We start from the raw sequence: 72,089 nt of genomic DNA, 5'->3' as shown, positions 1-72,089 counted from the left end.
AGCTAGAAGCCCAAATATTTTTTCAGAGGTAGATGCAGATAAAAATTATTTTTAATTTGCAACCTGATGGAGGTCAGTGTAGATGGACTAATAGAGAAAGTCCCACACACTGCTAGAAGGCCAAATATTTTTTCAGAGCTAGATGCAGATAAAAATTATTTTTAATTTGCAACCTGATGGAGGTCAGTATAGATGGACTAATAGAGAAAGTCCCACACACTGCTAGAAGGCCAAATATTTTTTCAGAGCTAGATGCAGATAAAAATTATTTTTAATTTGCAACCTGATGGAGGTCAGTATAGATGGACTAATAGAGAAAGTCCCACACACTGCTAGAAGCCCAAATATTTTTTCAGAGGTAGATGCAGAAAAAAAATATATTCAGTTTGCAACCTGATGGAGGTCTGTATAGATGGATTAATAGAACAAGTCCCACACACAGCTAGAAGCCCAATATTTTTTCAGAGGTAGATGCAGAAAAAAAATTATTTTTAATTTGCAACCTGATGGAGGTCAGTATAGATGGACTAATAGAGAAAGTCCCACACACTGCTAGAAGGCCAAATATTTTTTCAGAGCTAGATGCAGAAAAAAATTATATTCAGTTTGCAACCTGATGGAGGTCAGTATAGATGGACTAATAGAAAGAGTCCCACACACAGCTAGAAGCCCAAATATTTTTTCAGAGGTAGATGCAGATAAAAATTATTTTTAATTTGCAACCTGATGGAGGTCAGTGTAGATGGACTAATAGAGAAAGTCCCACACACTGCTAGAAGGCCAAATATTTTTTCAGAGCTAGATGCAGATAAAAATTATTTTTAATTTGCAACCTGATGGAGGTCAGTATAGATGGACTAATAGAGAAAGTCCCACACACTGCTAGAAGGCCAAATATTTTTTCAGAGCTAGATGCAGAAAAAAATTATATTCAGTTTGCAACCTGATGGAGGTCAGTATAGATGGACTAATAGAACAAGTCCCACACACAGCTAGAAGCCCAAATATTTTTTCAGAGGTAGATGCAGATAAAAATAATTTTTAATTTGCAACCTGATGGAGGTCAGTATAGATGGACTAATAGAGAAAGTCCCACACACTGCTAGAAGGCCAAATATTTTTTCAGAGCTAGATGCAGATAAAAATTATTTTTAATTTGCAACCTGATGGAGGTCAGTATAGATGGACTAATAGAGAAAGTCCCACACACTGCTAGAAGGCCAAATATTTTTTCAGAGCTAGATGCAGATAAAAATTATTTTTAATTTGCAACCTGATGGAGGTCAGTATAGATGGACTAATAGAGAAAGTCCCACACACTGCTAGAAGGCCAAATATTTTTTCAGAGCTAGATGCAGATAAAAATTATTTTTAATTTGCAACCTGATGGAGGTCAGTATAGATGGACTAATAGAGAAAGTCCCACACACTGCTAGAAGGCCAACTATTTTTTCAGAGCTAGATGCAGAAAAAAATTATATTCAGTTTGCAACCTGATGGAGGTCTGTATAGATGGATTAATAGAACAAGTCCCACACACAGCTAGAAGCCCAAATATTTTTTCAGAGGTAGATGCAGAAAAAAAATATATTCAGTTTGCAACCTGATGGAGGTCTGTATAGATGGATTAATAGAACAAGTCCCACACACAGCTAGAAGCCCAATATTTTTTCAGAGGTAGATGCAGAAAAAAAATTATTTTTAATTTGCAACCTGATGGAGGTCAGTATAGATGGACTAATAGAGAAAGTCCCACACACTGCTAGAAGGCCAAATATTTTTTCAGAGCTAGATGCAGAAAAAAATTATATTCAGTTTGCAACCTGATGGAGGTCAGTATAGATGGACTAATAGAAAGAGTCCCACACACAGCTAGAAGCCCAAATATTTTTTCAGAGGTAGATGCAGATAAAAATTATTTTTAATTTGCAACCTGATGGAGGTCAGTGTAGATGGACTAATAGAGAAAGTCCCACACACTGCTAGAAGGCCAAATATTTTTTCAGAGCTAGATGCAGATAAAAATTATTTTTAATTTGCAACCTGATGGAGGTCAGTATAGATGGACTAATAGAGAAAGTCCCACACACTGCTAGAAGGCCAAATATTTTTTCAGAGCTAGATGCAGATAAAAATTATTTTTAATTTGCAACCTGATGGAGGTCAGTATAGATGGACTAATAGAGAAAGTCCCACACACTGCTAGAAGGCCAAATATTTTTTCAGAGCTAGATGCAGAAAAAAATTATATTCAGTTTGCAACCTGATGGAGGTCAGTATAGATGGACTAATAGAACAAGTCCCACACACAGCTAGAAGCCCAAATATTTTTTCAGAGGTAGATGCAGATAAAAAATATTTTTAATTTGCAACCTGATGGAGGTCAGTATAGATGGACTAATAGAGAAAGTCCCACACACTGCTAGATGGCCAAATATTTTTTCAGAGCTAGATGCAGATAAAAATTATTTTTAATTTGCAAGCTGATGGAGGTCAGTATAGGTGGACTAATAGAGAAAGTCCCACACACTGCTAGAAGGCCAAATATTTTTTCAGCGCTAGATGCAGATAAAAATTATTTTTAATTTGCAACCTGATGGAGGTCAGTATAGATGGACTAATAGAGAAAGTCCCACACACTGCTAAAAGGCCAAATATTTTTTCAGAGCTAGATGCAGATAAAAATTATTTTAAATTTGCAACCTGATGGAGGTCAGTATAGATGGACTAATAGAGAAAGTCCCACACACTGCTAGAAGGCCAAATATTTTTTCAGAGCTAGATGCATAAAAAAATTATATTCAGTTTGCAACCTGATGGAGGTCAGTATAGATGGACTAATAGAACAAGTCCCACACACAGCTAGAAGCCCAAATATTTTTTCAGAGGCAGATGCAGATAAAAATTATTTTTAATTTGCAACCTGATGGAGGTCAGTATAGATGGACTAATAGAGAAAGTCCCACACACTGCTAGAAGGCCATATATTTTTTCAGAGCTAAATGCAGATAAAAATTATTTTTAATTTGCAACCTGATGGAGGTCAGTATAGGTGGACTAATAGAGAAAGTCCCACACACTGCTAGAAGGCCAAATATTTTTTCAGCGCTAGATGCAGATAAAAATTATTTTTAATTTGCAACCTGATGGAGGTCAGTATAGATGGACTAATAGAGAAAGTCCCACACACTGCTAAAAGGCCAAATATTTTTTCAGAGCTAGATGCAGATAAAAATTATTTTAAATTTGCAACCTGATGGAGGTCAGTATAGATGGACTAATAGAGAAAGTCCCACACACTGCTAGAAGGCCAAATATTTTTTCAGAGCTAGATGCATAAAAAAATTATATTCAGTTTGCAACCTGATGGAGGTCAGTATAGATGGACTAATAGAACAAGTCCCACACACAGCTAGAAGCCCAAATATTTTTTCAGAGGCAGATGCAGATAAAAATTATTTTTAATTTGCAACCTGATGGAGGTCAGTATAGATGGACTAATAGAGAAAGTCCCACACACTGCTAGAAGGCCATATATTTTTTCAGAGCTAAATGCAGATAAAAATTATTTTTAATTTGCAACCTGATGGAGGTCAGTATAGATGGACTAATAGAGAAAGTCCCACACACTGCTAGAAGGCCAACTATTTTTTCAGAGCTAGATGCAGAAAAAAATTATATTCAGTTTGCAACCTGATGGAGGTCTGTATAGATGGATTAATAGAACAAGTCCCACACACAGCCAGAAGCCCAATATTTTTTCAGAGGTAGATGCAGAAAAAAAATTATTTTTAATTTGCAACCTGATGGAGGTCAGTATAGATGGACTAATAGAGAAAGTCCCACGCACTGCTAGAAGGCCAAATATTTTTTCAGAGCTAGATGCAGAAAAAAATTATATTCAGTTTGCAACCTGATGGAGGTCAGTATAGATGGACTAATAGAACAAGTCCCACACACAGCTAGAAGCCCAAATATTTTTTCAGAGGTATATGCAGATAAAAATTATTTTTAATTTGCAACCTGATGGAGGTCAGTATAGATGGACTAATAGAGAAAGTCCCACACACTGCTAGAAGGCCAAATATTTTTTCAGATCTAGATGCAGATAAAAATTATTTTTAATTTGCAACCTGATGGAGGTCAGTATAGATGGACTAATAGAGAAAGTCCCACACACTGCTAGAAGGCCAAACATTTTTTCAGAGCTAGATGCAGAAAAAAATTATATTCAGTTTGCAACCTGATGGAGGTCAGTATAGATGGACTAATAGAACAAGTCCCACACACTGCTAGAAGCCCAAATATTTTTTCAGAGCTAGATGCAGAAAAAAATTATATTCAATTTGCAACCTGATGGAGGTCAGTATAGATGGACTAATAGAATGATGCTATGCCCAAAAGATTTTTCTTCACTAGGTGCAGTAAAAAAATTGGTATTCTATACACAGGTGGTATATCTTGCAACACAGATAGGCTACTCCACTGACTAACACACTCTGCAATAGGCCAAAAAGGATTAGCTTTGCTAGATTCAGCCAAATGCTGTGAAAAAAACTTGCACAGCACTGGCACAGACCTGCCTGGCAAAAACTGATAGGAACTGATGTGACCTAGTCCTGAAAAGGACTGCAATTACAATTAGTCTTTACTCCCACAATCTATCTATTTAAGAGCACAGACTTGCCTGATAAAATTCGTAGGAAATGCTGTAACCTAGTCCTTAAAAGGACTGCAATCACAACTATTCCCTACTCCCAAGCTATCTGTAGATTTGTGCGAAAATTGGCTTGAAATTAACAAGGTATAGCGCACACAGCAACAGCGGTGCCGTCTAACACGCAGCTGCAGCAGTGAGAAAATGGTGGCGACGGGGAAAATGGCTTGGTCTTATAGGGCAAGGACATGTGACATACACTGCCAATGACACATGCCCTTGCTTGTGTGAAAAACAGCAGTTCGCTCCGTGTGTGCGCTGCTGATAGGCTGACAGACTGCACCTCCCCACTGCAAATGCGGGAAAGAGAAAAAAAAATGGAGATCTTCATTATTCCTGCAGAGATCCATCCCCTGCCCCTCCCCCCACCCCGCTGTACACTCAAACTGCGTATTAACATTAATTTTCATCATTACTGAGAAAAAATCCAGTTATGATTTTGGTGCACGAACAGTTATCGAACATAACCTCGAACAGCCGAATTTTTCTCAAATCGTTCGTGTTCGCCGAATGGCTCGAACACCGCCCAAAACAGCTCGAATTTGAGATTGGCGAACAGTTCGAGTAGAACAACGCTCATCTCTAGCCATTACTACCGCTTGTGATAAGGCATTCCACATTCTTACTGCTCTAACTGTAAAGAACCCTTTCCTATTTAGCTCCCAGAATTGCCTTTCCTCCACCCGTAATGAGTGCCCCCTTGTCGTAACTGTTGCCTAACTGTTCACAATAACAGTAATTTTGACCAGGGTTGCCCAAACTTTTACATACCACTGTAACATAAGAGGGCATATAGTATGATTCTAGAATGATTCTCTACACTGTGTGCCAGAGTCATAGCTAGGAGTTCAGGGCCTCTAACCAGGTGACCCTGATTACAACTGTGGTGGTGGACCCTAATAGTGTGTATAGGGGAACCTCAGTAGATGAACGGACCGATACTGAAAATAAATTTCTATACAAAGACCAACACTGATATTACCGCCATATGGTGACCATATAGTGGTAAAAACCAGTCCTGCAGAAAATGTTAGAGATTACAGTACAGTTATACAGCAGATGGTGACTTAAAGCTAACATACTTTCTGAAGGAGTCAATCACTTTTCCGGTCATATGCAGAGATTACAACAGAGACACATTTTACTTCTCACATTTCCTCACCGTCCCCATCTATTCTGAACCCACAGCCCTCCAATACACAGTATAATGAGCCCACAGCTCCCCTATACGTATTATGATGTCCTCATTGCTGTGGCAAAACACAGTATAATGCTCCTCACAGAAGTCCTCACACTGGCCCTCACATTATCTCCCAAACTGTATAATGGCCCCCACACTGTATTATGGCCCAACAGTAGTTCCCACACTTTAAGGACACACACATTAGCTCCCATACTGCACGAGGGCCCCCACAATCTCCACACCATATAACTTCCCACATTAAACCCCATACTGTATAAAGGCCCCCCACATTAGTTCCCACACCATATGATGGCCCGTAGATTATCCCCCATACTGTATGAAGGTCCCCCACAATAGTTCTCACACCATATGATGGCCCCCACATAAACCCCCAAACTGCATGAGGGCCCCCACAATAGACCCCACATTATATGATGGCCCCCATATTAGCCCCCATACTGTATTAGGGCCCCCCACTATAGTCTTCACACCATATGATGGCCCACACATTAATCCCCACACTGTATGAGGGCTCCACATTAGTTTCCACATCATATGATGGCCCACATATAAGCCACCATACTGCATGAGGACCCCCACAATACTCCCCACATGATATGATGGCCACCATATTAGCCCCCTATACGGTATGAGGGCCTCTCCAATAGTCTTCACATCATATGATGGCCCCCAAATTAACCCTCATATTGTATGAGGGCCCCGACAATAGTTTCCACACCATATGATGGCCCCAGTAGTAGCCCATTACCCCTATATTAGCCCCCATACTTTATGAGGGCCCCCACATTAATTCCCACACCATATGATGGCGCATACATAATCCTCTGTACTGTAGGAGGGACCCCACAATAGTTCCCACACCATATGATGGCCTCTACATTAACCCCCATACTGTATGAGGCCCACTCATTAGTTCCCACACCATATGATGGCCGACACATTAGCCTCCATATTGTATGAGGGTTCCCCACATTAGCTCCAACAGTGTATAATGGCCTCCACAATTTGAGGGCCCCCTACAGTAACCCCTAACATATATGGGAGCCCTCCTCCTACACAAAAAGTTTTAAATAAAATAAAAACATTACATGTTCACCTAATCCAGGATCCCGGCGAGTTCACTGGGAAGACCAACACATTGATGTCCCTGCACTGCTGCTCAGCCTCTTGGTCACGGTAGTATGATACCGTGGCCAAGAAGCCGGCGCCGGTGCACGCACTTGATGTCAAGGCCCCAACGTGGTGCGATGATGTCACTGGGCTGCACAGATTTCAAGTTCTGGCTTCCAGGTGTGACCTAGTCCTATAGTGATAATCATCTGCTGATAAAACACTGATTGAATTGAAACTACAACACAACTGCCCAGTAAGTGACACATCACTGGAATCAGGGTCTCTTGCCCTATATTATGCTCCTCCCAAATTACACACGTGGTCAAAATTGTTGGTACCCCTCATTTAATGAAACCCACAATGGTCACAGAGATAACTTGAATCTGACAAAAGTAATAATAAATAGAGATGAGCGTTGTTCTACTCGAACTGTTCGACAATTTCAAATTCGAGCTGTTTTGGGCGGTGTTCGAGCCGTTCGGCGAACACGAACAATTTGAGAAAAATTCGGCTGTTCGAGGTTATGTTCGATAACTGTTCGTGCACCAAAATCATAACTGGATTTTTTCTCAGTAATGATGAAAATTAATGTTAATACGCAGTTTGAGTGTACAGCGCGGTGGGGGGGAGGGGCAGGGGATGGATCTCTGCAGGAACAATGAAGATCTCCATTTTTTTTTCTCTTTCCCGCATTTGCAGTGGGGAGGTGCAATCTGTCAGCCTATCAGCAGCGCACACACGGAGCGAAGTGCTTTTTTTCACACAAGCAAGGGCATGTGTCATTGGCAGTGTATGTCACATGTCCTTGCCCTATAAGACCAAGCCATTTTCCCCGTCGCCACCATTTTCTCACTGCTGCAGCTGCGTGTTAGACAGCACCGCTGTTGCTGTGTGCGCTATACCTTGTTAATTTCAAGCCAATTTTCGCACAAATCTACAGATAGCTTGGGAGTAGGGAATAGTTGTGATTGCAGTCCTTTTAAGGACTAGGTTACAGCATTTCCTATGACTTTTATGAGGCAGGTCTGTGCTCTTAAATAGATAGATTGTGGGAGTAAAGACTAATTGTAATTGGAGTCCTTTTCAGGACTAGGTTACATCAGTTCCTATCAGTTTTTGCCAGGCAGGTCTGTGCAAGTGCTGTGCAAGTTTTTTTCACAGCATTTGGCTGAATCTAGCAAAGCTAATCCTTTTTGGCCTATTGCAGAGTGTGTTAGTCAGTGGAGTAGCCTATCTGTGTTGCAAGATATACCACCTGTGTATAGAATAACAATTTTTTTACTGCACCTAGTGAAGTAAAATCTTTTGGGCATAGCATCATTCTATTAGTCCATCTATACTGACCTCCATCAGGTTGCAAATTGAATATAATTTTTTTCTGCATCTAGCTCTGAAAAAATATTGGGCTTCTAGCTGTGTGTGGGACTTGTTCTATTAATCCATCTATACAGACCTCCATCAGGTTGCAAACTGAATATATTTTTTTCTGCATCTACCTCTGAAAAAATATTGGGCTTCTAGCTGTGTGTGGGACTTGTTCTATTAATCCATCTATACAGACCTTCATCAGGTTGCAAACTGAATATATTTTTTTCTGCATCTACCTCTGAAAAAATATTGGGCTTCTAGCTGTGTGTGGGACTTGTTCTATTAATCCATCTATACAGATCTCCATCAGGTTGCAAACTGAATATATTTTTTTCTGCATCTACCTCTGAAAAAATATTGGGCTTCTAGCTGTGTGTGGGACTTGTATTAGTCCATCTATACTGACCTCCATCAGGTTGCAAACTGAATATATTTTTTTCTGCATCTACCTCTGAAAAAATATTGGGCTTCTAGCTGTGTGTGGGACTTGTTCTATTAATCCATCTATACAGACCTCCATCAGGTTGCAAACTGAATATATTTTTTTCTGCATCTACCTCTGAAAAAATATTGGGCTTCTAGCTGTGTGTGGGACTTGTTCTATTAATCCATCTATACAGACCTCCATCAGGTTGCAAACTGAATATATTTTTTTCTGCATCTACCTCTGAAAAAATATTGGGCTTCTAGCTGTGTGTGGGACTTGTTGTATTAGTCCATCTATACTGACCTCCATCAGGTTGCAAACTGAATATATTTTTTTCTGCATCTACCTCTGAAAAAATATTGGGCTTCTAGCTGTGTGTGGGACTTGTTGTATTAGTCCATCTATACTGACCTCCATCAGGTTGCAAACTGAATATATGTTTTACTGCATCTACCTCTGAAAAAATATTGGGCTTCTAGCTGTGTGTGGGACTTGTTCTATTAATCCATCTATACAGACCTCCATCAGGTTGCAAACTGAATATATTTTTTTCTGCATCTACCTCTGAAAAAATATTGGGCTTCTAGCTGTGTGTGGGACTTGTTCTATTAATCCATCTATACAGACCTCCATCAGGTTGCAAACTGAATATATTTTTTTCTGCATCTACCTCTGAAAAAATATTGGGCTTCTAGCTGTGTGTGGGACTTGTTGTATTAGTCCATCTATACTGACCTCCATCGGGTTGCAAACTGAATATATTTTTTTCTGCATCTACCTCTGAAAAAATATTGGGCTTCTAGCTGTGTGTGGGACTTGTTGTATTAGTCCATCTATACTGACCTCCATCAGGTTGCAAACTGAATATATTTTTTTCTGCATCTACCTCTGAAAAAATATTGGGCTTCTAGCTGTGTGTGGGACTTGTTCTATTAATCCATCTATACAGACCTCCATCAGGTTGCAAACTGAATATATTTTTTTCTGCATCTACCTCTGAAAAAATATTGGGCTTCTAGCTGTGTGTGGGACTTGTTCTATTAATCCATCTATACAGACCTCTATCAGGTTGCAAACTGAATATATTTTTTTCTGCATCTACCTCTGAAAAAATATTGGGCTTCTAGCTGTGTGTGGGACTTGTTGTATTAGTCCATCTATACTGACCTCCATCAGGTTGCAAACTGAATATATTTTTTTCTGCATCTACCTCTGAAAAAATATTGGGCTTCTAGCTGTGTGTGGGACTTGTTCTATTAATCCATCTATACAGACCTCCATCAGGTTGCAAACTGAATATATTTTTTTCTGCATCTACCTCTGAAAAAATATTGGGCTTCTAGCTGTGTATGGGACTTGTTCTATTAATCCATCTATACAGACCTCCATCAGGTTGCAAACTGAATATATTTTTTTCTGCATCTACCTCTGAAAAAATATTGGGCTTCTAGCTGTGTGTGGGACTTGTTCTATTAATCCATCTATACAGACCTCCATCAGGTTGCAAACTGAATATATTTTTTTCTGCATCTACCTCTGAAAAAATATTGGGCTTCTAGCTGTGTGTGGGACTTGTTGTATTAGTCCATCTATACTGACCTCCATCAGGTTGCAAACTGAATATATTTTTTTCTGCATCTACCTCTGAAAAAATATTGGGCTTCTAGCTGTGTGTGGGACTTGTTCTATTAATCCATCTATACAGACCTCCATCAGGTTGCAAATTGAATATAATTTTTTTCTGCATCTAACCCAGCCAATAGTTTTGGCCTAATACCACAGTTTGGCCACTCAGCTCTGCTCGGTTCCCATCCATTGTTTTTTTGTGCAAACAACTCCAGAGTTGTGAATTAGTTAACCACCAAAATGAGTGGAAAAAGGCCTGCTGCTGGTGGAAAGGGGAATAGGCGTGTTGGGAAGGGGAAAAAAGGTTGTGTCCGTGGGGTAGGTGTTAAAGCAACAGTAACATCTGCAGAAGAAAGACCATCTTCCAGCCAAACTAAAATGTCTACTTCTTTTAGTGGACAATGTGATAAGATCCCTTTCTTACGGCCACGCCAATCGCTACAAATTCCAGATGAGGCACAAAAACAGCAGGTGCTTCAACGGATATCAAGTGCTTCTTTAAGTGGGCTCTCCTCCACATCAACTTCAACATCACAAATACTCCAGTCCTCAAAGGTGTCACCCCAATCGCACTTGCTTCCTCACAGCTCCCAAATCTCCAGCTGCCCGTCTGAGTATGAGGTAGAACAGATGGTTGAGTCTGCAGAGCTGTTTACTCATACTATAGCCTGGGACTCAGAGGTCGACTCCAGCGCTTCTGTGAATCCAGACGAGGAAATGATCTGCACTGATGCCCAGAATCTTTATGAGTCGGATCCAGGACCAGACGCAGAAGGTTCTGACCATAATGTAGACCCTCATTCCCAAACTGTAACTCCTGTTGGTGGAGACAATGAGGAAGACGATGATAAGACTCAAATACCTGATTGGAGCGACAACTTTAGTTTTTTGTCAGGGCAGGAACAGGTTGGCTCTGAGGACGACGGGTGTGATAACGCACAGGGTGATGATGATGAGGTTGGAGATCCCACTTACTGTCAACCCACAGTCAGCCATGAGATGAGGTCAGCAGAGGAGGTGGAGGAAGATGCTAGTGACGACGAGGTCAGGTTGCGCCTTCCTGGACAGAGACGTAGTACTGGAAGCACGTCAACAACTGCATCCTCAAACACAACTCTGCCTCTCACCACAAGTCGTGGTGGCTCTTCAGGTCGCATGGGTGCTAAGCCTTGCATAGCCTGGGCATTTTTTCAGATCGATAAAGATGACCCAACTCGTGTTATCTGTAACATTTGTCAGCAAAAGCTAAGTAGAGGCCAAAAAATACATAGTTTGAGTACTTCATGCATGAACCGGCACATGGACATGAAGCATAAGTTGCAGTGGGAAGCTCAGTGTGCTACAATGCGGCCTAGCCGGCCGGGCCAACCACCGTCTGCCATATCTTGTGCATCCGCGGCCTCTTCATCCTCTGTGACTGGGGGGACAGCAGTCACACCTGTTTTGGGGCGCAGACCTGCCACCTCTTTACCCGCAACAGCCAGCGTGATAGGCAGGTCATCATTTTCTTTGGAGGTGGTAACACCAGCTGGTGTTGAGCGCTGTCCGACATCGATAGCACCACCTTTGGATCAAGGCAACCTAACATGTCCGCCTGCATCTTCCTCTCAGACCGGCAGTTTGCCGGGGACACCCTTATCAACCCCGTCTAAGCACAATAGCCAGCCCTCGGTCCCTCAGATGTGGACAAGTAAAAGACCATTTCCTCCTAGCCATGAGAAAGCTAAGAGGTTGAATTTCACCATCTGCAAGTTCTTGGCTACAGAAATGCTGCCTTTCCGCCTGGTGGACACAGAGGATTTTCGAGACCTTATGTCCATCGCAGTGCCCCAGTACCAGATGCCCAGTCGGCACTACTTCTCAAAGAAAGGTGTGCCTGCGCTCCACCAGCATGTCGCACACAACATCACCGCTTCTTTGAGAAACTCTGTGTGTGACAGGGTGCATTTCACCACTGACACTTGGACGAGTAGGCATGGACAGGGGCGTTACATGTCGCTGACTGGGCACTGGGTAACTATGGTGACAGCAGGACAAGGGGCTGCTGTCCAAGTCTTGCCGTCCCCACGAGTTGTGCGTCAATCCTCTTTATGTCAAAGTTCCTCCACTGCTTCTGCCTCCTCAACCTCCTCTCGGTCTTCCACCTGCACCCAAAGCCTGTCTGGTCATGCCACAAGCTTTCTAACTGCGCAGAAGGGATCCTGCACACCTCCTTACTATCCTGGCAGTAGTGCTCAACGTCATCAGGCGGTTTTTACAATGAAATGTCTGGGAAATGTGAGTCACACAGCTGAGGAGTTGTGGTCAGCTCTGGAGAACCAATTTCATGAATGGTTGTCTCCACTGGACCTGAAACCAGGGAAGGCCGTGTGCGACAATGCTGCAAACCTGGGTGCAGTCCTTCGCCGGGGCAATGTCACACACGTGCCTTGTATTGCTCACGTGTTGAACCTGGTTGTCCAGCAATTTTTAGCCCACTATCCCAGACTAGATGGCCTTCTGCAGAGGGCACGGTCGCTGTGTGCTCACTTCCGCCGTTCGCATCCCGCAGCTCAGCGACTTACATCTCTACAGAAGTCGTTGGGCCTGCCACTTCACCGGCTAAAATGCGATGTGCCTACCCGGTGGAATTCAACTCTGCACATGTTGCAGTGACTGTGGCAGCACCGACAAGCCCTGGTGCAATACGTTCTGACGTATAGCCTGGGCCAACGAGATTCAGAGGTGGGGCAAATCACGCTGGAGGAGTGGTCTCAGATCAGGGACCTATGCACCCTTCTGCACAGTTTTGAAATGGCGACGAAGATGTTTAGTGCTGACGATGCCATTATCAGCATGACTATTCCGGTGATTTACATGCTGGAGTACATGTTAAACAGAATTCGGAGTCAGGTGGTGGCACAAGAGGAGGTGGAGGAAGTAGAGGAGGAGGAGTTGTATGCGGAAGGGCTAACATCTGCAAGGTCCAGACGGTCGGCAGCACCAAGGCGGCAGGCATGTGAGGGTGGGGGAGATGGTTTTACCAGGGCGCATGGTAGCAGCCAAACTAGTGAGGAAGGTGCAGGAGCCCAGGAAGAAGTGGAGGACGAACTGATGGAAGACTCATCAGATGAGGGAGACCTTGATCACATTTCTGTTGTGCGAGGTTGCGGGGAGAGGACAGAGGAAGGAAGCATGATTGTTACCTCGCCACCAACACAACAGGGACTTGGTGCTCCTGGATGCGCAACACACATGAGTGCCTTCTTGCTGCACTACCTGCAACATGACCCTCGAATTGTGAGAATTAGAAATAATCCTGACTACTGGGTTGCCACAGTGTTAGATCCCCGGTACAAAAGTAAATTTGCAGAAATTATTCCTGCCATAGAAAGGGATGCACGCATGCAGGAGTATCAGCAGAGACTGTTGCAGAATCTTACATGTGCTTTTCCACAAAATACCAGTGGTGCACGTAGTGAATCTCACAGTTCCAACTTGCCAACCGTGGGACCGTCAAGTGTTCAGCACTCAAACCGTAACAGAACCACAGTATCTGCTGGTAACATCAATTTTGCGGAATCATTTCACCACTTTTTTAGCCCATCCTTTGCAAGGCCACAGGAGACAAGAAGTCTGACACATAGTCAACGCCTAGAGACGATGGTACAGGAGTATCTCCAAGTAAACATTGAAGCCACGACTGTGTCACTGGACCCTTGCTCTTTTTGGGCTTCCAATCTGGATAAATGGCCGGAGCTAGCCACTTACGCCTTGGAGATCTTGTCATGCCCCGCAGCCAGCGTTCTGTCTGAACGTGTGTTCAGCGCTGCTGGTGGTGTGCTGACAGATAAGCGCACGCGGCTCTCCACTGATAATGTAGACAGACTCACGTTCATAAAGATGAACAAATCATGGATCCGAAACGACTTTTCTACCCCTGTGTCATCCTGGGGAGAGTAAAAGCTTGATGATTGGTTAAAATCACCCTACCAACCGTTTTAAGCTTTCAAATTACTAATCATGTTTATCTGTATCTTGGCTGGAAAATAATCTGGGCTTTGTAGCAGTGTGCAGCACTGATCCTATTAGGCCATCTATACTAAAGCTTCACCAGGTTTAAAATTAATAATAATTTTTAGCTGCATCTAGCCCGGAAAATAATTTTGGGGCTCCGAGATGCGCAAGACACATAAGTGCCTTCTTGTTGCACTACCTGCAGCATGACCCTCATATTGTCAGAATTCGAAGTAATCATGACTACTGTGTTGCCACACTCTTAGATCCCCCAAACTTTTCGATCAACCTTTTCATTTTAATAAAGACCAAAAAAATGGTCATTTTTGAAATTATAAGCATTAGCAGGTTGTTAGAAACTGAAATCAAACAGTTTTCAACTCAAAACTTTATTCTAGGTGATGTTACATTTTCACATAGGACTACTTGTTCGAAAGGAGCTTCTGAACTCTCTCGTCCATTGAATTTGTCAGGTTTTGGATGGTTTCTGCTTCAATTGTTTTGCATGAGGACAGAATACCCTCCCAGAGCTGTTGCTTAGATGTGAACTGCCTCCCGCCTTCATAGACACTCCTTTTAATGATGCTCCAAAGGTTCTGAATGGGGTACAGGTCAGGGGAGCATGGGGGTCACACCATAAGTTTGTCCCCTTTTATGCCCATATCAGCCAGAGATGCAGATGTTTTATGTGCAGCATGAGATGGTGCATTATCATGCAGAAAAATGATCTTGCTGTGAAATACATGGTTCTTCTTCTTGAACCATGGCAGGAAGTGCTGTTTGAGAAAATCCACATACATTATGGAGTTCATCTTTAGCGCCTTCAGGGATCCTAAAGGGGCCGACAATCTCTCTCCCCATGATTCCAGCCCAAAACATTACTCCACCTCCTCCTTGTTGGCGCTGTAGCCGTGTTTGCGTGGGGTGTCCATCAACCAGCCATCCTCCACTCCATCCATCTGGACCATCGAGCGCTGCACGGCACTCATCCGTGAACAAAACAGTTTTGAAATCAGTCTTCATGTAATGTTTGGCCCACTGGAGCCGTTTCTGCTTGTGTGAAGTGGATAGAGGAGGTCGACAGGATGGCGTATGCACAGCTGCAAACCTCTGAAGGACCCTGCATCTTGTTGTTTGGGGGACGTTGGAGGCACAAGCAGCTTCAAACACTTGTCTGCTGCTATGACAAGGCTTTTTTGCCGCTGCTCTTTCAACCTGACGTAATTGCCTGTAGGAAAGAGTCCTCAATTTGCCCTTATCAGCACGCACAGTGTGTACTGTGAATCAGCTACATACTTCTTGATTGCTAAGACACTTCATCCTGATCATCGCACAATGTTGATTGTAGTCATGCCTTGACCTAAACACTCCACAATTTGTTGCTTCTCAGCAGCCGACACATCCTTTTTCTTTCCCATTTTGGCAGAAAATGTAGGCTGCTTAATAATGTGAGACAGCCTTCTTAAGAAGTCTTGCCTTTCATTGGACACACCTGCCAAACTAATTAGCACAGGTGTCTGCAATTGCTTACAGTGATATAAAGAGCCCTGACACACATCACCATCAATGAGTTTAACTGACAAACAAACAAATTCTTCCCTTATCACTCCTAAACACTTTTTGCATAATAATTTAAGAACGCAGTGTACATGTGCTTTTCCACAAAACACCAGTGGTTCACGTAGTGAATCTTACAGTTCTAACTTGCCAACCGTGGTCTGTATGGAGTTGTTCAATAAAGAGCCCAAAATTAAGATAACATAGATGGGAGAGGTCTCTATGAATAGGAATTCCTAAGTATTTGATACCCTGTGAGGGCCAGGCAAAGGGAAAGTTGGACTGGATGGAATCCTATATGGATTTGGGGAGGGAGACATCGAGGGCCTCAGACTTCGCTACATTGATTTTAAAATTTGACCATGTAACAAAGTGATCTATTTCAGCCATAACAGCATGGATGGATATATGTGATTGAGTGATATATACTAGGACATCATCAGCAAATAGAGAGCACTTGTACTCGGTGCCTCCCACCTCAATCCACCTAATATTGGGGTTATTGCGAATTGATGAGAGCAGGTGCTCCGTCACTAGGATGTATAAGAGAGGGGACAGAGGACATCCCTGCCTTGTCCCATTGGTGATTGTGAAAGGTGATGAAAATGTTCTGATGCACCCCCTGGGCCTTGGGACACCCGGAGCCGGACCCTTTTTGGTGGATGCTGGTGGTTGTAGTCTTCGTGGCGGCGACCCGGTTCCGTGGCTCAGGGTGGTCAAACCAGTGGCGGAACTATTTATGTGGTTTTGATGTTTAAATGTCCGACTACGCCACCCGTGGATTGCAGTTAGAGTGAACCGCCGCTGCAGGGCAGACCGCTGAGGCTGGTGTTGTGGGTGCAGCAGAGCATAGCATAACTCCCCACGGGAGGAGTATAGCCTCAGGGCAGTGTATGCGGAGGATGGGGGGTGATGGTGCAGGGCAGCAGCAGTAACGACACGGAGTCAGTGATGCAGTCCAGGGCCTTTACTCACAGTTCTTATTATCCAGACCACGTCTGCAGGTAACGGCTGCCCACGTCGTACTGTGCTCACCAGGTGAGGGGCTCAGACAACTCCCAGATAACTTTGGAGCGCTTCACAGGACCCCCTTTGTGTGTCCTTTGTCTGGCCTTTCTTACCAACCCTTCTGTCCGGCTGCCTCGGGCCTCCTCTTGGTAAACTTGGCGCCAGTTTCCCTGACCCTATGTGGTGCCTTCCTAGCGGGTGTAGCGAGGGGCTGCGCCACATAAAATGTCACAGCCTCCGGTTTCTAGCTGAGGGTCGTTTCCTGCCTCCACTAGTTTCAGGGACCGGTCTCCCCCTTTGGCCTGACCCCTCCACGCAGGTGAATTCGGGCGTTCGGTGGCGACTCGCCCATCCGCACCCCTGGGATCCCTTCATTCCTCGTTCCTGGAGCCTTTTCCACTCCTCTTCCTTCCTTCTCCCTCTTCCAGGCCTGGGCCTCTGTTACTAGGCCCGCCTCCGGAGCAGAGCTCATGCAGAGCCCCTGCTCCCTGCCACTTCTGCTCAGACTTCTCTGCACTGAACTAAGATGGTGCCCACCTTTTATACTCCCTTCTCAATGCACCCAGGAACTGCTTCCTCCCTGCTTCTGCACTACAGGGTTCCCCTTCCTCAGTGTTCCCTCCCCCCACTCCAGCCAGGGACAGGGACTGTCGTGCCCATCTCAGAGGCATATTGGTCGCCCTGCCCCACGGCAATGTGGTGTGATGCATGCAGGTGTAGGGTCCTGATCCACACTCCATCCTTACCTGAGAGTGAGATATCACACCTCTGGGTGAGGTGCAATACCTCTGTAGCAACCGAGCCCTCAGGGTGCTACAGTTCCATTTATCTTCAGCCTAGGTGACGTATTGTGATACAGGGCCGTGATTTTGGCTATAAAAGGGTCCCCTAGACCCCTACCCCAAGCTTTTTAAGAGAATCATATATGGCGTGCCAGGAGACTCTATGGAATGCTTTCTCAGCATCCAACGAGAGTATCTAATTACAAATTTTTAACTGCATCTAGCCCAGGAAATACTTTGTGCCTAGTAGCAGTGTCTGCTAGTCAGCGGATTATCCCGGCTGTTAAGCAAGCTACACCACCTGTAGTTTAGACACTTAATTTTTTCAAAGGAAATGCTTCGGGACCATGGGATACTCAGTGAAGAGCATCAGGAGGCACCCCAAGGCATAGGGGCTGGGACTGGCAGTAGGATGCCTTGCGGTGGACAGCCGAGCTCGATCCTTATAAAAGCTTTTTAACTGCAGCAGCTTTAGTGGACGCTACTGGAGCTGGAATTACGCGGCTGCTGGCATGAGACTTGCCCTCCAATAGATCCTTGTAAATGGATTTAAAGTGTATTCATTCAAATTAGAGAGACAATTTAAATTAAAAAGCTTAGAGCTGCCTCCACCACAGGGGGGCTCGCTCGACCCACCAGCGGACAGGCACCAGTATTGGGAGAGGGGGGCTGGCCATCAGGGTTCACCGCGGCTCTGGCACAAACCCGGCGACACGGAGGTGGCACGGGCAGGAGCGGACTGGCCGTGTCGGCTTCTCACTTTTTGGATTTTAGAAGGGCATGACATGCCTATATCTGTGTCTCCCCCTCCTTTTACTCCTCCACCTCTTTTAGTTTCGCATGACTATATGTACTTGTCACTTTTCCATGTGTTAGTTATGTCTTCTGAGCAGTTTGTCAGCTTTTGGACACCTTTGAAGGTGTTTTCTATGTGTTTCTATGTGTTTTTGTTTGCCTGCCATTGGTTTTAACGGTGTTCGAAGGTGTTCGACGAACAGTTCGACGAACAGTTCGGCGAACACACGGGTGTTCGACGAACCGAACCGAACTCGAACACTACGGGGGTGGCTCAACACTAATAATAAATTAAAAATCTTTGAAAATGAACAAATGAAAGTCAGACATTGCTTTTTAACCCTGCTTCCACAGAATTTTTAAAAATATTAAACTCATGAAATAGGGCTGGACAGAAATGATGGTACTATTAACTTAATATTTTGTTGAACAGCCTTTTGAAGCAATCACTGCAATCAAACGATTCCTGTAACTGACAATGAGACTTTTGCACCTCTCGACAGGTATTTTGGCCCACACCTCATGAGCAAACTGCTCCAGTTGTCTCGTGTTTGAAGGTTGCCTTTTCCAAATGGCATGTTTCAGCTCTTTCCAAAGATGCTCAATAGGATTTAGGTCAGAGCTCATAGAAGGCCACTTCAGAATAGTCCAATGTTTTCCTCTTAGCCATTTTTGGGTGTTTTTAGCTGTGTATTTTGGGTCATTATCCTGCTGCAAGACCCATGACCTGCCACTGAGACCAAGCTTTCTGACACTGGGCAGCACATGTCTCTCTTGATAGTCTTGAGATTTCATTGTACCCTGCACCGATTCAAGACACCGTGTGCCAGATGCAGCAAAGCAGCCCCAGAACATAACAGAGCCTCCTCCATGTTTCCCAGTAGGGACAGTGTTCTTTTCTTGATATGCTTCATTTTTCCATCTGTGAACATAGAGCTGATGTGCCTTGCAAAAACTTCTGTTTTTGTCTCATTTGTCCATAGGACATTCTCTCAGAAGCTTTGTGGCTTGTCAACATGTAGTTTGGCAAATTCCAGTCTGGCTTTTTTATGATTTTTTTTCAACAATGGTGTTCTCCTTGGTCGTCTCCCATGAAGTCCACTTTGAATCAAACAACAACGGATGGTACAATCTGACACTGATGTTCCTTGAGCTTGAAGTTCACCTTTAATCTCTTTAGAAGTTTTCCTGGTCTCTTTTGTTACCATTCGTATTATCCATCTCTTTGATTTGTGATCAATTTTTCTCCTGCGGCCACGTCCAGGGAGGTTGGCTACAGTCCCATAGATCTTAAATTTCTGAAAAATATGTGCAACTGTAGTCACAGGAACATCAAGCTGCTTGGAGATGGTCTTGTAACCGTTGCCTTTAACATGCTTGTCTATAATTTTCTTTCTAATCTCCTGAGACAACTCTTTCCTTTGCTTCCTCTGGTCCATGTTGAGTGTGGTACACACCATGTCACCAAACAGCACAGTGAGTATCTGTAGCCCTATATACAGGCCCACTGACTGATTACAAGATTGTAGACACCTGTGATGCTAATTAGGGGACACAACTTGATTTAGCATGTCTCTTTTGTCACATTATTTTCAGGGGTACCATCATTTCTGTCCAGGCCTATTTCATGAGTTAAATTTTTTACAAAATTCTGTGGAAGCAGGGTAGAAAAGCAATGTCTGACTTTCATTTGTTCATTTTCATAGATCTTTAGTTTATTATTACTTTTGTCAGATTCAAGTTATTTCTGTGACCATTGTGGGTTTTTCTTTCATTAAACGAGGGGTACCATCAATTTTGATCCCGTGTGTATATAGCAAAAATCTGCTGATAGATTCCTTTTAAAGGACTATAGAGTCATAACTTTTTTACTTTTCCATCAATATAGCTGGACAATGGTATGTTTTTAGTGCTACATTGGTATTTTTCAGTATCACAATTTTGGGGTACATAGAATCTAGCTTTTATTTGTTTTGGAGAAAAAATGTAAAAAAAACCCATTAACTTTGTCATTATTTTTGAATTTCTTTCCCTAGTATTTACCATACTTAAAAATAACATCTTTATGTGGAAATACCAAACTTGTATTTTAGACTTTAGACTTTGAACAATGAAAACATGTTTTTTCTAGTAGTATTCATTGACGTTTTCTCCTCCAAATTCTTCAAAATGGCACATGTAGTTGATGAATTTTGTGTAACATAAAAGATATTTTTTATTAATCTTTAAAGAATAACCTGTTTAATACACAGGGAAACAATTTAGCCCGAGGTAAAGCTCCTTCCTCCTCCTCTCTCCCATCTTCATAGAATTTTATCAGCAGCAACTGCCATCTCCTGTCTCAGTAATGTAATAATCTGTCTTCAGTGAATACAGATTTTACCCAAGAATTCAGATTTTTACAAATGAATGATCAGTCCTGGCAGAGAAAGAAACAGATTTCTCTGATAAGATATCTTACAAAGTTTCTTATTTCCATGTATGCTATTAATTTATAAGATACATCAAAAACAGGCTTAAAGTCCAAAAACTAGACAAAGGACAATTTCGAATCGATCCCATAGTATTTATAGTCATACTGTTAGTTCATGGGTATCCTGCGATAGCTTCTTATGGTGCTGATGGCTAGATGGAGGAAACAAACTCCCTCTCTCTATGTCAAAAACCTTAGTTGCCACAGTCAACATTGACAGCAGCATCTAAGGCACATATGTCAAATCTGGCCCACACGGTGATTATATTTGGCCTGCGACGCAGACACTGACCCTCCATTATACTATATGGAGCACTATGTGGGGCCCATTATTCTGTATGGACGACTACGTAGAGCCAATTATTCTGTATGAAGGACTATGTGGGGCCCATTATACTGTATGGAGGACCATGTGGAGCCCATTTTTATGAATGGAGGACTATGTGGGGTCTATTATTCTGCATGGAGGACTATGTGGGGCCAATTATACTCTATGGAGGACTATGTGGGGTCCATTATACTGTATGGAGGACTATGTGGGACCCATTATGCTGTATAAAGGACGATGTGGAGCCCATTTTTATGAATGTAGGACTATGTGGGGCCATTATACTGTATGGAGGACTATGTGGGGCCAATTATACTAATTTTTCCGTCTGTGAAAATAGACCTGATGTGCCTTGGTGCCTTGCCAAAAACTTCCGTTTTTGTCTCATCTGTCCATAGAACATTCTCCCAGAAGCTTTGTGGCTTGTCAACATGCAGTTTGGCAAATTCCAGTCTGGCTTTTTTATGATTTTTTTTCAACGATGGTGTTCTCCTTGGTCGTCTCCCATGAAGTCCACTTTGGATCAAACAACGACGTATGGTACGATCTGGCACTGATGTTCCTTGAGCTTGAAGTTCACCTTTAATCTTTTTAGAAGTTTTCCTGGGCTCTTTCGTTACCATTCGTATTATCCGTCTCTTTGATTTGTGAAGAGGACTATGTGGGGCCAATTATACTCTATGGGGGACTATGTGGGGCCCATTATACTGTATGGAGGACTATGTGGGGCCAATTATACTGTATGGAGGACTGTGTGGGGCCCGTTATTCTGTATGGAGGACTATGTGGGGCCCATTATGCTGTGTGGACTATGTGGGACCCCTTATACTGTATGGAGGACTATGTGGGACCAATTATACTGTATAAAGGACTATGTGGAGCCTATTTTTCTGAATGGAGGACTATGTGGGAGCCATTATTCTGTATGGAACGCTATGTGGGGCCCATTATACTCTATGGAGCACTATGTTGGGCCCATTATACTCTATGGAGGGCTATGTGGGGCCTATTATACTGTATGGAAGGCTATGTGGGGCCCATTTTACTGAATGGAGGACTATGTGGGTATCATTATGCTGTGTGGAGGGCTGTTAATAGATATCAAGGTTGGCCCCGACTTTGTCCAAGTTGTTTATTTTGGCCCTCTCTGTATTTGACTTTGACATCTCTGATAAGGAATAAAACTGCTGGAATCGGATGTAATTCCAATCCCGGCACTTTCGGTGAGAGCTTATTCTACAATCTCGTTAGGTTAGTGAGCAGTAACCATGAGTTTATTATGAAGGTTACGGTATATTTTTGTTATTTTTATAGCACCTATAGGGTCAAGCATATAGTGAGTAAACCTCAACGGCCTAATGGCTTTATAACTGAACCAATGTATTTACTGACAGCATTGAGCTGTTTTGCATTTACAATTATACGAGTCATTTCCAAGTACAGACGGTATGAGAATATCTTGATAGTGTGTATATATTGCGGTACTTCCTTACTGGACATTTATTAGTCAGATCCGTATTCTAATTGGCAGTAATTGTCATGCTCGTGCTCTCACTCTGCTCGTGTCTCATATGAAATACAATAGAAAATACAAAGGTAACATGGATGAATCACATAACAACAACAACATTCACTCTGTGGATAATGTCATGTGCAGAGAAATCTGCTTCTGGGACTCACTGTACAGGGACTCACTGTAAACCTAGTCATCGTACAATAGTGTAAGGAGAGGAGCACATGGATGGAAATACTCATTTCTTGGTCTAGCAGAGGAAGCACTGAGTTATTAAAGCCCTATTAATATAAGAGGAGTGACGACTGCTGCCTGGAGCTGGAAACTTTTCAGCCTGCAATTAATGGCAGCTATCATTTTCTCAGGACTGGGTGCCACCCCTTATAACACTGCAATCTCTCTGCCTTGTATATAATTTGTGCTGGATTCGTGCACCTATCATTTATTGAAATCACAAGAAGACAAACATTTGAAAAAGGAACAGCCAGCTTATCTTCCCTGTTTGTACATTAACCACCCATGATGAAGGAGATGTGCACTGGGCCCTTTACAAGGGCATTCACCGGAGAACTCATTGGTACTTCCATATTCGTCTTTTTTGGCCTGGGTTCGGCAATGAATTGGCAGTCGGCACTTCCAACAGTTCTGCAGATCGCCATGACTTTTGGCCTGGGCATAGGGACCCTCGTTCAAACCTTAGGGCACATCAGTGGTGCCCATCTTAATCCAGCTGTGACTGTGGCTTTCCTGGTATCATCGCAGATCTCGCTCTTCCGTGCTGTTTGCTACGTTTGCGCCCAGATGTTGGGAGCGGTGATTGGAGCTGCTTTACTTTATGAATTCACTCCTCAAGAAGTCCATGGTGGCTTTGGAGTCAATATGGTAAGTTTTAATGATGATTTGTAACATTAGGATGACCAAGGTTTGGTAATTATGGTATCATCAAGTCTAACTTTGGCTAAAAAAAGCAGTCATTATTATCGTATCATCTTTGATAAATCTTAACTTTATATTATTTATATATATATATATATATATATATATAGGTATATAAGGGCTCTATTACTTTTATTAGATAGGACTTGTGTAGTACTTTAATTTATTAATATACTGTATACTAATAATATAGACATCTTTTGGTCTCAATGTTGCTCCCGGTTAATTGGATGCTGTTATTTGATTAAATATGACTCTAATATTAAGGCCTAATTCACATCATGTTTTGACCACACATTTGTCACTCCATCAGGTGTTTATTCTGAATCCCCAAAAAACAGAATTTGGACGTGTCCACGATATTACCCTAGACCTCAATTGTCAAATGGAGTTCAAATCATGCAATTTTTGGCTCCGTTTGAGCTTTTTTTGTCTTTGAAGTCATAAACAATAGAGTAGCATAGTCTACTGCATTATTGTTTCAAACTTCAAAGATGGAAACAAACTAAAAAAAAGCTCCAAGTCCAAAACTACTTGTTTTGGACTTATTTTAATAATTGAAGACTATAACTCTGTCACTGCAATGCCCAAATTCTGTTTTTCAGGATGATGGGACCTCTGACTTAGTAAAGAACGTATGGCTAAATCTGGCCCAAGGCTGCCCTATGGATAAGATATATGCTTCTGAATGCATTCTCCAACTAGAATAACCTGGATAGATGACATATTTAGCAATCCACCATGCAGCTGCAGATCGAGATTGAGGACCAGATCGATGCATTATAGGAAGAGCACTTGTGGCTAATTAAACCTAGCTGTACATTTTAGACAGGCGTTGGCTGAACCATCTTAGGCTGAAAGCTTTTTCTCCTGACCCCCACCCTCATGCATGCTCGGTTTGACCAATCATGCACTTGTTCAGAATTGGAGGAATGGAGAAAACCACTACCAGACACTTTCCATTATCTGAAAACAAAAGTATCAAGTATGCTGAAAATCAACAGGCTAATTAGTTTTCCCCCCATTACAGATGCCATTAGGTTAGGGGAAAGTTGGAACAGCGGAATAAATTAGATGGTCGTCTTTTCATGCCAAAATTAATGGGTTTAACCAACATTTTTCTAATGTCTGTGGCCAGTTTTGCATACACACTGGTAAACGTTAGTTTCAGAGTGGCTGCACGGCCATGGAGTCCGATTTTGATGCATATATGGCTTGTCTATAAAAACTACTCATAGACCAGATACGTACACAGAGCTACATCTAGAACAACTTGTATGGCTGGGAAATGAGTAGGCATGCAAAACCACAGTGTAGCCACAGTTCCAAGAATGAGGAGCATATATACTAGTGCATACTAGATACTTGTCTCCTGATTAGAAAAGTTATAACATGTCTTTAGGTAGCATGTTTTTAGGGCTGCATGTATCTTACAAGTAGGGGGTTATGGGTCACTTTTGTTAGGGTGCTAAATCAGACAAAATGATTGGCCACATCTATGAGGAGTAGTGAATCTGTGAAAATTGGCTTTACTACCACTCTGTTGTTATAGAATCGTAGAATGTTAGTGTTGGAGAGGACCTCCAGGGTCATTGTGTCCAACTCAATGCAGGATTCACTAAACCATCTCAGACAGATGTGTGTCCAGCCTCTGTTTGAAGACTTTCATTGAAGGAGAACTCAACTTTTTAGGCAATTCTCTTTATAGGACATATTTCATTTGCTTTGGATATGGGGTCTGACGTGTTAATGGAGATCCCTATTTTAGCCTCCATTGCCTATACGAGGGAAATACGACACTATAAGGCTAGGGTCACACCAAGGTATTTTTTCCCATCTGAGAGAATCGGGCCAATTATGATAATCAAACTCTGATCAGAGTCTTATCAGAGTGTGATCATAGATTTTCTCAGATGAGGAGAAGGTGGAAAAATTATTTTTACTATCTTCTCCATTCTGTCAGTCCTTGAAAATCAGACTGCACTCAAATGTCATCCAAATGCAGTCCGATGTTTTCCATGGACTCATTGACTTGCATGGTCAAGTGTGATCCGAATTAGATGCAAATCAAGCATGCTGTGATTTTTTCCACAAACAGAGGAAAAAAATCAGACATGTGCATGGCCCCATACAACAATATTGGTCCAAGTGAGATCCAGTGTTTTGTCGGATTGCACTTGGACGAAAATACGGTCATGTGCACGAGCCCTACTAGGGACTGATATTGGTTGAGATACCGTTGAAAATTTTTCAATATGCTTATCAACTCTGAAGTCTCACTTACTATGTAAAAGAGAAATGTAAAATATATTTCCCAGTATAAAATAGTGATGATTTTTTATATTTAGCAGTAAACCAGTGTGTAGAGGAATATAGCACTGTATGCTCTTACCAGAATATGACAAATGCATTTTTAGCCTAGTTAATAAACTCAGCCCATGTACCTCTGATGTGTGTCTGGAGGTTAGAAATAATGTGATTTGCTTCATAACTTAATGTCTGTGAAAATATTGTTAGACTAAGAAAAAATAATAAAAAGCTTCACTATAAAAGATGGAAAAGAAACATTGCCAAGAGCACAGTCTGATTATATCTCACGGTTTGTAAGACAACACAATTAAATCTTATGTAGCTGCGGAGGATGAAAGACCCATTGTTAAATGCTGGAATAAAATATGAACTATTCAACTACTTTTTACAGAAAAGAAGCAAAAATTTCTCTATACTTAGAAATGTATTCAAATTTTATTCAAAACGAGATGAATTAATACTTTAAGAAAATGAAGAGATTTTTGAATAATTAGTGAATGAAATGTTTTTTATGATTTCAGAAATCCCCTGTCCTCTGGCTGCTGTTTAAAAAAACGCTTTACTCACCTTTCCCAGGTCCAGGGCTGAGTCTCAGATGCTGAACATGGTGTCTATTATTGTCTGCAGTGCTGACATCACATTGACCGCGCTGCAGCCAATCAGTGAGCTCAGAGGCTCTTAGCACCCTGTGCTGCCGACTCAAGCAGAGCTGCTGAGCTCACTGATTGGTTGCAGCATTGACAAAGTGAAATCAGCGCTGCAGACAATAATAGACAACAGGAGCAATGGCAGAGACTCAGTGCTGGAACCCGGAATGATGAGTAAAGAACATTTTGGTATTTTTTAATGCATACTGCAACTGAGGGATATAAGTTTTCTGAAATTGGAAAACTTCTTTCATTATTTCAACATTGATTTATAGGGCTCTAATACATCTGTAATAGAAATCCAGCATATTTATTCGCATACATATCCAGCATATATATTACATACCAATACGTTCATGTATTAGCTTATAGTAAACGGTATCCATTTGGTAAATAATAGGACACAATATGCTGGCATACTTTATTTTTCTTTATTGAAAAAGGCACTCCGCATCCTTTCCACTACACCATATTATACTTTGCACTGTGCTTGGTGATGTAAGGCTTGTATACAGCTGCTCGGCTATGCAAACCTTTGCCATGAAGCTCCAGGTGCACAGTTTTTGTGCTGATGTTAAAGGGGGTGATTAACTACTCAAGCAACTCCTTCTTAATTGCTATATTGCCCCATGTCAAATAAAAACAGCCTGTACTCACCTTCGGTACTGTTCTGGCGTAAGTGACATCCAGAGGAAGTCAGAAAGCAGCAGCTCTCTCTTCTTCCTGATGTTAGTCTTGTCCGAAGGAAATGAGATTGAAGTGACCCATTAGTGGCCGCTGATTGGCTGCAGGGCTCACATGACATAACAACATAATGCAAGCTCTGGGAGACCCGATGCTGGTGTTCCTGGAACGGCGTCAACACCAGAGGTGAGTACAGGCTGTTTTTATTTTTTCGTGGGGGAATAGAAACACTGGCAGGTTTGTTGGAAGAAAATGAGCAAACACCGGGCTTAGGGCCTTTTACTGAGCTCAAAAACAAGAGCACTAGAGTACCCCCAAAGGGGAACTGGATAGTGTGGATATTTTCTTGAAAGTTATAGAGGAGGAAATATCTTCTTTAAAAAATCCTCAACCCATGAATTATAAAGCAAACCTAACAGAGTTCGAATTAGAAGCCCTTAATAATTTGGAAATGAATGAACATCGGATTATAAGGCCATCTGATAAGGGAGGGAATCTGGTTATTCTTGACCACCCCCTCTATCTGGCTATGTGTGAATTAATTTTGAAAGATACAGAAACGTATGAGATACTGAAATTTGATCCAAGTACGGAATATTTGGAAACACTGAAATCCTTTCTGATAGTCAATCTTGAAAGAAGGATGATATCTAAGAATGAATTTGATTTTTTATTGCCAAACTACCCTGTAGTCTCCACCTTCTATGCCCTACCCAAGATACATAAGGGTCTGACCCCTTTAAAGGGGCGACCAATAGTATCAGGGGTGGGGTCCATAGGACAAAATTTAGGGATTTATGTCGATAAAATTCTGAATCCCTTCGTGACCTCTCTCCCCTCACATATAAAGGATACCTCCGACCCCTTGAAAAAACTTGAGGGTATTAACATTGATGATGGCACTCTCTTGGCGTCTATAGATATTGAATCACTTTACAGCAACATTCCTCATTGGGCTGGAATAAAAGGGGTACAACATTTCTTGAGTACAAGATCCACCCAGATGAAACCACACAACGAATTTGTCCTGGATCTTTTGTCTTTCATCCTTAGTCACAATTACTTTGGGTTCAATGGGAGGACCTACCACCAGCTCAGTGGGACAGCGATGGGGAATCCCTGTGCCCCATCGTATGCCAACCTCTTCCTGGGCTGGTGGGAGGAGACTATTATACTGCAGGATGACAATTGATGGTTTCCGCATATAGTGATGTGGACACGTTTTATTGATGGCGTCTTGATCTTTTGGTCTGGGTCTATGAAGAAATTTGGTGACTTTGTGAATTGTCTTAATATGAATGAAATAGGGATGAAATTCACATCGTAAATTAAAAGACATGAGATCACTTTTTTGGATATAGTCATCAGTAAAAATCAGGAAGGGTCCATTACAACTCGGACCCATAGGAAACCCTCTGCAGCCAATAGCCTCCTCAAATGGGAAAGCCATCACCCACCCCCCTTGAGAAGGGGTATCCCTAAAGGACAATTTTTGTGCATTAGACACAATTGCTCGGATGATAGGGACTTTTTGATGCAATCGCAGGAATTAAAATCCCGCTTTATGGAAAGAGGTTATCCAGAAAGGGTACTGGATAGTGCCTTTACATTTGCAAAAAATCAGAGTAGACACAATTTATTGAACCCAAAGAATGGGGGGGATGAGAGGGGACCGATGAGAGTCATAGGCACTTTCGATACTAGATCCAATGAGGTATATAATATCCTTAAAAGACATTGGGGGATCTTAATGGCTGATCCAGACCTTAAGGGATGTGTGCCTCCACATCCAAGGATAACATATAGGAAGGGACGATCAATCAGAGACAGATTGGTCCACTCTATGTATAAACAACCAGCACGTCAGGGAACATGGCTAGACCGAAAAGTGTGTGGGACCTATAGATGTGGACGTTGCAAGTTCTGCTCATGGGATGTACCCGGTAAATACTTTGTGGGATCTATGAGTAAAAAGATTTTCTATATGAGAGATTTCGCTAACTGCAAATCGGAGGGGGTGATATACATGGCTACCTGCCTGTGCCCCCGCAGCTACATTGGTAAAACAAAGAGAGAGCTGCGGAGACGTATTGGGGAACATCTGGGGGATATAAAACACAAGAGAGATACCCCCCTAGCGCCATATAAGAGAGTACCATCAAAATGACCCCAAATCTTTATCTTTCTGTGTAGTGGAAGTGATAAGGAAAAACTCACGAGGGGGAAATTGGGATAGTTACTCCTACAGAAGGAGTGCCAATGGATATACAGATTGAATACCCTCACTCCGGTGGGACTCAATGAACAGCAGAATTTCTGCTGTTTTATTTGATTTTATAGCCTATGGTTTATTAACCTGCTTTATGGTTTGATTATTAAATTATGTTTATCTAATATCAAGAATTAAATTATCTAACATGTATATGACATATATGATATTCCCCTTAGGAAAAATATTTGAGGGTATAGCCTAATCCCCGATATGGGGTATAGGATAACCTATATATTGAAGGACAATTTGCCACATATATTATTTATTAGGGGAAGCATCTTCATTGTTGAATGACCCTATAGACAACTATAATGTGTATGAACCACATAAGTAAAACAGGGCATAATATGCTTTAGATGTATGCGAAGCTCCAGGAGTGATTTTGACACATGCGCAATAGTATTCTCAATGCTTGGACTCTGGAAAAAGCTGCATTACCTGACGCATGGGTTAAACTTGGCAGCATGTATAACGCAGTCGCAGAAGACTTCCTGATAGGGAGATGATGTCAGCATCATGGTAGATGGGAGGTGACGAATTCAGGGCTCCGGAGGGAAGAGCGGACATGCGCAGTAGGTGGCAGAGACCTCTAGTGTCTGAATCGCGACTAACGCATGCGCAGTGGAGATAAGAGACAGAGGAGAAAATTGACTACAAACGGGATTTGCGGACATGCGCAGTAGACAATGGGAACCTCTAGTGTCTGAATCACTGCGGACATGCGCAGTAGACATTGGGAATCTCTAGTGTCTGAATCACTATTAGAGCATGTGCAGTAGAGATAAGAGACAGAGGATTCTAATGATTATGAATGAGGTTGTGTCTCTTGATTACGGAAGTGGTTTCAATCAGATTTCACGTGGTGAAGATATATAAGGAAGGGGATAGAGTGGAACAATATAGCTCTCTGCAGGATGATCTTCTCCTGATGAACCACTAAACAACGGGGAAACGCGTCGAGGAGTTTGGAGGAATGATGGGGGCAACCTAAATACCTATATAAGATAAGTCCTATTTTTTGATCATGTTATTGTCATGAAAAAGTATTTGGAATGAAGTATCAGCTTATTATATAAACCCAAACCGTGAGTGGGATTAACACTGTTAATTATGTGAATATCATATTAGAGTATGTGAATATATCTGATTAAGGACTCGGTGTATAGGGTTGTGCCCTTGACATGTATGTGGTATAGTGATGTAGTTTGGGAAACAGTAGATATGTATTCATAAGTCCCACCTACAATAACCTTCTCCTGCTGTTTTTAAGATCAGTGACTTATTGTGTATAGGTTATTTTTGTTCAAGTCCACACCTATATATTATATACTGTATGCAGTAGTGAAAGATTATCGCCTTCAGTCAGAAGGTGTGGAAAAAATAATCATGATGAATGGATATTTCTACCTGCACTAGGTCACTTTTTTATGGGCACTTTATGGGCACTTGATGTATGTTACATGTGTCAAATACGATTATTAAAGATTTATTTCTTAAAAATAGACAAAAGGGTTTTCTGTGTTAGCTATTATAGGACCACACTCAAATTTAGTAAGTTACAGAGATATGTTCACAGGCTTTGGTACTTTTTCTTGCTGTGTTTTCTTCTTAAAAAACATCTTTTTTTTTTAAGAAGCCCTCCCATCAAAATTTGTATCCTCTTAACATATTGCAATCATCATATTATACAGCACTGTGTATTTACAATTGCTCATTTTGCCTTTCTACCAGCTAAGTCTTCTCTTTTCTATGCTCTATGTAGAAACAGGAAGTCTCTTGTCCCTGCATTTATCATTCCCCTCTTCAACTCCTTACTAAATTGCTCCCTTCCCCCCGCCAGGGACTTTTGAAATGACTTATGACTCATACAGGGAAAATTGACCTCCTGTTTCTACATAGAGCTGAGAAGGATTCAGCTGGTCAGTTTTCACCTTGAGTGATAGCTCACTGTTTAATTTCCTTACCTGGTGGCTAAACTAAAAAAGGCAGTGAGCTATCAATCAAGCTAAAGAGGTTGGTGTTCTTATGCATTGATCACATAATTTCTTATTTGCATGTGAATTAAAATGCTAAGCACTTGGTAATGCAGCCTAGAAGATATAAAGATGTGGATGGATTTACATTTCAAAGAGCTGCATGCCCATTTATGTGGTTTGAAGCTGAGGGAGGGTGATCTTACTGACATATTCCCTTTAAAACAATACAGCACATGTAATGGGAATAGAGATGTAAAGTAGATATATTAAGCGAGAAACCATGTACCTGGACAATTGCAATCTATAAAGATTAACAGGTTAGGTACAAGATTTTGAGGAATTACTGTGTACTGGTAGCCTTCAAAGATAGTAGAACTTTCAGACAGACTCTAGATTGTATTATACATTTGTTTGAAGATGTTTTATTATATAGTTTTTGTAAGGCTTGCTGTTATACCAAACAAGCTACTAATGAGTGCAGTTTCTGAAACAGTCCAGTGAATTAATGACAACTATTACGAGGGCAATAACAGTCTCTGAACTGGAATGGATGCCACTCTTTATACTATAATTGTTTACAAAGTACTTTTCTCATGGTGTCAAAACACTAACTGCAATCTTCATTTAAAGCCTCTGCACTTAATTGGTCTTCGAGCCCTTGCTCTTAGCTAGCAACATAGATATTTGACAGTTTTGTGGGTGTCATGGTGAATCCCTTCTTGTTGCAGCTTCCTATACTTTGATATGGACCAGAAGGCCTTTCTACCCTTTTGTAGGTGGTCAGCCCATGTCAAGAACTGAATTACACTGTGACTTTGAGAGACGATGCTCCCCTCTGATTTGTGTGCACTTGGACTAGTCATTTTCCCCCCTGCAGCTTTCTGTGTGTTGGTTTGAGCAAGAAGTGTCTGTTTAGGAAGTATAGACAAAAACTCGTGCCTGGGTGAGAGAGACAGGACAATAAGTGTGTCCTAACACTAAGAGACTGGTGAATGAACTAACGGCTTCAAGGAAAAAGATAGTACCCGGTTACCGCAGGATCGATCACTAAGACTGCATCAGAAGAAAGAGTCGCATCACACAACCAAAGAGGCACCTGTAACCTGAGAGAGAAAACAATGCTGTGGTATCAGTAATCCCTCAGCATTGAAAGTGGAAACAAGACTTACCTGGACCTGGAAGAAGAAGGATCCGTTAACCTGAAGGAAGCGCTCAATACAACAAACTTGGATCTACTACATCGGGACCAAACAGAAGCTAGCAAGCTTTCTTCTAAGTGCTACAGAACTGTGAGTGTGACACCGGTGTTCAACTGTGTTAGGGTTTAGAGCAGGGTTCTTTAGCTAGGTCGCTGTAGCAGCCCAGCCCATTATCGGAAGCCTGGTAGGAATTTAGAAGAGAGTAGTTTGTAGAAATTGTTTATACTGTTTGTATGGAACTTTGCATTACCATAGTAGGAATGCAGCTTGTATGACACTCTCCAGCTATTTCTCCTTGCATCTTTTATTGCTATTATGATTACAAGAACAGTTAGTCTTATTTTCCAGCATATAATCCTCTGTCTTTCAATAAAGCTGGTGTTTTGTTTCTGCCTCCTCGTCAATTGTACCGTATTTGAGTCCTGCCCGAGGTGTCATTCAGTCACTGCTACACTTTCACCATTTTAGTCTGTAGTCTTTCTTGGTAGTCTCTCCACCACAGCCAAAGTTTTCTGCATAGTCAAAGAGAACCTAATAAACCTAGAGACTAAAGGAAGATCAAAGACAACAGTCATGCGTTGCCTATTGAGGCCAATCATCAAAACACTTTGTATCAGACTTTTCTGGAGTGTTCCATTAATCAGTCAATACATTATGGAGTTTATAAAGCCATAATGGCTAATTTATATGTTCACTTTATTAAAGGCAACAATTCAAGCTACAATACAGAAGTTTTCAAACTTGTTAGTTACTACTACATGTCAGCCTCTAGATTTCAAGTAAAGATTAGCGGTTTTCTGTTGGCATCTCTTTGTGACACCAAATTGCATTGCATGACAGACAAAAGATAATAGAAGAGTTTTTTTAAGAATATGAGTCCAGTGGGTGGTCCTACTCACTGATTGAGAGCTATCTCTGCAAACATAGTCATGTAGGGAAGACTTTCAAATACTGAACATGACTGCCCACTGGACTCCTATTCAAACAAATACCAGAGATTTCAATTAATAAGATGAAAGGTTTACTGAATATTTTCCACAAATCGATCAGCTCCTTCTGCTCTTTAACATCCTGCCTGCAGATCAGACACCATTATCAACATGAAAGGCTACATTTAAATCTAAAGGAAAAAGACAAAAAGAGGCACTCTACAGCATAGAGGTTTTGAGTGAATAAAGTAACAGTGAGAGTAAGCGGAACTGCTCACCTTACCGAGATGCGCTTCTAACTGGCACAACTCTGTCCAAAAACGAGTATCGAGTGGTCCAACTGCTTTCCTTCATGTGCCTATTATGTGAGATGGCAACCACAGTAAGTGCCATGGAGTACACATAGTGAACCACTGAGGGAATGGTCTTTTTATTGAGGCAACACATTTCTACACTGAAAAGGCCTGATGAAGGCACCTGTTTGTTGATGAAGCGCATAGTCTCAATAACTCTACCTACCAACTCTATGCTTTACAGCAGCGCCCATGGGTGCCAAGTTTTTCTTCTATACTCTATTGAAAGTTCACTTTGAATGAATGAACTTTTGTTCATTATATCCCCTTAACCCTTTACTAAATTCAACACAACATACAGGGATTTGCCAAAATGTTTTCCTGGTTCTGTCATACTTTGATTTTATGGATTTGGAGTCCCATACTTCACAAATACATATAAAAGCCTTTGTTCCTGAAGAAGAAATGGGTTACATTTTGAAACGCGTAGAAAAATAAAAGAAACCTTTTTTTACATTATCACTGGCATCAATTGACGTCAATTCATCAGTTGGCAGCGCGGATGCAGACAACAAACTTCCATTTTTTTATACTTCACAAATAGAAATACTCCCTCTGTGCTTTAATCATGACTTAAGCTTTTCCTCATTTTTTACCGCAATAGAAATTGGGATATGAAGATATGGAAATGATGCTCCAATGATTGATATACCTGAAGGTACACCAGAGAGAATTTAAAGATCATAATTACTTTTTATCTTCAGTTTTAACCTAAAACTTTATTTCTACTTCCTTACTGTAGGGTGATTTTCCAGATTGGCATCATGACCTTATTCATAGCTTTTGCTATGTCACATGTAGAATATTAATTATAGATCCTAATGGGCTGATGCTCGGTATTTAATGATATCTTTGATTTAACTTACTGCAACAACTCCCATTGATGATCACTTAAGTGATAATTGGTTGAATACAAGAGGGCAATTACCCTTGGAATGATATTCTTACGTACAATTTAAAGCATGGACATCATTTGTCACATCAAGGAAAATTACTACTCATAAATGAGCTTCTATGCTTTAATACTGAACAAATATAGATTTGTTATATCTTCCATGAAGGTACAAATAAACCTGTCTAGAATACAAAGGAGATCAAGCGAGAATGTTGTCCCTTGGTTGAAAGGGTTTTAGCAGCCCAAATATGCAGCCTCATAAGCATGCGAGTGTTTAGTGGTAGCATGTTTTCATTTTTGAACTCTGAATTCTGAAGTTTTTGACATAGAATTTCAATTCTGAGATGGAAAGTGCAGGTAATGGAGAAACAAATGGGTTAATTCTGCGCTGATGTGAAGGAAGGATGAGGGATGCCAATTCGAGTATAAGTGATTTATTAGTCAACGCGTTTCGAAGTATACAAACTTCTTCTTCAGTACAACTACGATGAATTGTAGAAATTGTAATATATCTTGTTCCATATACTTCAGGAAAAAAGCATTTTGTTTTCTTTCTGAAGCTGACATTATTCTGGTTGCTGCCACCTGCTGATCCTCTGCAATTCTGTAGTTGTCCAAAGCTGTTTTCATTGTTTGCTGTGCTATTTTTGTTGGGAATTTAAAGATATATATATATATATATATATATATATATAAAAATACAAAAATATTATGGATTAAATTCAAGTATGTACAATTCAGTGGGCAATTTAAAAAAAGAATAAAGTACATTTTCAGACAAATTTTCAGAATTCTGATTTCTGGCTGGAATCACAATCACAACTGTTTTTGTTTTGATGCAGTTTTTGAGTAAAATCTAGGAGTAAATAAAAAAAAAAGGAAAATGAAAATAAAGTAAAAACTTATTACTGGATTCATTTTTGTCTTTCCTTTCAAAAGCTGCACCAGAACTGTATGAGTGATTGTAGGCTAGCCAAAAAGCTAAAAGTTTTCCCACGAACAAAAGTTCATTTTAATTAATAGATCTTGGAATAATAATAACTTCCACAATTAGATGTGTTTAAATAAAATGTTCCTGTGCTGAGATAATCTTATAAATGTTCCCCTGCTGTGTACTGTGTAATGGCCGTGTCTGACCGTACAGGAACATGGTCTGAACATACCCCATCTCCTGGGCAGGGGAGGAAGAAAAAGAGTATACAGACATTACAGCACGGGATCACAGCTGATTCTTAATTTGAAGTAAAACATTGTTTAAAACAGGCAGGGAAATGTTTTATCTCACAAAAAGAATAATTTGTGATCCCGTGCTGTAATGTCTATATACTCTTTTGCTTCCTCCCCAGTCTAGGAGATGTGGTATGATCAGATCATGTTCCTGCACGGTCAGACACAGCCATTACACTGTACACAGCAGGGCACATTTCTAAGATTATCTCAGCACAGGAACATTTAATTTAAACTCATTCAATATTGGAACTTATTATTATTCCAAGATCTATTGATTAAAATGAACTTTTTTTTCGTGGGAAAACTACTTTAACTCTAGAGATTCACTTAAAAGAAGATGCACTTCAAACTGTAAATTTAAGCACCAAATCTAAACTAATGGAATTTGCAACAACAGATATCTTAAGTGACTTGAATATTTTACACAAATGGAATCATGAGCTCTTTTTCTGTTTGTAGAGGGAACTTTCTAGCTAACAATGTCCTGTGATTACTGAGTCAGTTTTTCCTCAGCAAAATATTAAAATTTGAGAGTCCTCAGTAGTTGATACCTTTTAATGGCTAACTGAAAAGATGGTAATCAATGGCAAGCTTTCGAGACTACTCAGGTCTCTTCATCAGGCATAGTATACCACAAAATCTGAAGAATTATTTGGCTATAGTGGGGCTAAAATGGCTTGTTATTTCCAGTGGTGTGGGTCTGTAGCACTTGGAGTGTAGGCAGTGAGGCGCAGCACCAGATAGTATCCGCGGTACATCAATGGGAACCAGGAAAGAGAAAAATATATATAAAGGTTATGTTGGTGTGCTGCTAAAGATGTTATATTTTTTTTTCCTAAAATAAAAAGGAAATGTGTCATCTTTAACTTTAGGCCTTTTAGAGATAATTTCATCTTGAACTTGCTTAACTGTTCACAATAACAGTAATTTTTACCAGGGTTGCCTAAACTTTTACATGCTACTGTACCTGGTAATGATGGGTTATATTATGGGCAGTTTAAACCCAATGCTCTAGAGCCATGCAGGCCATTATCTTAAAGGTAATCTTTCAACAGATTTTTGCTACCTAATCTGAGAGCAGCAGAAGGTAGGGTTAGAAAATCTGATTCTAGCAATGTGTCACTTACTGGTCTGCTTAGAATAGTATTTATAAAATCATTGTTTTATCAGCAGGAGATAATTACTAGAGGACTACTTGTATTGCTGCCATGTAGTCCAACCACTCCCCAACCACTAATTGACAGCTTTCTGCTTATGCACAGTGTACCAAACAAATATTCATAAAGCATACATATATTAATATTGGCTAGAGACATATTCAAATCAGTCTCCCCATTGATACTTATAAACAATCAGTGGATTGGATACCTCCAATATTAATGCCTACATATGAATACTAAAGGTATTCCAAAACCACTTCCACATATATAACATATATCCAGAATTTTTATTGCACAAGTTTTAAAATATACAAAATAACAAAAATAAATGTAAAAATAAAGTTCAAAAGGAGACAAATCAAATAATGATGAAGGTGGATTTAGTAAAGGGCAAGGTTAGCAGTTCACATATGTTAAGAATGGCTCTCACTCTTTGAGAAAGCATTTCTTGAAAAACGTGCGTCGGGGTAGCTGAGGTGGTCTCTATTCTGCAGTATGGGTAAGTGGTAGCAGTACTCTGTGACATGTGTATATTAATGCACCTATGTTTATATGCAATTGTGCAGGATTGGTTATATATATAGGAGCCATTCTTAACATATGTGAACTGCTAACCTTGCCCTTTACTAGATCCAAATTCCTCATTAATTGATTAGTCTGTTTTTTAACTTTATTTTTTCATTTATTTTTGTTATTTAGTATATTTTTAAGCTTGTGCAATAAAAATGTTGGATATATTTTATATAAGCTTGAGTGGATTTGTGAATGCCTCTTGGTATTCAGATGGGTTAGAAAGAAAACTGGTGACATATTCCCTTTAAAAGATAGCAAGTGACATTGTACCCCACATGCCTCATGTTGTCCCACTAGTGGTTGCTCTGTGGCCACAGCTCTGTTGACTGAAGCTGCCTTGGTCCTCTGAATCTCGACTAGTAGCAGTGGGAGTGGAAACTGAATTCTCTGATAAAAAATAAATTACAAAGTTTCTTATATTCGTCTATGCTATTAATTATGCAAAGTTTGTTGAAAGTACATTTCCATTTTAAGTCATTTCTTAAAGAAGTCATCATGTTAATATGAATTGAATCCAGATGAAAAGGAAAGTGAATCACTACAATCAGAGGAAACATCACCTGTGAGTCATGGGATTTAATAACTGTCTCTTCTGCTTCTGACTACATAGGATCAGAAGTGCATAACAAGTCAAATTATATCTGCCAATTAGCTGGGCATAGGGGGAAAGCCCAAGTTTTGTAAACAGCTTATGATATTTTGCCAATGGTCTTATTCTACACAGCAAAGCTGAAATGTAGCTTTGCTGTGTAGCTATTTTTTTTACGTGTAAAAACATAAAATCCACAGTTTTTCATATCCAGAAATATTCATTTTTAAAAAATGTCAGCCACCTGGAAATGATATTTGCAGCAGAGACTGTATCAGTTAACAATGCTAATAAATTATTCCATTTCCATGTAAGAATCAGGTACTGCTCTGTTATCTAATACTACATCGTGGATAACACAGTAAAAGCTATTAAATAAAAATAATATCTTAATGAAGCTCATTTCTCAGAGGGAAACAATAAGTAATTTCATCATTTCTGACTGCATCTGGGAATTTGAAATGTCATTAAGTTCTTTTTTTGTCTGTTTTCCCAGCCTAGTAATAATGCAACCGAAGGACAGGCTGTGACTGTGGAAATCATCCTGACGCTGCAACTAGTGCTCTGCATTTATGCTTCTACTGATGACCGACGGGATGACAATGTGGGGTCACCATCACTTTCCATTGGTCTTTCTGTGGTGGTGGGTCACTTAGTTGGGGTAAGTGCTGGTATTTATTACTAATTATCCCCATTATTGTATTCTGCGTTTACTATAGTAAATAGCTGTGCATTGTAGCAGAGCTTACTATAAAGAACTGCAAATCTTATATCAGTAGGAGCCAGGAGAGGACACAGAAGATATCCTACATTTATTTTAAGGAGACACATAATGCTTTTCTCTAACTTTTTTATTTAATATTATCATCTTGGTAATGGGGCGACTATATTGTACTATTATGAGGCATTTTTAGTGCTATTATCAAGAATAATATGAAAACCTCACATGTAGGGATGAGCGGACTCGTGAAAGTTCTGGTTCTGGTACCAGACCCGAACTTTATTCCAAAGTTCAGTTCAGGTAGCAGAACTGTACCCGAACTTGAACCAGAACCCGAATCCCATTAAAAACAATGGGGACCTGAACTTTGGAGCAGGAAAATTCTCTTTCTCACCCTCTCTTCAACGGTCACTAACTGTCCGGTACGAACCCCAAACTTTTAAGTTCGGGTTCACTCATCTCTACTCACATGAACTTGTATACATATGTATACTTACATTAATATGTTTACATAAATGTATACATTTTAATGCCAAATCTGTTATATTAACCCTTTCCACCAGCATCTTCCTGTAATATCAGCTCCAATTGCTGCTGTTAAATAACTTACATGCTATTAATTCTGACACCCACCGCCGCTCCCCACCCGCAATGCGATTGTGGGCTAAGGATCAGTTGTCATGGCAGTCGCAAGCATGTTGATAAAGAGAACAAGTGATCAAACGATCGAGTTCCAATCTCCTAAGGGGACTAAAAAAAAAAATGAAACTGAAATAAAAGCTTATAAAAAAAAAAAAAAAAAAGAAAGTTTGAATTCCTCCACTTTTCTCAGTTTAAAAATAGCAAAAGAAAAAAAATAAATAAATATATTTGGTATTGTCACATCTGTAAAAGTCCACATATCAATGAATAAAATTAATTAATGCATATGGTAAATGCAGTAAAGAGAAAAAAAAAGAAAAGTCAGAATTGCTGGGTTTTTTTGGGTCTCCTTATCACCCCCCAAAAATTCAATAAAAATATCATGTGTACTCCAGAATAGTATCAGTAAAAATGTCAGCTCACTCTTGGGGCAGGTGAAGACGAGAATATTTTTGGCCTGAATGGGATACGACAAAACATCGGATCACACTCAGACCAATGTTAGCCTATGGTCGTGCACATGTCTGTCCATTGAAAACATCTCAGCATGCCTGAGTTTGATCCAATTTTCCAATCACACTCGGCCATGTAAGTCAATGAGTGTGTTGAAAACAACGGACAGCACTCGCATGACACCTGCGTGTAGCCTGGTTTCCACGCACTGACACAATGGAGAAGATGGAGAATTTTTTATTTCCATCCTCTCCTCATCCTCTCGATCAGTGTTTGATCAGCGTGTCATTTGCATAATCGGCCCGATTCTCCTGGACGCGAGAATCTATGGCCGTCTGCCCCAGACCTTATACAGTCCTATCAAAGGAAAAATAAATAGCTACGAATCTGAGAGAATGACACAAACCACTGTTTTTTTTTTACACAGTTCTTAATATTTTTAGCAATTAAAAAATAAAAACACATTATATACAATTTTGGGATCCCTGTAATTGTACTGACCTAAAAAATAATTTTGCCACTTGAATTTTTTTTTCCCTGTTTTTCAATACATTATATCATAAAATTAATGGTGTCATTGAAAACTACAACTTGTGTAAGAAAAAAAAAGCCCTTAAACTGATAATTCAAAAAAAGTTATGGCTCTTAGGAGAAGTTGAAAGAATAATGAAAGTGCAAAAACAAAAAAATCACCTGGGAGGGTATTGGGTTAATCGTGGCAAATAAACTTAATTTGGGCAGTGAGGCTGGGGAGAATCGGATTGATTATGCTAATGACTCTTGGCTCCAACTGATCCTAGTATGATTCGATTCTTTCACATGAGAGAATTGTATCACAGGTGCGAAGAAGATGGAGAACTTAATTTCTCCATCTTCTCCATTGTCTGAGTCTGATGACATACGAATGCAGTCCAATGTTTTCCATGCAGCTTTGACTTGAATGGGTGCATGTGATCCAAACCCAGATCGCAGATCAGCATTGCCTCATCGTATAACATTGTGCCGAGTGCTATCTAATAAAACATTGGATAGCACTCGGCCATGTTATATGCTCATGTGAGAGAGCCCTGAGGGCTTTTACATAATCTTACTTTTACTTCAATTATTCAACTCTTTTTTACTGGAAATTCAAGAGAAGCTCCTAGAATTGTGCAATACATTGTGTTAAGTTCTACCATAATCTTTCAGCTCACTTCTGAGTCCTAATAACTCAGACAGTGATGTCAGCAACCAAGTATTGACATCAGTAATGGGAAATCAAGCACATTCTCGGAGACCTCAGGCATGTGATTAAACATTCATTAATATTGTGTAATTATTTCTGCATGTCATTGATGACTACATAAAGTATTCTGTCCATGATACATCACACAGTATGAGATCTGAGCAGATGGATTCCTGGAGGAGAGATGAGAAGATCTTCTTTGAAACTGCCATTAACTTTTACAGCCCGTCATAACTTTACATTACTATGCTCAATATTTCTTGCTATTGATGGTATTATTCTAATAAATGCTACTATATTTCTATTTTATGAAGGGGAAGCTTAAAAATGTCAGTGTGTAGCTGAGCGTTAGTAATATTTATACTTAGCTAATGATTTTCTTGTTTGTTGCCAATCTTTCAAAGAGAATTGAAAAATAGACAACCATTAATCCCTCCCTGCAACTGTCAATTTTTGGTTTTGCAGTTTCATTTTTTTTCTGCCCTTTCTCCAAGCGTCAATTTTTTTTTCTATTTTTTTTTTATTTAAGTGATGAGAATAAATTTGGACATTTAGTTTGTTTTGCCATTTTCTGAGACCTGTAACGTGTTTATTTTTCCATCAATGAAGATGTATGAGGGATAGTTTTTTGCATGGCGAGCTATTGTTTTCATTGATATCAATTTGTGGGATATGCAAAATTTAGTTTGCTTTTTAATGCATTTTTAGGGAGATTTAGTGAGTGTAATTCAAGAGTTTTATCTTTTTTTCTCTTTACATCGTTTATTGTACAGGTTAGCCCTTCCCGAAAGAGCGATTTTCCATCGTTGCGCTTTCATTTTTCCCTCCTCATCTTTTAAGAGCCATAACCTATTTATTTTTCTATTTACAAAGACACAATTCATTTGATCATGTGATATACTTGAATTTATGAAAATGAGCTGATGTTTTTACTAATACTATACTGGGGTATATATGCTTTAATCGCCTCTTGTTGCATTTTTTTTCAGTGTTGTCGCGGTCAAAAAACGCAATTCTAGTGCTTAGTTTTTTTTTCTCATTCCAGCATTTATTGATCCGTTTAATTAAGCTTATAATTAGATAAATCTGACATTTACAGACATAGAGATAAAAACATATGCGTATTTTTTATTATTATTTTTAATGGCGTAAAAAGGAGTGATTTAAATTTTTAGATTTTTTAAAATATTTTTAATAATTTGCTTCTCTTTTTACTGTATTTTGCATTCTTCTTAGAGACTTGGACCTGTGATCATCTCATTGCTTGTACTATATACAGTAATACCAGAGTGTTACTGTATATAGCAAAAAAAATAAGGACTCCTATAAATGCCATAACTCCTCTCCCATAAGGTTATAAAGGATCTTTGGGGGCAGTTCATCAGTTAAATACATTTTGTTATTGCCACTTTACTTTGTAATAGGGGCTGACATATTAGCCATAAATAAAGGGCAAAACGGCAGCCCCCTGAATACACTTATGAGCTGATCTGGATCAGCATTCCGATGGCAAGAGGAGGTAAGCGTGATACTTACCTTCTCTGCCGGCATCCCGCGGCGTCTGAATCCGGTCCTGGATGTTGTCACGGTGACCCGATGTCATCATGACAACATCCGTGTCACCAGGAGGCAGGAAGTCACTTTGGTCATGCGCAGTGCACGACCAAAGTAACTTTTTCCTGTGCAGTGCTGACAGGCTGCATAGTATAGGGATGATGCTGCATTCCTATGCTATACAGCTGATCAGGCTGCAAAAAGTGAAAGTCCCATAGTCGGACAATGTGTAAAAGATCAAAAAGTGAAAAAAAATAAATAAAAATATAAAAATAAAAATATATTGTACCCATAAATAAACAATCTTATGAAAAAAAAATAAACCAATAAGAGTACACATATTTGGTATTGCCGCATCCGTAACGACCTGACCTATAAAACTGTCACACTAGTTAACCCCTTTAGTGAACAAGGTAAAAAAAAACAACAAAAAAACGAAACATAAAACGATGCTTTATCATCATACTGCGAAACAAAAAATGGAATAAAACGTGATCAAAAAGACGAATGTAAATAAAAATGGTACCGCTGAAAACGTCATCTAGTCCTGCAAAAAACAAGCTGCCAAGCAGCTCCAATGGTCGAAAAATAAAAAAGCTCTCAGAATAAAGTGATGCAAAAAGAATTATTTTTTCTATAAAATAGTTTTTATTGTGTAAAAGCGCCAAAACATAAAAAAACAATGTAAATGTGGTGCTGCTGTAAACGTACTGATTCGAAGAATAAAGCTGCCTTATCAATTTTACCACACGCAGAACGGCATAAAAAACAAAACAAACAAAAATTCCTAAATTGTTGGTTTTTGTTTATTCTGCCTCTCAAAAATCGGAATAGAAAGCGATCAAAAAATGTCACGTACCCGAAAATGGTACAAATAAAAACTTCAACTTGTCCCGCAAAAAACAATCCATCGCATGACTCTGTTGGCCGAAATATGGAAAAATTATAGCTTTCAAAATATGGCGATGCAAAAACTAGTCTTTGCAAAAAAAGGATTTTTTTAGTGTGTGACAGCTGTCAATCATAAAATCCCGATATGAATCTAGTATCGCTGTAATTGCACCAACCCGAAGAATAAGGTCATCTAATCACTTATACCACACGAGGAACGGCATAAAAAATAAACTCTAGGGTTAGGGTTAGGGTTGTGCTAGGGTTAGGGTTGCACTAGGGTTAGGGTTGTGCTATGGTTAGGGTTGGGATAGGGTTAGGGATGGGCTAGCGTTAGGGTTGGGCTAGGGTTAGGGTTGGGCTAGAGTTAGGGTTGGGCTAGGGTTAGGGTTCTGGTGCGTTAGGGTTGTGCTATGGTTAGGGTTGTGCTAGGGTTAAGGTTGTGCTAGGGTTAGGGTTGTGCTAGGGTTAGGGTTGGGATAGGGTTAGGGTTGGGCTAGGGTTACGGTTGGGCTAGGGTTAGTGTTTGGCTAAGGTTAGTGTTGGGTTAGGGTTGGGTTATGGTTGGGGTTGTATTAGGGTTGGGGTTGTATTGAGCACCCGCGATACTTGGTGCATTTCCGAACATTTCCAGTGACTACCTCTTGAAGCTCATCAAGAGAATGCCAAGAGTGTGCAAAGCAGTCATCAAAGCAAAAGGTGGCTACTTTGAAGAACATAGAATATAAGACATATTTTCAGTTGTTTCACACTTTTTTGTTAAGTATATAATTCCACATGTGTTAATTCATAGTTTTGATGCCTTCAGTGTGAATGTACAATTTTCAAAGTCATGAAAATACTGAAAAATCTTTAAACGAGAAGGTGTGTCCAAACTTTTGGTCTGTACTGTATTCAAAATAAAACAATAAAAAAATCAAATATGCAAATATTTGGTATAGCCACGTTCAGAATCCCCTGATCTAGGAATATATAAAAAGAATTAATATGATCGGTAAACGGCGTAACGTTAAATAAATCAAAAAGACAGAATTACGGTTGTTTGGTCGCCGCAACATTGCAATAAAATACAATAACGGGCGATCAAAAGATTTTATCTACCCCAAAATGGTATCAATAAAAATGTCAGCTCGGCACACAAAAAATAAGCCCTCATCCAGCCCTAGATCCCGAAAAATGGAGACGCTACGGGTCTCGGAAAATAGCGACATTTTTTTTAAACAAATTTTGGAATTTTTTTCTACCACTTAAATGAAAAAGAACCTGTACATATTTGGTATCTGGGAATTCGTAATGACCTGGGGAATCATATTGTCAGGTCAGTTTTAGCATTTAGTGAACATGGTAAAAAAATAAACCCGTTTCCCGTTTTTCAGTACACGATATGGTAAAACCAATGGTACAACTTGTCCCACAAAAAATAAGCTCATATTGATATAAAAAAGTTATGGCTCTGGGAAGAAGAGGAGAAAAAATGGAAGACTGCCTCGGTGTGAAGAGGTTAAGCATTTAAATGCTGCTATCAATCACTGATGAAATGTAATCACAGGGTGCTGATGGGTTGTCATGGTAGTCAAGAGCCTCCTGGAGCTGCCATCTTAGTCCTATATGCAGTATATTGATCAGGTGATCTACTCCTGATAAGAAAAAAACAGTAATAAATAAAAAAGTTTTAAAAATACATATAAAAAATATGTAAACATTCGGATCATCCTATTTTCCAGTCATTAAAAATAAAGAAGTAAAAAATAAAATAAAGATATAAAATATTCCTGCATCCATAAAAGCTTGATCTTTCAAACTAGAAAAGTAATTAACTCCTTACTGATGTTAGATATACTAGTACCCCCAATGCCGGCTCCCTTGCTTTATTGTGAGCTCATGAACTGAGCCCTCTTCTTTGCTGGTAGATGATGGCTGTGTTGTTCAGCCATCATCTGCCACTAACAGCCACGGATGGAGCGGAGCTCCGCATGCTGTGGTTAAGCTGTTAAATGACACTGTCAGTCTGAGACAGCAGCCTTTACAGTGTGCATCCAGGGGGGAAAAGTGTTCCAACCATCCACCAGCGCTCCCACAAGGTGATCACGGGGTTGCCATATGTGAAATAACTGAAAAAATAAAGAAAACAGCAGAAAAAAACCCAAATTGAACAAAATATAAAAAAAACAAGCCAGTCTGAATCATTATTTCTTGCCTCGCCCTCGCTGCCATCACAAAAGAATAAGTGTCCCATAGATTAAAATGATTGCTTTGGAAAAGGGAACACAATTTAAATTGTATGTTGCATTTTAGTGGCCAGTTGTGGTTGCATATAAAAACATGAAACAGAAATGTATTTCCTATTTTTCTTTACTTTTGTCCAACCCAAAAATTAAAAATTAGACCACACATATGCCATAAAAAAATAAATAAATGTCATTTGACCATCCAAATGAGAGAAATCTTTAAAACTCTTGAAAAATACGATAATGTGCTTGATCATCAATGGGGAAAAATGCCCTGGTCTTGATCTAGTTAATCAGCTTATTAATGAAGGATTCTTCTATTAATTTAGTACTAAAGCAGCGAATGCCTTTAAGTATTTTGTTAAACGTAATAACATAAAAGATTTGGTTTATATCGACTTCTAAAAGTAAAAAAATTTTTTTATCTACTTGTATCACATTATCATGCCATGGGTTACATGTTTATATATGTGAGTAATGGTAATGGATTATTTGTGATAATCTGTTGTAATGATTGATTTGCCACCAACACTTGCAGATAATAACATTAATATATTTCTCGCTAGATGATGTAATATCTCGATATAAATTGTTCTTTTGTCCTTGACTTTAGATTTATTTTACCGGCTGTTCAATGAATCCAGCTCGCTCATTCGGACCAGCTCTGGTAGTTGGAAATTTCGACACACACTGGGTAAGACAAATAAAGAGACCTTTAAAATGTAATAAAAACCCTAAAAATATGACAAAAGAGGAAATTATTAAGTTATTTATGATCCTGAATGTAAAAATGGCATCTGTACTAGGTATTGCTCCCATTTGTTGGATATTTATAAAAAAAATAGATGGAAATGATAAAGTAAAGCAACTTTCTTTTTATTTCTTGTTCTATGTGTTTCACCTCTGTAACAGAACACGTACCAAAATTATGCCACAAAATTATGGTAATGACAGAGTAGTAGTCTATATATATTAGAGTTAAGCAAAAAGATTCACAGGAGCCTTGTCCAGTGTCCACATCTAACTACGCGGCAGCTAGACCAGGGCAAAGCAAACTTCCTTAGCTAGCACTTGAATGCCGGCATCCTAAGTGCCTAGTGATTACCTAATGATTACTAAACTCCACGACGTCATAATGCCGTTGGAGGCCTATTTACTAACATACCCAGACCCAGTCACTATGCCTCATACAATGTTATGATGATGCAAGGGTCTAGTAATCACAAGAGGTGCCGAGGATGCCTGAATACATGTATTGTCTAATGAGGCTCGATACTGCTGTGGTTCGGCTGCCATGAAGTACCGACCAAGACCAAGGTTTTGCAAATCTTTTTGGTCATTCCCAATGTATATAAGTTCCAGTTTATGAACATATAGCAAATCGAACCTTGGAGGACCTTGATACCGGCCTTTCAAAGTAAGTGGAGTTTTGCATAATAGAGCAGCTGCAATTTTCTCTTTAGCTCCTATTATGCACAGCGCCACTTATTTTGAAAAGCAACAATTAAGGACTCAGGTGGGCAAAAAATGATGTCCCTATAATCATTTAGAACACTTATTGTAACACTCGAGTGGTGGTGAGATGACCAGACTGAAGGCCAGCAATAGAAGACACACCTTGCACAAGCCGTCACGCTTATGCACACCCTTGAGGGCCAGGAATACACTTCACTCGCTCCCACTGAAGGGAGGGGGACTTTTCAGAGCCCTTCAAATGCCAATACCGGGGTGGCTGGTGGCTGGTCACACTGGCCACAGTTGAGTCAAACACACCAATAAACTATATCAGTAAGGCAGAGACAAACCTAGCAAACCAAACTTGGAAGGTGAGGGAGAATAAACAGGGATGTAGGAACCAGAGGGCACAATACACCAGAGCCAGAGACAAACCAAAGAAGGAGTCACCAAGAACTACTAACTGTACCACTGAAGTGCAACTGAATAATCAGAGAGGAGCAAGAGGATATGGAGGGTTTAAATATCCCTCTTATGGATCACCTGACACTGCTGAGGTTACACCCAATTTCCACCCTCTTCCCGGAGAGATAGAGGAAGGGGCGAGGAGGGCAGAGAAAAAGGAACCTCCCACCACATACCTGAACCAGTAGACTTAGAGTCCCATGTCTCCTGGCAGCAGCTGACGCTGGAGAATCTGGTGTACCGGGACCCCTGAATAGCATCAACGCTGGGAGCGGCTGCTTCCTGCCTTCCAACCACACCACGCACTGTACACGGGCAAGATGGGGCTCTGCGCCATCCCACCCCTGAAGGCAACATGCCACCTCTTCCCAGTTGCCTGACACACATACTGACATTCCTATATAACAATACTTTTACTATGCACAAATTTTGGATGTCTTCGTAAGTGGTGTAACTTAAAGCTTGTAAGCCCTAATGTAAAATCTCTAACAGGACCCCCAATTATAATGGATTATTAATAGTATTAATCTTTAACTTTTCTTATATTGGCCATTTACCCCCCCCCCCGCCCCCACCTCAAGTCTCAGGTACAACAGTAACCCCTACTAGTTATGCCCTTGGATGTAGTTCTCTATGCCATATACTGTAACATTGGTTATACCACTATGCATCTATCTAGCCAAAAGTGCTGATTATATATCTTCTATTTAGCTGATCTACATAGTCACTAAATTTAATTATTTTATTTAATTACACCCTTCTTTGCAAGTTTTATCCAATATTGAAAAACCTTTTTAACTGTAGCCAAATTACCTCTAAGCAGATAGGGATAACAGGGGGATTTAACAGAGGAGTACTTGATCTTGTATTTTATTTAATTGCACCCTTTTTTGCAAGTTTTATCCAATATTGAAAAACCTTTTAACTGTAGCCAAATTTACCTCTAAGCAGAAGAATTATATGTCTATATACAGCCATAAAGGAAGGACCACATTTAAAAGGGTTGTCCACTACTTGGACAACCCCTTCCCAATCACAATGTTCCCCCATTACAAAATAATAGCCCCTCAGGTACTTTGAAGACCCGAAGTCTTCCGTGGGCATAATACTACTCAGACAAAACAGGGTGAGGGTAAAACAGTGTGGCAATACTTTATTAAACCACCAAAGGGACAATAAACACTTAGAACAGTCCCAGCAAATACCCAAGATGGTGCACAATTATATAGTCTCACCCTTCTGCTGTCACACCGAGAATAGATCAGCTGTGACTTTAGGACTTCCAGGGCCAACTACCTCAACCAATGGCCCCCCAACTTTTGGCAGGCCCTCACAGAGAGGAGGTAGCGGCAAGCTTAGAAAACTGACAGTCGACCTAGGTACAAGGCCAGGAGACCCAAGGGTCCCATCCTTTCCCTTCCGAGAGTTTCCATGGGGTCAGATGACCGACTGGTCCCAATCTGGCTTCTCTGAATGTATCCATGGGTTCCCGGCGACCGGAGGGTCCCATCTGTCAAAACCCAAACAACATATCCATGGGTTTCCCCAAAAGTATCTATGAGTTCTCTGATGGTCAATGAAGCAGATCTGTATCCTTCCAGTCACGACTGAGTACCCTTAGGCCGGAATCATGTAGAATCCAAATCTGTGTCTCTCTAGATAAAGCCATGCTACCAAGCTGATGTCCTGAAGAGTCTGTCTGATCTTTGATACTCTTTGTAATGTCTCTCTTTCAATTCTGACTGCTACAGAGGCATATGTCCCTTAAATAGTTACAGTTGTCTTTTCAAGTACACATTCACAAGTCAAGGATTAGGGATGATATTATTCAACAGGGCTCAGGTCTCATAGTATGTGCATTTAATCAATTTACATAGTGGGTATAGCAGGAGGGCTCTTTAAATCAACATCTAGATGGCTTTAGTACAATATGAAATTAACATATTAACAAAAATCATTGTTTCCAAACGAAGAGAAGTCAACATTCAGGTTTATACACATAATAGTAGGTCCTTCTTGACCAGCTACAGAAATACACATACCTTCACAAGTCAACACAAACACAATAGTGTATTTCTCTTGGCTTAACAAATGTAGACATCTGGCTGATTAAGATAAGAAGCTGTTTCGTCACAGGTGCATACGCTGTTCTAGCAGTGTCATCACTGGCTATGCTGGGGCTCGTCTGACATTGTTATGTCACGCGATCCCTGCAGCCAATCAGTGGCCACTGAACTCTCCCCACCTTCAGACATAAGTGATATCTGGAGGAAGTCAGTGCTGCAGCAGCTTTCTCACTTCTTCTGGATGTCTGATTTGTCCAAAGAAGGGGAGAGTGTACTGGCCGCTGATTGGCTGCAGGGATTGCATGACCTAACAATGTCACTTGAGCCCAGGGACAACCAGTGCCAACATCGCTGGAACAGCATTGGCACCAGAGGTGAGTATAAATGTTATCTTATAAGGGAGGAACATGGCCATTGAGAAGGGGTTGTCCGAGCAGTGGACAATCCCTTTAATACAACATAATGTTTGGCTTTATTTTTTAATAGATGAGTCTCTAACAGACAAGATTTCATGTTATGCCTACATCATTATGCCTCTTTTTATGTTGGTACATTTAATGACCTCATCTTAACATATTTTTTTTATCTCTGCAGATCTTCTGGATTGGACCAATGGTAGGGGCTATCCTAGCTTCCTTAATCTATAATTATGTGCTATGTCCCCAAGAGCAAAGTTTCTCTGAGAAGCTGTCTATGCTCCTAGGAAGAATGCCAACTTTGAGAGAAGTAGAAGAAGATTGGGAAGAAAGACAGGAACAGCCCAGGAGAAAATCAATGGAACTTCAGACATTGTAACATATACTTTATGTGATTGGTGGAAAAAGAACCGTGATGTCACTCTAACTTGTCCTGTTCTATAGGAAACTATTAGTAAGATAGAAGATAGGTTAGAAAATCTTAAAAATGAAGGAAATACAGTATTTTATAAAAAACAGACTTGTGCCAAATCATTGCATATTCTATAAAGTTGTAGAAGACAGTGTGTGGTGGGAAAAATAGTATGTGCTGTCAATATTAATTGCTTATTATCACAGGAATAGCATGTTCAATACATTAAAGTAGTTAAAAAGATCACTAGTGCAACTTTTGTATTGCTCAAATGCATCTAAAATGACAAATAACAAAACTATGAAAATATTTTAGCCTTCATAAAAAAATCTTATTATTTTGTCTCAGCACTTGCTATGTAAATTAATGTATCTCATTGGTAACAGACTACAAATAAATCAAATGTATGATATGAAGAAAGTCAAATTTTAGTTGCTTTATTTTTCATTTTTGATGCATTAGAGAAACAACTGAAGAAATTTGAAATTTGAAGATTAGTGACTATAGAGTTTTCTTAAACTGGATTTACAGTATAGATGAGTGATTCGATGCAAACTGAATTCATGTCAAATTATAGGAAATTTTCTGGACCTGGCAAATTCTAACAATTTACTATTCAATTCATGCAAATCAACAAAAAAAATGCCCACCGCCATTTTACACAAAGCAGAAGATTACATGAGCCAGAGAAAGCTCATATAAACTCATATGAGCTTCCTTATAATGCTTTGTAGCTCTCTCATCACATGGTAAAACACAGCCAATCAGCCATTCATAGCCTGTGTAAAAGTAGAGGCAGTGAATACAGCAGTCACTTTCTAGTGAATCTGGATAATGAGAGGATGTCACAGTTCACATCTTAGCAATAAAGATGAGGAGAGAGCTATAAAACAGTGAATAAAAATTGGAGATGGTGTGTTATAGAATAGCAAAATGAAAAATAGCTCCCATACATTTACCAATAGCCATATATGTTGATGTCACTTGGACAATACTAAGGCTGTGTTTGCAATAAAGAGCTTGAAAAATGTCCAATACTTTTCTAGGAGATCACATGTGTTCCCGGCAATTGGAGGTTCGGTAATTGCAAAAATTTGACGAAGCTAGCAAATTAAAATTTGAAAAGATCCCTCATCTGTAATTCACAGCTCTCATTCTAAATCCATCTTTCTCTGGTATTTCTAGCTCTCTATCACTTAGTTTACTGGGTGCAGCAGTTGTGACACAATGAGAGTTCTTAGATGTAATATGAAACAGGCTGAGAAAGCCCCCCCCCCACCATAGCTGTCTGTGTACATTGTTTATTAACAGTGTGCTGCTTATCACAAGAGAGGGTGGAGTCAGACCAGGAGGTAGCTAGTGCCAGCAATGATAATGCCCTGGGGATAAAACCTTCATTGTAAGCAACAACACACAGCCTGATAAATGATACATTGTTGAATTCAGTGTTTTAACCCCTACCTCATGCTGTCCTCAGATTGCATTGCAAGTACCTGCTGACAGATTCACTTTAAGAAGGTTAGTAGAGTATCTATTTGACACAACCTTTCACATAGAAGATTAAATTTACCATGCTGTCTTTCAAAAGTCGAACAATATTCAATGACAGAAAAACCTAATACACTACAAAACACTGTCACTCCATTAGACTAAATGCTAATATGGTACAAGGATATATTTTTCCAATAGACTAAGAAAAATGGGAGTTTAATGTGTTATAATGGCAATTTGTTAATAAACATTGAAAACATAATTGTTTATCATAGCCCAGAATAAAACTGGTGACATTCTACACCCCTGCTGAACTGGCGTAAGATCACTACTTTATAATGTCCTTTCTAAACCATGCATTTTTTTAAACTATTTTATACCAGTGTATTTTTTTTCAAAGTTTAATACATTTTGTAATAATAATGGTTCCTTAGCTTGAAGTTCTTTGTATTCCTTTGATTGTGGTTCTTCTGCAAAATCACTTTCTTTATAGCTGATGTTAATGGACAAAGTCTGAATATTCTCCTATAGCATTTGAAAAATATAAATCCAAAGTCCATTAAGGGGAACCTGTCACCTGCTTTGTACTGCCCAAACCACAGGCAGCTGAATTAGAGGAAAACATAGTCGAAGGCGAGTCCAAGGAGGAGGTACAGTAAGTGGTCCTAAAGACAAGTCCCCCCTGCTTAGCTAGACTGACAGGTCTCTCTCTCCCTATTTGTGAATAGGGAAATTCCTTTCCATCTAGCTGAGTGGGCATGAAGAAGTCAGTGGGGACCTGCATCTTGGACTTTTAACCTCCTTCCATTTGCTGTTTCAAGAATATTTTTCTGGGAAGTGCTTTAGCTTGTCAGCGAGAAACGTAGAATGCAGGAGCTGGTCTCTGATTCATGCTCCCTGGGGTTAGGGCAGCATAAATTTACTGACAGGTTGCTTTTAATGATGACTGGCTGTCCTAGACCCATGGCATCACCATAACCCTAAGTGATGATACTGCTGAGATTCTCCTTAGTCCTTACAAATGTTGCCAGTTACATGAGAAATATTGGTAACATTTTACCACTAACCAGAAGATTATAAAGTCAATTATGAGGGAAATATTAGCTACAGAAACCTTTTTAGATACCAATACAAACACATATATACAGTACAGACCAAAAGTTTGGACAGACCTTCTCATTTAAAGATTTTTCTGTATTTTCATGACTATGAAAATTGTACATTCACACTGAAGGCATCAAAACTATGAATTAACACATGTGGAATTAAATACTTAACAAAAAAGTGTGAAACAACTGAAGATGTGTCTTATATTCTATCTTCTTCAAAGTAGCCACCTTTTGCTTTGATGACTGCTTTGCACACTCTTGGCATTCTCTTGATGAGCTTCAAGAGGTAGTCACTGGAAATGGTCTTCTAACAATCTTTAAGGAGTTCCCAGAGATGCTTAGCACTTGTTGGCCCTTTTGCCTCACCCCAAACCATCTCGATTGGGTTCAGGTCTGGTGACTGCGGAGGCCAGGTCATCTGGCGTAGCACCCCATCACTCTCCTTCTTGGTCAAATAGCCCTTGCACAGCCTGGAGGTGTGTTTGGGGTCATTGTGTAGCGCCCCGAGGGTTCGTCCGCTACAGGGGTATTGCACCTCTGCCAGAGGATGGAGTATGGACCAGGGCTCAGTTAGCTGCATACAGCACACTCACCCCATTTCCGAGGGACAGCTCAACGGTACTCCCATTAGACAGAAATGCAGGTACGACAGACCATGTCCCTGGCTGGAGTGGGGAGGGGGGAGGAATACCCAGTGATGTAGGAGCAGATAGGGGTTGGTTCCTGAGCGTAGGTAGGAGCCCATTGGTTGCTGGTCACCTGGGCTCATGGCTAGAGGGAGGTATAAAAGGTAGGCACCATCTTAGGACAGAGAGTTCAGAAAGTCTGTGCAGAGAGAGGAGAACACAGGGAGTAGAGACTCTGTAGGAGCTCTACTCCAGAGTGGGCCTAGAGAAAGGCCGAGGAGGAGAGTGGAGAGAGAGAGGAGGTGAAGGGGAGCTGTGGTTCCTTCTCAGCCCAGCTCCACGAGAAAGGAGAAGAAGGAGGAACAGAAAAGAGGAGAAGAAGAGACAGAGGAACAGAGGGGCTCAGGAACAAGAAGGTGAAAGGAACCCTAAGAACCCACGAGAATACCGGGTGAAGTGTCAGGCAGATTAAGGGTACCGGATCCCAAGTTGGTGGAGGAGAAACAACCCTCAGCCAAAGACCAGAGGCTGTGACCATTTATTGGTGCAGCACCTCATCAAACTTGCTAGGAAGGCACCATAAAGGACAGCGGGGAACGGGGCCCACGTTTACCTGCGCAGATCCGCGGCAGCTGGACAAAAGTGAGTCACTGGTGAGGCAGGCCAGAGGAAGGATTGAAAGGGGTCCTGAGCCATACTTCTGAGCTGCCTGGGAGTTGACCGAGCCCCACACCTGGTGGACGCAGCACGGCTCGGGCGGTCACTGCTGACAGAAGTGACCCAGAACAAATGAACTGTGAGTAAAGACCCTGGACTGTAACTTGTTGTCTGTGTGCTCCTTCGCGCCTCCAGCACTACCGGTACTGGGACTCTCACCACCATCACTCCCACCATTCACTACACTGCCCTGGGGCTGCACTCTTCCCGTGGGGAGTCACACTATCCCAGCTGCATACATCATCAGCCCCAGCGGTCTGCCTTGCAGCGGCGGTTCCTAATAACCGCAATCCACGGGTGGCGTAGTCGGACATCACTTAAAACATCAAAAAGACTGCCACTGGTCTGACCACCCTGAGCCACGGGACCGGGTCGCCACTACTACCCCCATCTTCTCGCTACTGCCCTCTTCTGAGTGCCCCACGGCCCAGGGGGCGAGTCAATTGTCCTGTTGAAAAATAAATGATGGTCCAACTAAACACATACCGGATGGAATAGCATGCCGCTGCAAGATGCTGTGGTAGCCGTGCTGGTTCTGTATGCCTTCAATTTTGAATAAATCCCCAACAGTGTCACCAGCAAAGCATCCCCACACCATCACACCTCCTCCTCCATGCTTCACGGTGGGAACCAGGCATGTAGAGTCCATCTGTTCACCTTTTCTGCGTCGCACAAAGGCACGGTGGTTGGAACCTAAGATCTCAAATTTGGACTCATCAGACCAAAGCACAGATTTCCACTGGTGTAATGTCCATTCCTTGTGTTCTTTAGCCCAAACAAGTCTCTTCTGCTTGTTGCCTGTCCTTAGCAGTAGTTTCCTGGCAACTATTTTACCATGAAGGCCTGCTGCACAAAGTCTCCTCTTCACAGTTGTTGCAGAGATGTGTCTGCTGCTAGAACTCTGTGTGGCATTGACCTGGTTTCTAATCTGAGCTGCTGTTAACCTGCGATTTCTGAGGCTGGTGACTCGGATAAACTTATCCTCAGAAGCAGAGGTGACTCTTGGTCTTCCTTTCCTGGGGCGGTCCTCATGTGAGCCAGTTTCTTTGTAGCGCTTGATGGTTTTTGCAACTGCACTTGGGGACACTTTCAAAGTTTTCCCAATTTTTCGGACTGACTGACCTTCATTTCTTAATGTAATGATGGCCACTCGTTTTGCTTTACTTAGCTGCTTTTTTCTTTCCATAATACAAATTCTAACAGTCTATTGAGTAGGACTATCAGCTGTGTATCCACCAGACTTCTGCACAACACAACTGATGGTCCCAACCCCATTTATAAGGCAAGAAATCCCACTTATTAAACCTGACAGGGCACACCTGTGAAGTGAAAACCATTCCCGGTGACTACCTCTTGAAGCTCATCAAGAGAATGCCAAGAGTGTGCCAAGCAGTCATCAAAGCAAAAGGTGGCTACTTTGAAGAACCTAGAATATAAGACATATTTTCAGTTGTTTCACACTTTTTTGTTAAGTATATAATTCCACATGTGTTAATTCATAGTTTTGATGCCTTCAGTGTGAATGTACAATTTTCATAGTCATGAAAATACAGAAAAACCTTTAAATGAGAAGGTGTGTCCAAACTTTTGGTCTGTACTGTGTATATATATATATATATATATATATATATATATATATAACTTTTCAGCTTTTTATTATTTATTATATTTATGTATTTAAAATACCACCATTTTCTTTTATCTGCTTTAGATCTATCAGTTCTTTGAATGATGAGCTTTGCATAACCTCACTCACACTACTGATTCGCAGCTTTTTGTGCACACTGTGCATAGGCAGAAAGCTAACAATCAGTAGTGGGGGTGGTGTTGGACTACCTGGCAGCAGGTTTACTAGTCCTGTAGTGATAATCTCCTGCTAATAAGACAGAGGTTTTATTAAAAAACAAAAAAACAACACTAAACAGCTCAGTAAGTGACAAATTCCTGGAATCTGGGTCTCTGTTCCTACATTATGCTGATCTCAAATAAGGTAGCAAAAACCTTCTGAAATGTTCCCTTTAACCAAGAACAAAGTAAACATTCACTATGCTGCATGTCACGCTCTTCCTTATATATTTTAGATTGTTGGACACTTCTAGTACTGTTCTTCAAGTCGACTTTAATTAAAAATTAAAGAAATGATACACACCCACAATTCTTGACAGGTCCAGTTCTTGCTCATCTACTCGCTTATGATCTCTGATTTTTAGTCCCATCCTCAACGCACGGTAAATGTACAAAATTGGATACTCAGTAGCGATGAGCGAGCATGCTCGCTACTGCTCGGTGCTCGCCCGAGCATCTCACTGCCCGAAATGCTCGGCGCTCGCCGAGTATTTCCGGGTTGCTCGGGTGGGAACTCGGGTCCCCTCCCTGCATGTTTGGCACTCTTTAGAGAGCCAATGAACATGCAGGGATTGCCTGCCATGCACTTTAATGCCGTTGCCATGTTGGTTGTGGACATTACAGTGATTGGCAGGCCGCACAGCGTCATCAGGTCTATATCAGACCTGGCGCCGCCATGCTCGTCACAGTCACTCCAGATCAGACAGTGTAGGGAGAGCTGCTGCTGCATCAGGGAGAGATTTGCTTGAGTATTAGGTAGTGTAGGGAGAAAAACCATACATTACACATATCCATCTTAACAAACAGTCTTTCTGAGGATTAATCCATCTGCAGAGATATCGGGCAGGCAGGGTGTATAGACAGGTAGTGTATATAGCAGACTGCAGTGCATATAGCACAAGAGGCTTCATTCCAATTCTGCCTTCTGCTGCTGTGAGATATTTCTATACAAATGCCTAGGTCTCAGGGGCCAGGAATACTTTTCTTTGGATCTTAATCTTCATTATTTGCTTAAAAAGCAATCCAGAGAACACCGTTTTTCTGCGCCATTTGCTTGTGTAGGGAGAGGTGCTGCTGCGTCAGGGAGAGATTTGATTGTGTATTAGGTAGTGTAGGGAGAAAAACCGTACATTGCACATATCCATCTTAACAAACAGTCCTTCTGAGGACTAATCCATCTGCAGAGATATCAGGCAGGCAGTGTATATAGCAGACTGCAGTGCATATAGCACAAGAGGCTCCATTCCAATTCTGCCTTCTGCTACTGTTAGATATTTCAATACAAAGGCCCAGGTCTCTGGTGCAAGGAATACTTATCTTTGGATCTTAATCCTCATTATTTGCTTAAAACGCAATCCAGAGAACACAGTTTTTCTGTGCCATTTGCTTGTTGGCACTGCAGAATACAGCCAGGTCCTTTCCATATTACAGCGCTAGAAATCCAGCTATTTAAAACTCTGTTTTGTCCGTCACACGGATCACATATATGTTGTCAGAAAATACTGCCATTTCTGGCCTCCATTAAAAATTTCTTTCAGTGTGTCAGTGAAGCAATTCACAGCAGTTTTCTGTTCAAACTACTTACCTACAGGCCAGGTATTTAAAACTCTGTTTTCCCCATCACACGGATCACAGATAAGTTCGCTCCAAACTCAGTCATTTGTAGTAAGCGTGGAAGATACTGTCCTCCATTTATCATGGGCAAGGCACGTGGCAAGGGACGGGGAACTGGATGTGATGGTAATGGTGTATGCAGAGGCCGAGGACAAGGCCATGGGAAAGCCGAAATTGTGCCACAACAAACACCCACATCTTCTCGCCTGACCTTCCTGTACCAATTTCTAGGGGACTGCAGCACACCACTATTAAACCCAAAGCAGTGTCAAAAGGTTGTTGGTTGGATAGCGGATAATGCTTCCAGTCACTTAGCCACTAGAGATGAGCGTTGTTCTACTCGAACTGTTCGCCAATCTCAAATTCGAGCTGTTTTGGGCGGTGTTCGAGCCGGTCGGCGAACACGAACAATTTGAGAAAAATTCGGCTGTTCGAGGTTATGTTCGATAACTGTTCGTGCACCAAAATCATAACTGGATTTTTTCTCAGTAATGATGAAAATTAATGTTAATACGCAGTTTGAGTGTACAGCGGGGCGGGGGGAGGGGCAGGGGATGGATCTCTGCAGGAACAATGAAGATCTCCATTTTTTTTTCTCTTTCCCGCATTTGCAGTGGGGAGGTGCAATCTGTCAGCCTATCAGCAGCGCACACACGGAGCGAAGTGCTTTTTTTCACACAAGCAAGGGCATGTGTGATTGGCAGTGTATGTCACATGTCCTTGCCCTATAAGACCAAGCCATTTTCCCCGTCGCCACCATTTTCTCACTGCTGCAGCTGCGTGTTAGACGGCATCGCTGTTGCTGTGTGCGCTATACCTTGTTAATTTCAAGCCAATTTTCGCACAAATATACAGATAGCTTGGGAGTAGGGAATAGTTGTGATTGCAGTCCTTTTAAGGACTAGGTTACAGCATTTCCTACGACTTTTATCAGGCAGGTCTGTGCTCTTAAATAGATAGATTGTGGGAGTAAAGACTAATTGTAATTGGAGTCCTTTTCAGGACTAGGTTACATCAGTTCCTATCAGTTTTTGCCAGGCAGGTCTGTGCCAGTGCTGTGCAAGTTTTTTTCACAGCATTTGGCTGAATCTAGCAAAGCTAATCCTTTTTGGCCTATTGCAGAGTGTGTTAGTCAGTGGAGTAGCCTATCTGTGTTGCAAGATATACCACCTGTGTATAGAATACCAATTTTTTTACTGCACCTAGTGAAGTAAAATCTTTTGGGCATAGCATCATTCTATTAGTCCATCTATACTGACCTCCATCAGGTTGCAAACTGAATATAATTTTTTTCTGCATCTAGCTCTGAAAAAATATTTGGGCTTCTAGCAGTGTGTGGGACTTGGTCTATTAGTCCATCTATACTGACCTCCATCAGGTTGCAAATTAAAAATAATTTTTTTCTTCATTTATCTCTGAAAAAATATTTGGGCTTCTAGCAGCGTGTGGGACTTGTTCTATTAGTCCATCTATACTGACCTCCATCAGGTTGCAAATTAAAAATAATTTTTTTCTGCATCTAGCTCTGAAAAAATATTTGGGCTTCTAGCAGTGTGTGGGACTTGGTCTATTAGTCCATCTATACTGACCTCCATCAGGTTGCAAATTAAAAATAATTTTTTTCTGCATCTAGCTCTGAAAAAATATTTGGGCTTCTAGCAGTGTGTGGGACTTGGTCTATTAGTCCATCTATACTGACCTCCATCAGGTTGCAAATTGAATAAAAAAATTTTCTGCATCTAGCTCTGAAAAAATATTTGGGCTTCTAGCGGTGTGTGGGACTTGGTCTATTAGTCCATCTATACTGACCTCCATCAGGTTGCAAATTAAAAATAATTTTTTTCTGCATCTAGCTCTGAAAAAATATTTGGGCTTCTAGCAGTGTGTGGGACTTGGTCTATTAGTCCATCTATACTGACCTCCATCAGGTTGCAAATTAAAAATAATTTTTTTCTTCATTTAGCTCTGAAAAAATATTTGGGCTTCTAGCAGTGTGTGGGACTTGTTTTATTAGTACTTCTATACTGACGTCCAGCAGGTTGCAAATTGAATATAATTTTTTTCTGCATCTAGCTCTGAAAAAATATTTGGGCTTCTAGCGGTGTGTGGGACTTGGTCTATTAGTCCATCTATACTGACCTCCATCAGGTTGCAAATTAAAAATAATTTTTTTCTGCATCTAGCTCTGAAAAAATATTTGGGCTTCTAGCAGTGTGTGGGACTTGGTCTATTAGTCCATCTATACTGACCTCCATCAGGTTGCAAATTAAAAATATTTTTTTTCTGCATCTAGCTCTGAAAAAATATTTGGGCTTCTAGCAGTGTATGGGACTTGGTCTATTAGTCCATCTATACTGACCTCCATCAGGTTGCAAATTGAATAAAAAAAATTTCTGCATCTAGCTCTGAAAAAATATTTTGGCTTCTAGCGGTGTGTGGGACTTGGTCTATTAGTCCATCTATACTGACCTCCATCAGGTTGCAAATTAAAAATAATTTTTTTCTGCATCTAACCCAGCCAATAGTTTTGGCCTAATACCACAGTTTGGCCACTCAGCTCTGCTCGGTTACCATCCATTGTTTTTTTGTGCAAACAACTCCAGAGTTGTGAATTAGTTAACCACCAAAATGAGTGGAAAAAGGCCTGCTGCTGGTGGAAAGGGGAATAGGCGTGTTGGGAAGGGGAAAAAAGGTTGTGTCCGTGGGGTAGGTGCAGAAGAAAGACCATCTTCCAGCCAAACTAAAATGTCTACTTCTTTTAGCGGACAATGTGATAAGATCCCTTTCTTACGGCCACGCCAATCGCTACAAATTCCAGATGAGGCACAAAAACAGCAGGTGCTTCAACGGATATCAAGTGCTCCTTTAAGTGGGCTCTCCTCCACATCAACTTCAACATCACAAATACTCCAGTCCTCAAAGGTGTCACCCAAATCCCACTTGCTTCCTCACAGCTCCCAAATCTCCAGCTGCCCATCTGAGTATGAGGTAGAACAGATGGTTGAGTCTGCAGAGCTGTTTACTCATACTATAGCCTGGGAATCAGAGGTCGACTCCAGCGCTTCTGTGAATCCAGACGAGGAAATGATCTGCACTGATGCCCAGAATCTTTATGAGTCGGATCCAGGACCAGACGCAGAAGGTTCTGACCATAATGTAGACCCTCATTCCCAAACTGTAACTCCTGTTGGTGGAGACAATGAGGAAGACGATGATAAGACTCAAATACCTGATTGGAGCGACAACTTTAGTTTTTTGTCAGGGCAGGAACAGGTTGGCTCTGAGGACGACGGGTGTGATAACGCACAGGGTGATGATGATGAGGTCGGAGATCCCACTTACTGTCAACCCACAGTCAGCCAAGAGATGAGGTCAGCAGAGGAGGTGGAGGAAGATGCTAGTGACGACGAGGTCAGGTTGCGCCTTCCTGGACAGAGACGTAGTACTGGAAGCACGTCAACAACTGCATCCTCAAACACAACTCTGCCTCTCACCACAAGTCGTGGTGGCTCTTCAGGTCGCATGGGTGCTAAGCCTTGCATAGCCTGGGCATTTTTTCAGATCGATAAAGATGACCCAACTCGTGTTATCTGTAACATTTGTCAGCAAAAGCTAAGTAGAGGCCAAAAAATACATAGTTTGAGTACTTCATGCATGAACCGGCACATGGACATGAAGCATAAGTTGCAGTGGGAAGCTCAGTGTGCTACAATGCGGTCTAGCCGGCCGGGCCAACCACCGTCTGCCATATCTTGTGCATCCGCGGCCTCTTCATCCTCTGTGACTGGGGGGACAGCAGTCACACCTGTTTTGGGGCGCAGACCTGCCACCTCTTTACCCGCAACAGCCAGCGTGATTGGCAGGTCATCATTTTCTTTGGAGGTGGTAACACCAGCTGGTCTTGAGCGCTGTCCGACATCGATAGCACCACCTTTGGATCAAGGCAACCTAACATGTCCACCTGCATCTTCCTCACAGACCGGCAGTTTGCCGGGGACACCCTTATCAACCCCGTCTAAGCACAATAGCCAGCCCTCGGTCCCTCAGATGTGGACAAGTAAAAGACCATTTCCTCCTAGCCATGAGAAAGCTAAGAGGTTGAATTTCACCATCTGCAAACTCTTGGCTACAGAAATGCTGCCTTTCCGCCTGGTGGACACAGAGGATTTTCGAGACCTTATGTCCGTCGCAGTGCCCCAGTACCAGATGCCCAGTCGGCACTACTTCTCAAAGAAAGGTGTGCCTGCGCTCCACCAGCATGTCGCACACAACATCACCGCTTCTTTGAGAAACTCTGTGTGTGACAGGGTGCATTTCACCACAGACACTTGGACGAGTAGGCATGGACAGGGGCGTTACATGTCGCTGACTGGGCACTGGGTAACTATGGTGACAGCAGGACAAGGGGCTGCTGTCCAAGTCTTGCCGTCCCCACGAGTTGTGCGTCAATCCTCTTTATGTCATTTTTCCTCCACTGCTTCTGCCTCCTCAACCTCCTCTCGGTCTTCCACCTGCACCCAAAGCCTGTCTGGTCATGCCACAAGCTTTCTAACTGCGCAGAAGGGATCCTGCACACCTCCTTACTATGCTGGCAGTAGGGCTCAACGTCATCAGGCGGTTTTTACATTGAAATGTCTGGGAAATGTGAGTCACACAGCTGAGGAGTTGTGGTCAGCTCTGGAGAACCAATTTCATGAATGGTTGTCTCCACTGGACCTGAAACCAGGGAAGGCCGTGTGCGACAATGCTGCAAACCTGGATGCGGCCCTTCGCCGGGGCAATGTCACACACGTGCCTTGTATGGCTCACGTGTTGAACCTGGTTGTCCAGCAATTTTTAGCCCACTATCCCAGACTAGATGGCCTTCTGCAGAGGGCACGGTCGCTGTGTGCTCACTTCCGCCGTTCGCATCCCGCAGCTCAGCGACTTACATCTCTACAGAAGTCGTTGGGCCTGCCACTTCACCGGCTAAAATGCGATGTGCCTACCCGGTGGAATTCAACTCTGCACATGTTGCAGCGACTGTGGCAGCACCGACAAGCCCTGGTGCAATACGTTCTGACGTATAGCCTGGGCCAACGAGATTCAGAGGTGGGGCAAATCACGCTGGAGGAGTGGTCTCAGATCAGGGACCTATGCACCCTTCTGCACAGTTTTGAAATGGCGACGAAGATGTTTAGTGCTGACGATGCCATTATCAGCATGACTATTCCGGTGATTTACATGCTGGAGCACATGTTAAACAGAATTCGGAGTCAGGTGGTGGCACAAGAGGAGGTGGAGGAAGTAGAGGAGGAGGAGTTGTATGCGGAAGGGCTAACATCTGCAAGGTCCAGACGATCGGCAGCACCAAGGCGGCAGGCATGTGAGGGTGGGGGAGATGATTTTACCAGGGCGCATGGTAGCAGCCAAACTAGTGAGGAAGGTGCAGGAGCCCAGGAAGAAGTGGAGGACGAACTGATGGAAGACTCATCAGATGAGGGAGACCTTGATCACATTTCTGTTGTGCGAGGTTGGGGGGAGAGGACAGAGGAAGGAAGCATGATTGCTACCTCGCCACCAACACAACAGGGACTTGGTGCTCCTGGATGCGCAACACACATGAGTGCCTTCTTGCTGCACTACCTGCAACATGACCCTCGAATTGTGAGAATTAGAAATAATCCTGACTACTGGGTTGCCACACTGTTAGATCCCCGGTACAAAAGTAAATTTGCAGAAATTATTCCTGCCATAGAAAGGGATGCACGCATGCAGGAGTATCAGCAGAGACTGTTGCAGAATCTTACATGTGCTTTTCCACAAAATACCAGTGGTGCACGTAGTGAATCTCACAGTTCCAACTTGCCAACCGTGGGACCGTCAAGTGTTCAGCACTCAAACCGTAACAGAACCACAGTATCTGCTGGTAACATCAATTTTGCGGAATCATTTCACCACTTTTTTAGCCCATCCTTTGCAAGGCCACAGGAGACAAGAAGTCTGACACATAGTCAACGCCTAGAGACGATGGTACAGGAGTATCTCCAAGTAAACATTGAAGCCACGACTGTGTCACTGGACCCTTGCTCTTTTTGGGCTTCCAATCTGGATAAATGGCCGGAGCTAGCCACTTACGCCTTGGAGATCTTGTCATGCCCCGCAGCCAGCGTTCTGTCTGAACGTGTGTTCAGCGCTGCTGGTGGTGTGCTGACAGATAAGCGCACGCGGCTCTCCACTGATAATGTAGACAGACTCACGTTCATAAAGATGAACAAATCATGGATCCGAAACGACTTTTCTACCCCTGTGTCATCCTGGGGAGAGTAAAAGCTTGATGATTGGTTAAAATCACCCTACCAACCGTTTTAAGCTTTCAAATTACTAATCATGTTTATCTGTATCTTGACTGGAAAATAATTTGGGCTTTGTAGCAGTGTGCAGCACTGATCCTATTAGGCCATCTATAATAAGCTTCACCAGATTTAAAATTAAAAATAATTTTTAGCTGCATCTAGCCCGAAAAATAATTTTGGGGCTCCGAGATGCGCAAGACACATAAGTGCCTTCTTGCTGCACTACCTGCAGCATGACCCTCATATTGTCAGAATTCGAAGTAATCATGACTACTGGGTTGCCACACTCTTAGATCCCCCAAACTTTTCGATCAACCTTTTCATTTTAATAAAGACCAAAAAAATGGTCATTTTTGAAATTATAAGCATTAGCAGGTTGTTAGAAACTGAAATCAAACAGTTTTCAACTCAAAACTTTATTCTAGGTGATGTTACATTTTCACATAGGACCCCTTGTTCGAAAGGAGCTTCTGAACTCTCTCGTCCATTGAATTTGTCAGGTTTTGGATGGTTTCTGCTTCAATTGTTTTGCATGAGGACAGAATACCCTCCCAGAGCTGTTGCTTAGATGTGAACTGCCTCCCGCCATCATAGACACTCCTTTTAATGATGCTCCAAAGGTTCTGAATGGGGTAGAGGTCAGGGGAGCATGGGGGTCACACCATAAGTTTGTCCCCTTTTATGCCCATATCAGCCAGAGATGCAGATGTTTTATGTGCAGCATGAGATGGTGCATTATCATGCAGAAAAATGATCTTGCTGTGAAATACACGGTTCTTCTTCTTGAACCATGGCAGGAAGTGCTGTTTGAGAAAATCCACATACATTATGGAGTTCATCTTTAGCGCCTTCAGGGATCCTAAAGGGGCCGACAATCTCTCTCCCCATGATTCCAGCCCAAAACATTACTCCACCTCCTCCTTGTTGGCGCTGTAGCCGTGTTTGCGTGGGGTGTCCATCAACCAGCCATCCTCCACTCCATTCATCTGGACCATCGAGCGCTGCACGGCACTCATCCGTGAACAAAACAGTTTTGAAATCAGTCTTCATGTAATGTTTGGCCGACTGGAGCCGTTTCTGCTTGTGTGAAGTGGATAGAGGAGGTCGACAGGATGGCATATGCACAGCTGCAAACCTCTGAAGGACCCTGCATCTTGTTGTTCGGGGGACGTTGGAGGCACAAGCAGCTTCAAAAACTTGTCTGCTGCTATGACAAGGCTTTTTTGCCGCTGCTGTTTCAACCTGACGTAATTGCCTGTAGGAAAGAGTCCTCAATTTGCCCTTATCAGCACGCACACGTGTGTACTGTGAATCAGCTACATACTTCTTGATTGCCAAGACACTTCATCCTGATCATCGCACAATGTTGATTGTAGTCATGCCTTGACCTAAACACTCCACAATTTGTTGCTTCTCAGCAGCCGACACATCCTTTTTCTTTCCCATTTTGGCAGAAAATGTAGGCTGCTTAATAATGTGAGAGAGCCTTCTTAAGTAGTCTTGCCTTTCATTGGACACACCTGCCAAACTAATTAGCACAGGTGTCTGCAATTGCTTACAGTGATATAAAGAGCCCTGACACACATCACCATCAATGAGTTTAACTGACAAACAAACAAATTCTTCCCTTATCACTCCTAAACACTTTTTGCATAATAATTTGGAACGCGGTGTACATGTGCTTTTCCACAAAACACCAGTGGTTCACGTAGTGAATCTTACAGTTCTAACTTGCCAACCGTGGTCTGTATGGAATTGTTCAATAAAGGGCCCAAAATTAAGATAACATAGATGGGAGAGGTCTCTATGAATAGGAATTCCTAAGTATTTGATACCCTGTGAGGGCCAGGCAAAGGGAAAGTTGGACTGGATGGAATCCTATATGGATTTAGGGAGGGAGACATCGAGGGCCTCAGACTTCGCTGCATTGATTTTAAAATTTTACCATGTAACAAAGTGATCTATTTCAGCCATAACAGCAGGGATGGATATATGTGATTGAGTGATATATACTAGGACATCATCAGCAAATAGAGAGCACTTGTACTCGGTGCCTCCCACCTCAATCCACCTAATATTGGGGTTATGGCGAATTGATGAGAGCAGGTGCTCCGTCACTAGGATGTATAAGAGAGGGGACAGAGGACATCCCTGCCTTGTCCCATTGGTGATTGTGAAAGGTGATGAAAATGTTCTGACGCACCCCCTGGGCCTTGGGACACCCGGAGCCGGACCCTTTTTGGTGGATGCTGGTGGTTGTAGTCTTCGTGGCGGCGATCCGGTTCCGTGGCTCAGGGCGGTCAAACCAGTGGCGGAACTATTTATGTGGTTTTGATGTTTAAATGTCCGACTACGCCACCCGTGGATTGCGGTCAGAGTGAACCGCCGCTACAGGGCAGACCGCTAAGGCTGGTGTTGTGGGTGCAGCAGAGCGTAGCATAACTCCCCACGGGAGGAGTATAGCCTCAGGGCAGTGTATGCGGAGGATGGGGGTGATGGTGCAGGGCAGCAGCAGTAACGACACGGAGTCAGTGATGCAGTTCAGGGCCTTTACTCACAGTTCTTATTATCCAGACCACGTCTGCAGGTAACGGCTGCCCACGTCGTACTGTGCTCACCAGGTGAGGGGCTCAGACAACTCCCAGATAACTTTGGAGCGCTTCACAGGACCCCCTTTGTGTGTCCTTTGTCTGGCCTTTCTTACCAACACTTCTGTCCGGCTGCCTCGAGCCTCCTCTTGGTAAACTTGGCGCCAGTTTCCCTGACCCTATGTGGTGCCTTCCTAGCGGGTGGAGCAAGGGGCTGCGCCACATAAAATGTCAGAGCCTCCGGTTTCTAGCTGAGGGTCGTTTCCTGCCTTCACTAGTTCGGGGACCGGTCTCCCCCTTTGGCCTGACCCCTCCACGCAGGTGGATTCGGGCGTGCGGTGGCGACTCGCCCGTCCGCACCCCTGGGATCCCTTCATTCCTCGTTCCTGGAGCCTTCTCCGCTCCTCTTCCTTCCTTCTCCCTCTTGCAGGCCTGGGCCTCTGTTACTAGGCCCGCCTCCGGAGCAGAGCTCATGCAGAGCCCCTGCTCCCTGCCACTTCTGCTCAGACTTCTCTGCACTGAACTAAGATGGTGCCCACCTTTTATACTCCCTTCTCAATGCACCCAGGAACTGCTTCCTCCCTGCTCCTGCACTGCAGGGTTCCCCTTCCTCAGTGTTCCCTCCCCCCACTCCAGCCAGGGACAGGGACTGTCGTGCCCATCTCAGGGGCATATTGGTCGCCCTGCCCCACGGCAATGTGGTGTAATGCATGCAGGTGTCGGGTCCTGATCCACACTCCATCCTTATCTGAGAGTGAGATATCACACCTCTGGGTGAGGTGCAATACGTCTGTAGCAACCGAGCCCTCGGTGCTACAGTTCCATTTATCTTCAGCCTAGGTGACGTATTGTGATACAGGGCCGTGATTTTGGCTATAAAAGGGTCCCCTAGACCCCTACCCCAAGCTTTTTAAGAGAATCATATATGGCGTGCCAGGAGACTCTATGGAATGCTTTCTCAGCATCCAACGAGAGTATCTACTTACAAATTTTTAACTGCATCTAGCCCAGGAAATACTTTGTGCCTAGTAGCAGTGTCTGCTAGTCAGCGGATTATCCCGGCTGTTAAGCAAGCTACACCACCTGTAGTTTGGACACTTAATTTTTTCAAAGGAAATGCTTCGGGACCACGGGATACTTAGTGAAGAGCATCAGGAGGCACCCCAAGGCATAGGGGCTGGGACTGGCACTAGGATGCCTTGCGGTGGACAGCCGAGCTCGATCCTTATAAAAGCTTTTTAACTGCAGCAGCTTTAGTGGACGCTACTGGAGCTGGAATTACGCGGCTGCTGGCATGAGACTTGCCCTCCAATAGATCCTTGTAAATGGATTTAAAGTGTATTCATTCAAATTAGAGGGACAATTTAAATTAAAAAGCTTAGAGCTGCCTCCACCACAGGGGGGCTCTCTCGACCCACCAGCGGACAGGCACCAGTATTGGGAGAGGGGGGCTGGCCGTCAGGGTTCACCGCGGCTCTGGCACAAACCCGGCGACACGGAGGTGGCACGGGCAGGAGCGGACTGGCCGTCTCGGCTTCTCACTTTTTGGATTTTAGAAGGGCATGACATGCCTATATCTGTGTCTCCCCCTCCTTTTACTCCTCCACCTCTTTTCTTTTCGCATGACTATATGTACTTGTCACTTTTCCATGTGTTAGTTGTGTCTTCTGAGCAGTTTGTCAGCTTTTGGACACCTTTGAAGGTGTTTTCTATGTGTTTCTATGTGTTTTTGTTTGCCTGCCATTGGTTTTAACGGTGTTCGAAGGTGTTCGACGAACAGTTCGACGAACAGTTCGGCGAACACACGGGTGTTCGACGAACCGAACCGAACTCGAACACTACGGGGGTGGCTCAACACTATTAGCCACCACCACCACCACCCTGTCTTCCACATGGTCAAGTCTCAGTAGCCGTGAGTCTGGACTGCATATTCCTCACCCTGATCCTCCTTCCTCCCACCATGCCGAGTACCCAGAGACAACTGATCCCACACTTGGACACTCTGAAGAGCTGTTCACTTTTCCATTTATAGATTCGGGCCTCTTGCCGGTCCACTTGAAGCCCGGCAAGAGGAGATCGCGTGTAGCGATGCCCAAATATTTGAGCAGCCACGGTCACAGGAAGGCGACAGTGGGAAAGTGTCACAAGAGGTGGACGATGATGAGACACAATTGCCAGAAAGTCAGGAGGAGGACCAGGGTGCGGAAGTGGAAGACGAGGTGGTGGATGATATAGTAACTGACCCAACCTGGCAGGAGGACATGCAGAGCGATGACAGCAGCACACAGGGAGAGGGAGGCAGAGCACCCCAACAGGCAGGAAGAAGCAGTGTGGTGGCCGCAGACAGAAGGCAGTCAACCGTTCCCCGTAACACCAACACGAAGGAAGTTGCCAGTACAACTGTTAGGTGTTCCCGAGTCTGGTTGTTTTTTAAAAACTCTGCCGATAACCCCAAAAAGGCCATTTGCACCACCTGCCAGATCAGCATCAGCAGGGGTGGCAAAACGACCAGCCTGACCACCACCAGCATGATCAGGCACATGGCAGCAAAACACCCGACTTTGTGGGCTGAACCCCAGGGTTCAGGAACAGTGTCTTCGGGTGGCACCATTGCTTCTTCCGCTGTTGTGCATGCAAGCCAATCCCCTGTTCATGGTGCATGCGAAGATGTCTCCTGACCTGCACCTGTCATGGCACACTCTCAAGTAGCAGCATCAGGAAGCACGTCCATGTCCTTGTACCAGAGCAGCGTTCAGTTGTCCATACCCCAGTCCTTGGAACGCAAATGCAAATATGCAGCCAACGTCCAACAGGCCACACTACTAAATTCTCACATTTCATGACTGCTTGCGCTCGAAATGTTGCCTTTTAGGCTCGTGGAGACGGAAGCATTCTGCAACCTGATGGCGGCAGCCGTCCCTCGGTACTCGGTCCCCAGCCGCCACTATTTCTCCCGGTGTGCCATCCCCGCATTACACAAGCACATGTCCCAAAACATTAGCCGTGCCCTCAACAACGCAGTTACCGGGAAAGTCTACCTAACAACGGACACGTGGACAATTGCTTGTGGGCAGGGACGGTACATCTCGCTGATGGCACACTGGGTTAACATAGTGGAAGCCGGGACCCAGTCGGACCTTGGGATGGAACACGTCCTCCCAACGCCAAGGATTGTGGGCCCTAGGTTATTCAGGGTTGCACCCACGGTCTACAGCTCCTGCACCTCATCCTCCTCAGCATCCTCCTCCTCTTCAGCCTCCATCTCCGAAATGACCACATCAGTCACAAGCTCGAAGCACTGAAGCACTGCCTCGGCCAAGCGGCAACAGGCTATGCTGAAGCTAATATGCTTAGGTGAAAAAACGCACAATGCTGAAGAGTTGTGAAGAGCTCTGAAAGAGGAGGCAGATTTGTGGCTCACACCGCTGAACCTACAGCCAGGCATGGTCATGTGTGACAATCGCCGGAACCTGGTGGCGGCTCTGAGGCGAGGTGAGCTCACACATGTACCATGCCTGGCCCATGTGCTTAACCTCGTGGTTCATCAGTTTCTCAAATCCTACCCGGAGCTGCCGGATCTGCTTGTTAAAGTACGCCACCTGTGTGCCCATTTTAGAAAGTCTGCTACAGCTTCCGCCGCCCTTGCAGTGTTTCAGCAGCGTTTGCAGCTTCCGGCTCACAGACTGGTGTGTGATGTCCCCATGCGTTGGAACTCTACACTGCAGATGTTGGGAAGGATTTGTGAGTGGAAGACGGCAGCTTTTGAGTACCAGCATCAACAAGGCCGTCGATATTCAGTTCAGACTCCACATATAAGACCTCAGGAGTGGACATGGATGTCAGACATATGTACCATCCTCAAAAACTTTGAGGACTCCATCAAGATGGTGAGCAGCGATGACGCCATAATTAGTGTCACCATCCCGCTTCTCTGTCTTCTGAAACGCTCTCTGTTCACAATCAAAGAGGATGCATTGCAGGCGGAGCACGGTGAGATAGCGCAAGGAACCATACAGGCTGATTACACACAGCCAAGCCTCATCTCATCCCAAAGTGGATTGGGTGACAATGAGGAAGAGGAGGAGGAGGAGGAAAGACAGGAGCTAGTTTCATGCACTATAGATGGTACTACCTGCACAGCTGTCATACCGTCTGTTCAGTGTGGATGGCCAGAGGACAGAGAGGAGGAGGAGGAGAGCATGGTCAGTCATCATCTTGGTGAGGACACGGAAATCTTGCCTGTTAGTAGTCTGGCACGCAAGGCTGAGTTTATGTTACGCTGCCTTTCCAATGACCCTCGCGTTCTCAAAATTTTGGGTGACAGTCATTACTGGTTGGTGACACTTCTAGACCCACTCTACAAGGAGAAATTTATGTCTCTTATTCCTGAGGCGGACAGGTCTACAAAAATGGGACTGTGCCAGAAGACCCTTGTTGCGGAACTATTAAAAAAGTTCCCATCTGAAAACGCTGGCGGCAGAGGGCACACTTCATTTGACAACCAAGGAGTACAGGCGAGAGAGACACAACTCCAATCCAGCCGAGGCAGGAGAACACTGTCAAAGTTCTGGGAGAG

The 72,089-nt window shown here is 42.1% G+C and overlaps 1 protein-coding gene across 1 annotated transcript; it reads left to right on the top strand.

The window, feature by feature from the left end:
* The first annotated feature begins 23,270 nt into the window (after positions 1-23,270).
* Positions 23,271-52,994, top strand: LOC141250178 (aquaporin-2-like). Its single transcript, XM_073669884.1, has 4 exons — positions 23,271-23,789; positions 39,157-39,321; positions 46,988-47,068; positions 50,955-52,994. Exons 1-4 carry the CDS (start codon positions 23,427-23,429, stop codon positions 51,153-51,155), a joined length of 810 nt encoding a protein of 269 aa, XP_073525985.1. The 5' UTR covers positions 23,271-23,426; the 3' UTR covers positions 51,156-52,994.
* Positions 52,995-72,089: the final 19,095 nt, after the last annotated feature.

Source organism: Phyllobates terribilis, unplaced genomic scaffold (genome assembly GCF_046119375.1).
Source record: "Phyllobates terribilis strain yellow unplaced genomic scaffold, ASM4611937v1 Scaffold_2__4_contigs__length_985480577, whole genome shotgun sequence".
Classification (NCBI taxonomy): domain Eukaryota; kingdom Metazoa; phylum Chordata; class Amphibia; order Anura; family Dendrobatidae; genus Phyllobates; species Phyllobates terribilis.
The sequence above is the reverse complement of the archived record's forward strand: the minus strand, read 5'-3'. Positions and strand labels throughout refer to the sequence as shown.

Excerpts from the sequence above, each read along its gene's own strand:
- LOC141250178 (XM_073669884.1), top strand. The coding sequence starts at position 23,427 with ATGATGAAGGAGATGTGCACTGGGCCCTTTACAAGGGCATTCACCGGA. Across the intron at positions 23,790-39,156 it reads GTGGCTTTGGAGTCAATATG|CCTAGTAATAATGCAACCGA; the intron begins GTAAGTTTTAAT and ends CTGTTTTCCCAG. Across the intron at positions 39,322-46,987 it reads TGGTGGGTCACTTAGTTGGG|ATTTATTTTACCGGCTGTTC; the intron begins GTAAGTGCTGGT and ends CCTTGACTTTAG.